Raw genomic sequence first — 71,598 nt, 5'->3', positions numbered from 1 at the left:
AAAGCACACCGCTTCTACATCGACCGTGCTGCAGGAAACATCACACACCGTTGACCCTCAGTATGTGGGTTTAGAGAGAAGTACAGCATAAAAACGCCACACAACATTTGTTTAACCAATTCAATGATGAAAAATAGACAGGATTTAAGGGATACTAGAAATCAACAGAAGCAAACTGAGGTTTCAAACTGGGATTAAACGGAGTAGGCTTATTTAAACTAAAATGGTTTTGAACTGGGATTAAACCGGCTCATTTAAAGATCCCATGGCATACTAATTATGAATGCTTTTATATAGCTGTTAGTGGGCCCCTAATACTGTACTTGAAGACGTTCTAGAAATTCAGCCTTGGAGCCGAATTACAGCCACTACGAGCCAGTCCCACAATGAGCTTTCCACAAACATGCCGTTTATTAGAGGCGGGTCAAGATGGAGGGTGGGGGTGTGGCCCTGAGCAGCTTGCGGTCACGGTACTATGCACTCATTTTACATTGGATGCATTGCAATGGCGAGGCACACACACAGCATTCGGCCGTGTTCTGTAAATATTCTAGAACACTCCGGGTGCTCCGGCGGGAGTCCTGGAGCTCTCTATCTAAATAATATCCTATTCCACAGGGATATTTATATCATATAATATATATTGTCATGGCCAAAAGCTGTGTGCGCCTCCAGACGATATTATGAATCTGAAAACGACTGCGTTGGGTTCTCCGACGTCTCTGGTTCTTCCACTTCCACATCAATCTGAAGTAGACTGAACCGCGGCATGGAGGAGAAAAGGATTGCTGCCAGCGATTGTTGTTGTCCATCGGCAGCAGGCAGCATTCTCCTCCATGTCGCGGTTCATGTACTTCAGGGAGACTAAGGCCCCGTTTACAACCAAAGGGGAGATTTCTGATAACACCTGTTATGTGTTGTCGTGCCAACTAAGAGAAACGGGGTTTTGGGTTCTCAAGTGTCACATTATGCCAGAAAACGCTTCACGTCATGTGAGCGCCCGCTGTCTCTCCACACGAACGAATCTCACGCCATATAGGGGGATTATTTGTTCATCAACACGGCGGATGCGCGCGCAGAATGATTGCAAAAGAAAATTGGTTTGACTGGTTGCCATGGTTATCTCCGTGTTGTTCATTTGCAGTTGCGATGTTGTCAGCTTACTGTTACATTAAATTGTATTCCGAAAACGCGGTTATATGCTATAGAGTCAGACCCTGGGATGAATTTCAAATAATAAATATGTACACTTTGGGCCCTATTTTAACGGTCTGAAACGCAAGTGAGAAGCGCCAAGCGCAAGTTGCTTTGTGGGCGGTTCTATGGTGATGTCGCTAGTTTACCGGCGCAAAAAATGAGTCTTGCGCCCGGCGCCTATCTAGAAATAATATAATAATACATTTCATTATAGTGCCCTTTTCATCTGAAGATCTCAAAGGGTTACATCCTGGTGGAAACCAGAAGCCAGTGGAGTGAGTGGAGGATGGGGTAATGTGCTCATGCTTGCGCACTCTCATCAGGAACCTAGCTGCTGAGTTTTGTATGTATTGGAGCCTCTGCAGGCTCATGCTAGGGATCCCGATGAGTAGTGCGTTACAAAAGTCCAGTCTGGAGGAGATAAAGGCATGAACTTGTTTTTCAGAGTCTGAGAGGAAGAGAATGGGGCGGAGTTTGAAAATGTTGCGGAGGTGATAGAAGGAGGTCTTGCAGAGGTGGTTGATATTTGATTCAAAAGTGAGTTGGAGGTCAATTTTTACACCAAGATTTGTGACTGTTGATGAGAGAGGGATATTTGAGCCAGAAACAGTGATGCTGGTTATGGATGATGATTTGGTCTGGTGAGAGGTGGCGACCAGGATGGCTTCGGTTTTTGAGCTGTTGGGTTGGAGGAAATTGTGCTCCATCCATACCTTTATCTCCTCCAGGCACGTGGGGAGTTTTGATGGGGATGACGGTGACGTTGAAGGTGGGCTTGCAGCCGTGGCATTGAAATAGAGCTGTGTGTCGTCGGCATAGCAATGGAATGAAAAACCATGGCGGCTGATGACCGGCCAAGGGGGATGAGGTAGAGGATGAAGAGGATGGGCCCAAGGACTGAACCCTGGGGGACACCGCAAGTGACTGTGTGTGGGTTCGATTTGATGGGACCCAGGGAGATGCATTCTATCCGGTTTGTGAGGTATGACTGGAACCAGCTGAGGGGAGTGCCAGTGAGTCCAGTGGTGAGGTGGAGGCGGTTTAGTAGAATGTCATGGTCGACTGTCGAAAGCAGCAGAGAGATCAAGAAGGTGAGGGGAGCCAGCGTCGGATGACCTCAGGAGGTCGTTTGTAACTCTTACGAGTGCAGTTCCTGTGCTGTGGGCGGAGCGGAAACCGGACTGGAATTTATCGTAGAGGTTGTTTAGTTTGAGGTGGTTTTGAAGGCCGGTGGCAACTGCTTTCTCAAGTACTTTGGATATGAAGGGGGATTGGAGATGGGCCTGTAGTGTGATAGGACTTCTGGGTCAAGGGGGTGTTTTTTGAGCAATGGTCTGATTATGGCTTTCTTGAAGAGGGGGGGGATGTGACCAGGTGATCACGGGACTGAAGACAGTGATATGGGTTTTTACCAGGGAGGTTGGGAGAGGGTCCAGGGCACAGGTGGAGGGTTTCATCTTCCTGATGATGTTCTGCACCTCTTCTGATGAAACCACAGGAAAGCAGTTTAGGGGTTGTGAGATGGCATATGTATATGGGGGAACGGTTTGGGTGGGAGGACTGGAAAGAGCAGAGCGAATATTTTCAATCTTTGATTTGAAAAAGTCCATGAAGTGATTTCACTGTTCTTCTGTGGTGCCAGTAAGTGGGAGGGATTGTGGTTTGAGAAGATGGTTGACAGTTAAGAGGAGCTGTTTGGAATTTCCTGGATTGTTTCTGATGGCGTCAGAGTAAAAAAGTGAAGTCCCTCTTTAAGAGACTTTGAATACTGTAGTAGATGCTCCCAGAAGATTTGATTGTGAACAGTGAGGCCAGATGTTTTGTATCGCCGCTCAAGGACTCGCCCTGCTGCCTTCATCTTCCGCAGCCCATCTGAGAAGCAGGGCGCTGGGCGGGTGAAGGTGACTGCTCTGATTTTAACAGGTGCATGGTGATCCAGGAGGCTACTCAGATGGCTGTTGTAGTAGTCCACTGCTTCGTCGGCTGATGAGAAGAGTGTGGAGAGATGCTTAAAGTCTGCTGCCAGGTGTTCTTGGTTAATGTTTTTGAGGTTTCTAAAGCTGATATTTCTTCTAGGCTTTGAGAGGCTGGATGAGGATGGCAACTCCATATAAATTATCTTGTGGTCAGAGACACCAAGGTCATACACCTGCAGGTTAGTGAGAGGGGCAGAGTTTGCGATGACCAGGTCCAAAGTGTGCCCCCTGGTGTGTGTGGGGCCATCAACAAGTTGCTTTAGATTAAAGCAGTCCAATAGTTGAAGAAATTCAGCAGCAAAGCGGCAGGAGGGGGTGTCGACGTTGATGTTCATATCACCTGAAATGATAACATTGGCAGAGGATGTGCAGAAAGTTGTGAGGAGAGTTTACATCTCAGGGATGAAAGATGTGTTCAGTTTTGGTGGTCGGTAAATAAGGAGGAACAGCACGGAGGAAGGGGGTTTACATTTAAAAGCAAGGCATTCATATGAAGAGAGTTCAGGCAGGGGCTGCAGAGATAATTCCAGATCACTGCGATGGATGACTGACAGGCCGCCACCACAACCTTTACTGCGGGCTTTCTGGAGGTATCTATATCCTGGGGGACAGCTCTCATTTAAGGAGGAGAAAGTATCTGGTTGGTGCCAGGTCTCTGTGATGTACATAAAATCCAGACATTTATCCAGTATGATCATGTATTAGGCAGGATTTGTTGCTGATTGATTGGGCGTTAAAAAGTTCAATTTTGCTGCTGGATGAAGCAACGAATCTTGCAACATGGTCTCACAGGAATCCGTGAAATGACTACGGTCGGACGCTTAACTCGAAATCCGTGGCCACATCACGGAAACACGCCGATATCCGTGTTGAGCCACGGAATAACAGTGTCATTTACTTGCATTGGAGCAAATTCCGTGGCTACATCACGGACAATTGAAGTGATTCCATCAGACCACCACGGATTTTGAGTTAAGCCCCCGCTGTGGTCAAATGTGGCACACACACAGATTGAAACGGGAGCACACACACAGATTGAAACGGGAATCTGTGTGTGTGCCACGGAATATCATTGTCATTTACTTGCATTGGAGCAACTTCCGTGGACACAACAAGGACAATTTAAGTGTTTCAGTGAGACCACCCCGGGTTTTGAGTTAAGCCCCCGTAGTCGACTCGCTCGTTGAAACGGGGATCCGTGTGTGAGCCACGGAACATCAGCGTCATTAACTTGCATTGGAGCGAAATGCAAGTTTCCGTGATGTGTCCACGGATTTCGTGTTATTCGTCTGTAGTCATTTCACGGATTCCTGTGAGACCAGGTTGAATCTTGGCAGTGGACGTAGCAGACTAGAATCCACTCCCCGTTTTCCATCCAGCTCCCTGAGAGGTGTTGCCATGGAGATGCCCAAACGACTTATCCAGTAGGAGACAACGCTCTGATGACGTCTGTGAGGTGCAACAACTACGTGACAGTGACCAGATAGCCGGTATGGAAGGACTTTTCTGTGGGTTGAGGAACTTTTTTCGGGAGCCTCTGTGGATATAGTTGTAATGTCCGGTGGGGTGAAGAAATTTTTTGAGATTCATCAGCTGGTCGACGGAGTAACTCAACATAGTGGTGCCGGCGGCAACGGTGGAAAAAGTACACTGCAGGTAGTGTGCTAGCAGCAACAGGTAGGCAACCGCTAGATTTGAAAAGGTCCACTGGTCGGACGCGTAAAGTGAAAAGTTTAAAAGAATAAAAAAAATTTAAAACAGAGAGCGCTAGCATCCTCCCCAGTCCCGATCTAAAAATGGTTGGTCTGAAGTAGACTAATTACCCGTGGGTGTGGTTGGGCGTAACGTGCAATTAACCAATGAGAGTGCCAGCTCTAATCCCCTTTAAGAGCCATGAGCGCATTTGAATCTGACGAGTTGATATTTTGACAGCGCGTCTGCAGTCTCCGATGTGCCGTATTCTTGAAGAAAGTAGTCCAATCCGGATTGCTTTTAACTCACTTTATTTGTTAAAGTATTTCGGTATGGTAACTATGAAGCAAAAGGAGGGGAATTGTATCGAACATGAGTGTGAGCGACAAACAGCCAGCCTCTGTATCTAACTCGCAAGTCTGGACTGCCGGATGTTTCTGCTCTCGTTGACTCCAGGCCCTGCTTTAATACCTAGTAGGCGTGGCCTATGTGACGTATTAGCTTCGGCTTCCTCACCTGTCTAAAGGTGCTGCCATCTGTGGCTGGAGTAGTTATTGCAGCTTTCAGTTGGGTCCTGCTCCCCTTGTGGCTATGTATAGTAATTACAGCTTTTGTGTTCAATCCTGCTTCCTAGTGGCTATGTGTGGGTAATGCAGCTTGTGATCCTGGGGCCGTATTACAGAAACTTCCTAACTCGTAAATCCTATCTTATCTGTTTGGTAACTATGGTAACAAGGGATAGGACCGGATTTAGGAGAAAAGTCATTACAGAACGTCCGATCCTAAAGTCAGTGTTCTTATCTTAACTCCAGATAGGAAATGTGTATTACAGAAATATCCTAAATCACCAAAATCCCAAATAAACGGTCCTAACTTTAGGACGACCCATCAGCTCTCACAACTGTCATAACTGTCATTTACGGTTACAAATTAGCGAGATGGCTGCTCTTTTATTACATATAGCGCAGCAAAATCGTAGACGTAGGCCTAATGGGGATCTACGAAATATGTTTGTGGAAAGGCTTTTGAGTGATCCCAACGATGTTTTACGTTTCGGCGATACAACACTTATAAGCCGGTACAGGCTTCCCCGGGCCATGATCCTGGGTTTGGCCGAGGAGCTACGACCTTTTCTGGAGAGACCGACACGCCGTCATGGGGCTCTGCCTGTTGTCGTACAGCTGACAAATGCGCTGAGACTTTTTGCAAAAGGTGACTTTCAGAGCGAAGTAGCCGATATAGGTAAACTTTCACAACCTGCAGTGTCGCGTAATTTAACTGAGGTGGCAAAAGCCATTGGCGGATTAGCCCGACGTTACATTAAGTTTCCAACGGGTGATGAACTCAACATCATCAAGGAAGCCTTCTATGAACACGCAAGGATGCCGGGTGTAATAGGACTGGTGGACGGATCCTTATTTCCAATTAAAGCGCCCAAAGAGGATGAAGCTACCTATGTTTGCCGTAAAGGATACCATGCGATCAATATTCAGGCAATAGGAGACCATAACATGCTCATCCGACATTTAGTAGCGAAGTGGCCTGGGTCAAGTCATGACGCCTTCGTCTTCAACACAAGGTGGCGTATATGATTAAGACTATTTCCCTAGGCCTATATTGTTAGAAATGTGGTTTTACTTGTTGTAACAACTAGTCTATCTGCAGTGACATCAATACGTATCTGGGGGAAAGTGGTTTGAGTGGATGGCTGCTTGGGGATTCTGGCTACCCATTAAAACCCTTTCTTTTGACGCCAGTAGCCAATGAGCGCACACCACAAGACATGCGGTATGCTAAATAAAAAAAAATAGCTTATATATAAGTATTCTTACATTTGTGTTGTTAGGACACTCAGTTTATGATATTTGCTTTGTATTATCAGATACAACCAAGCACACAAAAAATGCAGGGCAAGAGTGGAACGTCTGTTCGGAGTCTGGAAGAGCAGGTATATTCATAAAAGTAGTTAAAGGTCTGTGCATGGTGTGTTTCATTTGGAAGGTGTGAGTGCATTGTAAGGCTCAGCTCAGGGCATACTTAGGTCTACTAAAGACATATTGCAAGATCTTTCTAAAACTGCATATTTTCCTGTTAGATGGAGGTGCCATGACATGAGTGGTGGATATCTCCAATATACTCCAGAGAAGGTCGTTCTGTTCATCAAAGCGACAGCTGTGCTACACAACATCTGCAGACTGGCAAACCTCCCAGATCCAGACATACCAGATCAGGATATGGAGCACCCCGAAGAGGCACAGGATGTCCATTACAATGGAATCAACACAAGAAATCGACTTATATTAGATTTTTTTTAAACTAAATTAAAAAATAGAAGCAACACAATGGTCAAGATTACAATTCATTCATTTATATTTCAGTTAAACATTTTTTGCACACTCTGGCCCTACTCTTCTCCCATTCAAATGTTTCCCTCTCAAGGAGGAGTCGCTCTCTTTCTATGGCGACTCTCTCTCTGTATAATTGAAGCTTCTCCCTCTCAATTTCTAGCAGAGCAAGGGTTTCTGGTGATGACTTCAGCGGACGTGTTTTCTTTTCTGCAAAAACAAAGAGAATTCTGATTAGCATACCAATAAAAAGGAAATAATCCTGGTGCCAGATATGTTAGATGATTTAATGTATGCACATTCATGTAATGTCATTTAAGCTAACAGATTATGAATGACGAGATCAATGACAGTTTAGCTGACATATGACCCCAAGTCATCATCATCACAACGTCTTACAAGTAGCCTAACATCTTACCAGGAGGCGGTTGTGTAGCATCGACTTCAACAACTTCACTGACTGAAGTTGTGGTCTCAAAGAAGTCCACTGGCAACCCAGTCTCAAAGCCTCCATCGATGCCTGCATGGACAGCCAGAATGTTAATTAGTATGTCTTTCTTATCATATATCATATCATAGCAGCTATAATATAAAGTCAAGAAACATAATCACTAGCAGGGAGAACGAGAACGTCAAACATTAGAAGATAGACATAAGCGAATTCACTCTACAAAGTTCTCCGTCGGGATGTCGGATACGCAATGCAATTCGCCGTCCGATCGATCTTATATGTTGACTACAAAGCACTTTACGGAGGTCTATAAACTGGCCTTACCCTCGTAGTCAGCCTTGCTGAGGAGTCCCACAATCCGGTCCTCCGCCGGTGTCAGGGGGGTAGCGGAAGAGTTGCCACCACCGGTAATTCTCCGGTCTTTACAAATGAACGTTGCTTTTTTCTTAACGTCACTTGTGAGTGTGGTAATTTTTTTCTTGACGTTTTCAACGTTTCTACTGATCCCTGATACGGTGCTCACCTTTTCGGCTATTTTCAGCCATTCTTGGTCTTTCTTTTCTTTGGTCAGACTCATAGAAAATTTCCCATACAATATTTCCTTTGAGCTTTCTACTAAACTCACCAACTTTTCTATTTCGTCCGCTTTAAAATTTTCGGCACAACGTTGTATTTTCCCAATCCCATCCATAGCTAGCAGTTGTTTTTGGATATTTTAGGATTATGACAGTTGTCAGCTGTGAAGTGACGTGATCCGACAACAAGTTTCATCAGTTGCTAGGTAACAGACATAAAAGCTGAATGTCGATGCTAGATCGCCTACTTAGGATATCTTAACCTGCGATAAGATAGGATTCCTAAATTAACATAGGATATGTTTCTGTAATACCAAATTGAGAAAAATCCTATCTCCACTTCTCCTATCTTAACTTAGGACTTAAGATAGGAAGTTTCTGTAATACGGCCCCTGCTTCCTAGTGGCTATGTGTGGGCAGCTTTTGTGCTTAAAATACGTGACAGATGCACATGAATTTCAAACTTCAAATTGCTCAGTTTATGGCCAAATACTATGGCCTGATTCACACATGGAATAAGGTTTTCTTCCACAACTTCAGAAATACAGAGTCCTCAAATACATTTCGGCAAAGAAAACTTATGATATGATATAACATATGATATGCGGTAACTGTGGTTCTATTTAATGATATACGCAATACATTATAAACAGTTTCTTATCAGTATTGTATGCATTATCGTTATCGACTTGTGAATATGCATGGGTCCCCCCGTTAATATACATTGCCATGTAATATATTATGCGTTACGTGTTTAGTTTGCGTGCGTTTAAACAGATGGACGCACACACGCGCGCCTGCATTCATAAATTATTTTACACATACACACACGCGCGCCCGCATTCATTCATTCTTTTTAATACTAACTCGCGGCAAAACAACGTTTGTCTCACGATCAAATTCTCATCAATCCTAAAAGTTATGGGCATGTACACAATGTCTGTGTCAAGAACATATGTGTTTGCTGTACGGTGTTTGCAGATGCATTGATTTAAAAGTACAACTTATTACCGCTGCATCAGCTGTTCTTTCCCATGTAATTTACCAAGAATGTATGGCTAGGTAGATGAGAGAGGCAAAGTGTATGCGCGAGGTGCACAAGCAACATTATGGATGCGCCCTTAAAATAGCATCTGAACAACGCGCCACTGACTTTAAACCAGGTATTTCCTGGTTTGTGGCCCAAGTGGTTTCTGAAACTGCAAAATAGCACCAGGGCACGTTTGCGCCAGAACACGCCTCCTCCTTTCGCCGAACCACCCCTTGGGGCGCAAGATTATTCCCTAATTTACCGACGCGTGGCGCTGGAGGGAAAAGAAGGCTCTGCGTGATTGACTCCAGTGATTAAGTCAATTGCGCCGGATGCAAGATAGGGCCCCTAATCTTGAAAGTGTAGACCTTTGTGATTCCTATTGAAACGAATGGCGAGGGGATTATTCTTCAAAACGAGAGCCGGTAAATTGTGAAAAATGAATTAAACTGTTCTTTAGAAAGGATCAGGAAGTCGCTTGTGTTATTTGTTGTTGTTGATGCAGAGGATTCTGATTGGCCTGCATGGCTTTATCCTTCTCCCTACACTGCCGCCCATAGGTTTGGCATAGTTATAATGGCGCTTGACAGCGTATTTATGCGGGTTGATGTAAATGACAACTTTTTGGAAAACGATGTTGTGTGCACAATGTTATTTTTGAAAACGGGGGGGGGGGGGGGGTTTATACATTTGTAATGTATAAACGTGCCTTCTCAACCATGGCTGAGATAACCCCCACTGCGAGTCTCGTTGTGGAAATACCTGAGATTTCAGAGAACCCGATTTGTGATGCGCCATAACACCAACAGCAGAACGTCTATCCAAATAACAATGAAATGTACAACACTTGTGTTACAGTGCTCGTTTTACACCTAATGTCATTTCTAGCTACTGGGGGACCATAGGCAGGCTAGGGGAACTCATGTTAATGTTAGAAAAACCCGTGAAGTGATATTTATATGCCATGGAACCTTTAAACTAAAAGGGTTTCAAACTGGGATTAAACAGAGAAGGGTCATTTAAACTAAAAGGGTTTCAAACTGGGATTAAACAGAGTATGCTAATTTCCACAAAAAGGGTTTCAAACTGGTAATAATGGAGAAGATTCATTGCAACAAAAAGGTTTTTAAATTATGATAAAACAGGGTAGGCTCATTTAAACTAAATGGATTTCAAACAGCGATCAAACAGAGTAGATTAATTTAAACAAAAAGGGTTTCAAACTGGGAAAAAACTGAGTGGGCTAATTTCAACCAAAAGGGTTTCAATCTGGGATTAAAGGGAGTAGGCTAATTTCCACATAAAGGGTTTCAAACTGGTATTAATGGAGTAGACTGATTTTAACAAAAAGGGTTTCAAACTGGAATAAAACGGACTAGGCTAATTTAAAAAGAAAAGGGTTTGAAACCGGTATTAAACCGGGTAGGCTCATTTCAGCAAAAAGGGTTTCAAACTGGGATTAAACAATGTTGGCTCATTCAAACTAAAAGGGTTTCAAATGGGGATTAAACAGAGTTGGGTCAATCAAACAAAAACGGTTTCAAGTTGGGATTAAACGGACTAGGCAAATTTAAACCAAAAGGGTTTTGAACTGGTATTGAACCGAGTCAGTTAATTGAAACAACAGCGGTTTCAAACTGTGATTAACAGTGTAAGATTATTTAAATAAAAAGGGTTTCAAACTTGGATTTAACAGACTAGACAAATTTAAACCAAAAGGGTTTCAAATATGGATTAAATGGAGTATGCTAATTTAAACCAAAGGGTTTTGACTAGAGATGTAAGAGCAGTGGCAGGTCTGCTTGTAATGACTCCAGCCTCCTTGTCCTATCAGTACCTTCAAATCTATACACTTTCCTGTGTTGCATACCTATATGTTTTTTTGGGGTTACAGTAATCCTCTTCTATCTTCTCTGAGCTATCCAGCAGCGTCCACTGATTGCCCTCCAGAACTTCCCAGCTGTAAGGCAGACTGTAATGGGCTCCGAAACATTTTTCTGAAGAAGACAGAGAGGAAAAATTCATTATGTATCAGTGATTTATGAGGCTAATGTGGTAAAAATTAACCTTACATTCTATGTTAAACTATGATTATTATTAGGACTACATATCATATAAATACTTTAATGGTGGAAAAGAGCTGATCACCTTTAGCCTAGATGTTATGTGCAATGTGACACCAGTGAGTAAGTCCAGTTCATTCCCATCTGATGTGCCATGTGGCACATCAGTGAGAGAGTCCAGTCTACTCCCATTTTGATGTACTCTCTGAAGACAATGCTTACATTCACACGTGTGCATCATCTCTGTTTGTATAAGGATAATATATGTTCTAAGGTCACATTGGGATTCAGAAGACATGAGAGTATGCTGACATCCACACAGTATGACCCTGATGGGAAATTCTATGCACATCAATATTTGATGAAAGTCCAACTTTGTATTTCGTAAGGATTGGGGATATAAGGAGCTGTACCTCTCGTTTGCGGGTGGCAATAAACTCTCCATCTATACTTGACCTGGTCTCTCCGATTCCTCTTTGCTTATAGCTAGTTGAAGTGAATTAGATAAGTTGTTATTATTAATTCCACCACACTAACACAACAGATCAACTCTGGTGCTCTGGTGGCATCGGGTTTGAACGCTGTCTGTTTTACGATTGGTTCTAAAATAACAATCCAGTAGATTGAACTCACCTCTGGGGTGGATACAGTTGCCTTCGAGGAAGAACAGGCAAATCTTGACTTTATCTGAAAGACAAAACAAACAATGAACAACTGTTTTAAGATCCATGGACGAGCACTTCCACGTAAGGTTTTAAATGGGTTTTAAAGATGTTCTGTAGTTCTACAGACAACGTTTTGCACTTAAAACAATTTTTATTACGTCATAATATATTACATTTATGACACTGTGTTGCATAAATAATATTTAGTCGTTGTTGTTTTGAAACTCAGATATATCAATGTAAATGGACTGCATTTATACAGCGCTTTTCTAACCAATGGCCACTCAAAGCACTTAAAGGCATATTGTACGATTTTCAGTGATATGCACTTTTTAATATGTTGTTGAAATTGGTTTTTACATCCTGACAGCAATAAATAACTTATGGGCAATGAAAAAGAAGCGGAAAAAAAACGAATTCTGTATCTGCTATAAACCTGTTAAAATGCTTACCAATCGGAGACATTGTACCCGAATATAAAGAACCAATCACAAGCCTGCGCGTTCTCTCCCCTCTGTGTACGAACCTGAGCCGGCCTGAGCGCGTTCACGGAGGGCAAAGAAAGCGTTGTTGTCATAGTAGTTCATGACAGTGGACTAGACCTAGTGAGCCTACAACGTTAACACGATGGAAGAAAAAAAACAGAAGTTACCACTGCCACCGTTACTTGCCCCGGTTCATCCTTTTAAAAAGGCAAGAAAAAGAAAGACAGAAAATGAAAAGGCAGCAACAAAAAAAAAGTAAGAGAATGCTCGAGGAAAAACGAGAATAAAAATTGGATTCGCTTTTCAGCGATGGCGACAGCTGAGGGAGTTGAATGGCCTGAAAAGTGACGCAATGGTTGCCGTTGAAGTAAACCGTAAGCAGCATTAGCGCTCGTGCACGGCTCTGTGTCGAGGGGTTGGGGCAGGGAGTCCTGAAGGGTGGGGGAGGAGTTAAACGGAACTCCGAAGAGAAGCTAATTTCAAATCATGCTAGCTCTCTCACATCGTACAGTATAACTTTAATATTAACTATAATATTGCCCAACTTTCACCCATTCATGCACACATTCACACATCGATGGTGGTGTCAGCCATGTAAGGCGACATCCAGCTCGTCGGGAGCAGTTAGGGTGTCTTGCTCAGAGACACCTCGCCACTCAGCTTGGAGTAGCAGGGTAAACAAACTATCACCTCCCGCCAAACAGCCAACCCGCTCTACCTCTGAGCCACGTGCCGCCAATGTACTGATTCACTCACTCAAAAAACATGCTGTGACAACAAACGTAAAAATATCCAATAAACGTTCTGCTTTACCTCGAGGCGGGCTTCTCCTTCCATCACCTCCAGTAGCACCACCATTTCCAGTAGCACCACCACCCCCAGTAGCACCAGCACCACCCCCAGTAAAACCAGCTCTAGAAAATAAAGAAAAAGGACAAGTGGTTAGAACGTGACCCTTTTAATGTTCGTGTTTACGCTGCCAAATAGAACGCACATATATTATTCATATTATTTCTTTATTTTTCTCCCCAAAATGTTTTGTGCCGGTGAAGGGGGTACTCAGCTGAAAAAATATCTTAGTGTGGTGTAGCGGGACCAAGACGTTTGACTTCGCTAAAATCAAACAGAGAGGCAGTCCGTCCTCCAGGTGGAACTCACCTTGTCCTGATGACCAGCACGTCGGCGGAGGACAGGAAGCGTGGCCGTCGCCTCACCGCCCTCTTGGTGCCGTGTCTCTTATTGGTCTGGATCTTGCCTGCAAAATGCAAAGGAATACATTTTTTATAATGCTACGTTTTAATTATGTCAACCAGCAGAGGCTGTCTGGAGTGACTCACAGAAAGTTCACACAACAGATCATTAATAATTTTGAGTTATTACCAGAAGGTTGCTAGTTCGATCCCTGGATCCTAGCTTAGTGTCGAGGTGTCCATTAGCAAGACACCTCACCCTAACCTCTCCTGACCAGTGTGTGTGGTTGTATGGCGCTTACTCCCTTTGGATGAAATCGTCTGCTAATTGCCCTAAATATTAATGTAATGAGCTTGGGGTTTGAACCAGCAACCTCTTTGGTCCAAGGGGTTGAAACTCCCTGGCAACGTCCCCATCCCCCCCCCCCGTCGTATGAGAATACCAGCTCATGGGGGTGTACCGTACACCGATGGGTGGCTCGGGGGTGGGGGGGGGGGGTAACGGTGGCCTCACCCTGGAAGCTGAGTGTGTAGGTCTGGGACCCTGCGGTGAACTCCACCACCTCCTGGGGGTTTTTCTGGAACTTCTGCTCCAGCTCTGTGCTGCTGTTGTTCTGGAGCGAGCAAGTGGGTGAATTAACACACACACACACACACACACACACACACGCACACGCACACGCACACACACACACAGTAATGGTTTTGAACACATTAAGTAATGCTGTCAATGGTGAATAACTTCTGTTTATTTGTCTGTTGAAATCAGTTCTACGAATGAAATGTTTAAGCACAATTGATGGCATATTTTTACTCTACTGCCAATTATCTACCCTGCCCCCCCTAGCAGGTACTCGAAACTTAACGTTTACAAACCACAAACTAACTATCGGCTAGATTATTAGGTCTGCGGCTGTGAGCCGATCAGGCTGGCACCGCTTTGCAATGGTGCTGAACTCACCGGTATATAGTACTGGTTCCACTTCCCATGCTCGTCCTCCCAGTACCAGAGCCACTCGGTGGTGAGTAGGAAGGTGGGCTGGAGGACCGAGGAGGCGGAGGAGAGACGCCTGACCTTCTGGAGTCCACGCGTCATGGTGTCAAAGCACACCGCTTCTACATCCACCGTGCTGCAGGAAACATCACACACCGTTGACCCTCAGTATGTGGGTTTAGAGATCCCAAGTGCAGCATGAAAACACAACACAACATTTGCTCAACCAATTCAATTATGAAAAAAAGACTTAGGGGACACTAGAAATCAACAGGAGCAAACTGAGGTTTCAAACTGGGATTGAACAGAGTAGGTTTATTTTAACTAAATCGGTTTCGAAATGAGATTAAACTGAGTAGGCTTGATTAAACAAACAGGGTTTCAAACTGGGATAAAACGGACTAGAAAAATTTAACCCAAATTTTTTTTTAAACTTGTGTTAAACAGAGTAGGCTTATTTAAACAAAATAGGTTTCAAACTTTGATGTAACAGACTGGGCAAATTTCAAACCAAAAGGGTTTCAAATTTACATTAAACAGAGTAGGCTAATTTAGACCAAAGAGTTTTGACTAGAGATGCAAGAGCAGTGGCAGGTCTGCTTGTAAAGATTAGAGCATCCTCATCCTATCAGCACCTTCAGTCCTCTGTTGTGTGTTGCATACCTGCATGACTTTTTGGGGTCACAGTAATCCTCTTCTATCTTCTCTGAGCTATCCAGCAGCGTCCACTGATGGCCCTCCAGAACTTCCCAGCTGTAAGGCAGCCTGCAATGAGCTCCGAAACATTTTTCTGAAGAAGACAGAGAGGAAACATGTATCTGTGATTTATGAGGCTAACACAACAGGTCATCTCAGGTGCTCTGGTGGCATCAGGTTTGAACGCTGTCTAGTATGATGGGTTCTAAAATATGATTCCGTAGTTTGAACTCACTTATGGGGTGGATACAGTTGCCGTCAAGGAAGAACAAGCAAATCTCGATTTTATCTGAAAGGCAAAACAAACAATGAACAACTGTTTTCAGATACATGCACGAGCACTTCCATGGAAGGTTTAAAATCCTCCTAAAAGCCTCCTTGTGATTTTCAAAAAAATGTTTATTACTGAATAATTACATGAATTGTGTATTTATTACTGAATAATTACATGAATTTTTTGAAATGCCTTTGCAAGGCAGATGGCTGACCAACTATGCTACATCTGAGGCTAGCCACTGAAGGGAGACAAAGAAGGCCTAAACTCACTTGGAATAAAAAATAACCAATCATAATTCAGTTTCACTGTTCGGACATTCGGAAATGTATTTTGGTACAATGAGGAGGCACTCTTTTTTCTCTCTTTAGATAGATAGATGGATGGATGGATGGATGGATGGATGGATGGATGGATGGATGGATGGATGGATGGATGGATAGATGGATAGATGGATAGATGGATAGATAGGGGCAAACGTGTGGCTACACACAGCACTACAAAAGTCATCAAGATTCAAAAACATTTGTTGCACAGCTGAACGCTATTGTCATTGGCTGTCGGTTTCCTTGTCTTGTTTTGGTGTGTTACCTGTTTTACTTTGGTATCGGTCTTGTTTCTCCCCATGTCAGGTTTCCCTCCTGTGTGATTACTGCTCCCTCCCCTAATGTGTTTCAGCTGTTACTCGTTGCGTGCCCTGTGTGTGTTTGGTATTTAAGCCCTTGTCTTTCCTTTGATCCTGGTCGAATCATTTTAGTTTGCGGTGAGTTGTGTCCTGTGTGTTACCTGTGTTCCCGGTGTTCCCGGTGTTCCCTGTGTTACCCGCGTCACCCGTGTTCCTTGCCTTTTGAGTTAATAAATTATCCTTTAACCTGAACTGTCTGCGATTGAGTCCTACCTGCCTGCCTGCCACCCGCTAACCGTGACAGAATGATCAGACCATCATTGGACCCATATATATATATATTTATATACATTATTTATATATATTATATATATATATAAATAAAATGTTTTCAAAAGTCCAAGTCCTTAAAGGCCCACTATGCAACTTTTTTAGCCAAAATGACATTAAGTATGCAGGTTGAGAGTTATACTGATGGTTCTGCATCCATTTCTGGGTCGATTGGTGGGTGTGTCATTTACCCATGTCGCCTCTCCAGTGAAAAAGCGCATATGCAACTTGCTCTGTTCGGACCGACACAATCCGGATGTGACGCAGCGGAAGTATCCTCGAAAATGTAGTCAGATTGTAGTTTCGAAAATGTTTTACGGCACAGACACAAACCCAAACATGGCACCGGCTAGATATAAACAGCCAGTTGCGAGGCAATTGTTGCATTCATCATGGATCAATCGACTAATAAGGGACCCAAGAGGCGACCGTCGGTGGAACAAAAGAAGAATGGACCAGAAAAGAGATCAGACACGAGTGAAAGGGGAACTATGCAACTTTTTTGGCTTGATTTACCTTAATATAACAGGCTAAGAGTCATTGCGATGGTTCTATTATGCATTTTTGTTCGATTGTTCGTTGTTTCGACTCACCCTTGCGCATCTTGGCGGAGAAAAGGAATATGTTTCTGCCGGCGACCCGCCGCCCACTCTCGCGGGAGTCTCGGGTCTCGCGAGGTAACGAATTGCTTTATTCGGCTCGAATTCGGCTCGATATAAACACAAGTCACTAAGGGATTGTTATATTCATCATAGATCAGCCGACTAAAAAGAGACAGAGAAACCCAATGTCGGAGGAACAGAAGAAGAGAAAAGGGAGACTGACCGGCAGAGAGGCCAGACACGATTAAACGTTGGGCAAGCTTTTCAGGAATAGCGTGAACTGAAAGAAAAAGAAGACTGCAAATCAGACGCCGACTCGGCCGTGTTGCTTTTGAAATTGAAAGTACCCTTGGGTGGCCTTTGTCTTCGTGGTATTCTTGATGTTGATAGTCTCTGTACAAATGTGTTAGCTCAACCATTTTGTTGTGAGCCCTGTAAAAATAGTTTTCTCGACCGTTTTGTTGTGAGCCCTGTATGTTTCTAGCTTGCTTGGTTGCAACCATATAGACACCTTTGTTTCCATGGGTGTTTTGCTGTTCGTCTGTCTCGTCTCCCAGATACAGACTGAATCCCCGAATCCAGGTTCTTGTTTATTTAGATTATTATGTTGGCCAAACCTCTTACACTGATTGTTCTGTTCAACCTAAGATAAAACAATTATAATCTAGGATATAAATTCTCCCCGTCAACTATAAAAAAGGATGGATTTATGTTTATTGCAATACAAATACACCCTTTTAAAAATGTATAACCTTGCCTACACTTTATGAACATCTACTTCGGACATGGCTCCACGCATTCGCCGGCTTCTTTGAAAACAAATGCACATGGCTCTAGAAGTGCATGGGGAAGGGTCGTCAACGAGTTGTTACGACAGTGTTGTGAAATATGTACTACGAAGCTGTAGGGGGCGCTGTGTAGAGACATTTGCGTGCCAAAACCAAGAAAACAGCGAAGAAATGCCCGAAGTTGCATAGTGGGCCTTTAAGTGTCGCAATAGTGCAATCATGTGTGTATGAGATGGGGAGTATCAGTGTTGCAGTAAAGTTCAGTAGTGACACAGCTCTATGGTAGAAGCTGTTTTGCTGTCTTGTTGTGCGGGCGCTCAGTGTCCTGTAACGTCTTCCTGAGGGCAGGATGGTGAAGAGGCGGTGTCCAGGGTTTGTGCCATCTCTAAGGAGGCCCTTGAACCTCAGAGTACAGCCCGTCTGGTAGATGTCCTCCAGTCTGGGGAGCTGGGTGCCGGTGATCCTCTCATCAGTCTTAATGATGCGCTGGAGAGCTTTCCTGTTGTCTGCGGTGCAGCCAGGGTACCATACGGTGATGCAGTATGTGAGAACTAACTCGATGGCTGACCTGTAGAAGCTCACCAGAAGCTTTTGTGGAAGATGTGCCCTCTTCAAGCACATCAGGAAATCCTTTCTTGGCCGTCGCGGTGATGTTGACGGTCCAAGTCAGGTCATGGCTCATGTTGACCCCGAGGTACCTGATGTTCTGCACAACCTCCACTATCTTGCCATCGATGGTGATGGGGAGATGGATGAAGGGCTTCTTCTTCCTCCTGATGTCCAGGATCATCTCCTTTGTTTTTGCCATGTTGAGGATCAGGTTGTTCTCTTGGCTCCAACTCACCAGGTTCTCTATCTCTGTCCTGTTTGCAGCGTCGTTGTTGCTCGAGGTCCTGCCTACCACCATGGTGTCATCTGCAAATTTTAATATGGTGTTGGCCTCGTGGTTGGGTTTGCAGTCGTGAGTGTAGAGGGAGAAGAAGAAGGGGCTCAACACACAACCCTGTGGTGCACCGATGTTCAGGGTGATGCTGGGGGAGACCTGTCTCCCCATTCACACAGTCTGTGGTCGGCCAGTGAGGAAGTCCAGAACCCAGCTGCTCAGGTGTGTGTTGAGGCCCAGGTGGTCCAGCTTGGTGGCAAGTTTATGGGGAGGGATGGTATTGAAGGTGAAGCTATAGTGTATGAATAGCATCCGCACATTACTGTCATGCTTGTCAGGTGTGTCAGGGTGGAGTGGAGGGCTAGTGACACTGCGTCCTCCGGCAACCAGTTTGCCCTATAGGTAAATTGGTGGTTGTCTAAGGAGGGGGGGGGGGGGATGCTGTTCTTCAAGTGTCCCAGTACCAGACGTTCAAAGCATTTCATCACCACCGGTGATGAAATCAGGTCCGGTAGCTTTGTTGAGGTTCATGTGCTGCAGGGTCCGTTTCACATCGTGGGGGCACAGAGTCAGATCCGTTAGTGAGGGTCCCTGCTGTGCCCGCGTGTTGTCACTGTTGTCAGTGCGGTCAAACCTGGCAAAAAATCTGTTCAGGTCATCAGGGAGGGATGGACTTTGTGCGTTTGTGGAGCCGCTGCTGTTGTAGCCGGTGACGGTTCTGATGCCCTGCCACATGCATCGAGAATCTGAGCTGCTAAAATTCTCCTCGATACGCTTCGTGTAGCGGTGCTTTGCTTCCCTGATGCCCTTCCTCAAAATGGACCTTGCTGTTCTGCACCCCTCTGCATCACCTGAGTGGAAAGCTGCAGCGCCATTCATCCCTGGCTTATGGTTGGGGAGTGTCAGTATTGTCTTCTGTGTGGTGACACTGTTCATACAGAAGGTGATGTAGTCCAATACTGATGAGGTGTAGGTGTTGAGGTCTATGTGTTTTTTGTCATTGGCAGCCTGTTTAAAGATGTCCCAATCGGTATACTCAAAGCAGTTCTGTAGCCTGTCCATGGCTCCGCCTGGCCAGAGCATGATGGTGCAAACTGTTGGTTTGGACCTTGCAATGAGGGGTCTGTATGCAGGTGTTAAGTGCAGACTGATGTGATCGGATCGGCCCAGATTGGGGGAGGGGACCCTTTATAGCCTGTAGCAACGTTGCAGTAGACCTGGTCCAAGGCGTGGTTCTAGTCTCTATTATAAACACACCATCTGGGTGGTTGTTTTTCAGCTGGTGGATAGCGTCATGCAGACTAGCCAGTGCTAGCTTAGTGTTAGCTTGTGGTGGTATGTACTCCCTCGGTCTGCATGTAACTGTCATAAACTCCAAGTCCGGGGAGCAAAATGTCTCTACAATGTCAGTTGTGGTACACCATAAATTGCACACGTATATGCAGACACCGCCGCCTTTATCCTTAATGGAGTCAGCTGTTCGGTCCGCTCGGTAAACAGTCCGGCCTGCTAGCTCAATAGCAGCGGCAGGGATGTTTTGATTCAGCCAGGTTTCGGTGAAGAAGAAAGCACAGCTATTTATCCTGTTTGAGTAAAGCCTCTGTCGTGGAAATATCAATCATAACTATAAATATACAATCACATACAAATTATATTAACCTTGTTTATATAATTATTACATTAGAAGAAACTGTATACATTCTCCCTGTAACTTAAAACAAATCCCTTCCTCTCTTAAACTGAGAGAGGTTAAGTTAATTCGTATTCAAGTTCCCACTGGAGCCAGTAAGTCTGGTTTTGTGACCAGGCCAATCGACTGACTTCTTTGTTGTGTAAACTCGTTTAGAGCCAAACCTGCAGACATGTCCAATACCCACCCATTGTATTACAAATTTACTTGGCCTAAGGTCACTCCCACTCCCCTCCCACAATGTTAATGTTCCCTATAAGAATCTTGTGAATCTATTGTTTCGGCGAATGTGTTCTTGGTAAACTTTGCTGCCAGTACTTTTCCCATGATCATCAAATATTTCGCTGTCCGACGTGTCCGTGAGAGAACTTTCTCTTCATCAGCCTCAGACTGAGTTTGTTGATCTTGTTGACAATGGACTGGGTGTTCGCTATAAACAGGCTGGGCAAAGCTGGTTGATCTGGTGAGCTCCTTAGCCTAGCTTGGATGCCACCCCGCTTGCCCCACTTTTTTTTCCTCTCCCGTCTCCGTCTGCCCTGCTTGCTGCTTCGGGTCGTTCTCCGAGCAGGCACCGATGTACGAAGCAGCTCCTCTGGTATAGCAGATTGAGGGGGTGGAATGTAACAGTGAAAAAAGTAAACATTACAAAAAACACAAAAAACACAAAAAACCGGCAACTAAAGGGACAGCTACGAGCCACTGCGATTATGCACGCCGCAAGGGCCGTAGCACCAAATTCTAGGCCCCTATACAAGAAGCCCGGAAGGCCCCCAAACCCCCCCCCCCATACCCAACATATCACCAAGTTGCAGAAAATGCCCACTGACGGGTCTTCTTGTTGGCAAAATCCCTGATAAGGTCCTTAAAGTCCAATGCTCTTGCCAATTGGCTTTCAATCGAGAGAAGAGCAAGACTGTTCAGTCTGTCCTGGGACATGGTGGTAGTTTTTGACTAGCTTCATTTTTCTGAAAGCCCGTTCTCCGCCAGCAACACTTACGGGTAGGGTGCAGAAAATCCTCAATGCAGATTTCTCCAAAAATGCTCTGTAGTTGGAGATTATAAATGGCATTAAGGAGCTGAAGAGGTGACAGGTCTTGAGGAAATGTTGCCTGATGTATTTTTTTCAGGTGCAAAACTCCCTCCTCGAATCCAGCTGTGAGATCCTTTGGATATGCTCTTGTAAGAGTCCGGCATGACACTTTTGTTTGTTCTTCTGACCTATCAGCAAACTTCAGAATCGGTCCAAAAGTTTCACAAATGCCCGCTGTGGTTGTGAATCTCGGCCTCAGCAAGAAGAGAGTCCCATTCACCCCGCATAGCCTGCATTTCCTCCTGTGGTGCTTTAATGTTTGCTGCCTGCATTTCCAGGGATAGATTACCTGTCTGAAGAATCAGGTTGCGATGTTCGATTGACTGTAGCACTTTAACCCACGCAGTAAGCAAAATCACTGCATCAAAGGTGTGGAAATAGGTTTTTAAACTTTTAGCCTCTGATTTGGCATCATTTGTCAGATTGCATGTGCTTTCAACACGTTCCAGTGCCACCAGAATAGAGGAATATAGAATATAGTGGCCACGGCTTTTACGGCAGCAATTTTAGCACTCCACCTAGTGTCCGAGGGACGATGAAGTGAGCATCCAGTTTCTTGCTTGAGGATTGCCCATCACTCTGGACTTGGACTGAAGAAGTTGTGAAGCAGATTAACAAAGACAAAAAATGCCGCCACTTCAGTGCTTGACTGAGCTGCATGTACTCCCACCAAATTGAGAGTATGAGCAGCACACGGGGAGTACAAAGCAAATTGATTAGCGTTTAAAATATTGGCCTGCACTCCTTTAACCTTTCCAGACATATTGGCTCCATTGTCGCACCCTTGCCCTCTAAATTCTTCTAATGGTATGCCTCTGGCCTCTTGTAGAACCTCACAAATCATCTCAGCAATTTCTCTGCCTGTCTTTTTAAAGAAGTCTTTAAATTGGCAGAATCTTTCTGTTATCTTCCAAACTTCTCCATCTTGATGTGTGTATCGGATCAATAAGACATTCTGTTCAGTGTGTGACACGTCTGGGCTTGAGTCACATATTATGGAATAGTAGATGGAAGCTTCCCTTTCTGCCATGATTGTATTTAGCACTCGTTCACCACAGATATTGATGAATTCATTTTGTGTGTCAGGATTCAGATGGTTTGTTCATCTTGTTCCTTTTTTATGTTGCCTTATCATCTCCAAGTGGTCATGTAAAATGTGATCAAAACGGGCCAGCCACTCAAATGTGCCAAGACAATTCCCATTATGGACATCATCTAAGTCAACAGTATTGCCTCTGAAAGCAAGGTTTCTTGATGCCAAATGAAGGGTCACATCCAAAAGCCTCTCCAGAAGCAGTCTATTCTTTTCTATTTCACTTTGCATCTGTTCCTGAAGGTGACTATCAACTCCACTGGCTGTCAAAAGTGAGTGCTGGAGGTTTTTCCATTTCAAATAGCACTGTTTATGAGCCGTGCCTGTCTCGTGTTCTGGTAATTTTTGGTACATGTTGCGCCATTTTGTGTACTTTAATCCATCCTTGCTGTTCAGGGTACTTTTGGATGACGTTGACAGCTCATGAGACAACAGTAGGCATGGGATGGAATAAAAAGCCTTGGCAGTCTCACTGTGTATAAGCCAATCTCTTTTGATTTTCTCACGGCCATTAGCTGACTTTGCAAATTGAAGATACAAACACCCTGTTGCTACAGTCATTCAAGTCAAAATAGTTTATTTCTGCTTTCATGTTGAACTAAGCTTACCTTGTCTCAAGTCTGCATCGGAGGAGAATGAGGGGGTTGTTGCTGCTGGTCCACTTTCTGTGACAGTTTCTGTAATTTGTTTCACAAATTAAGTTTTACTAGCAGGCAGCTAGGATGATATAGCCATTGTGTCATGTCATGACTTATGGGGCTAACCAGGGCTGCAGTGGTCAAATTAGAGGTGGGTAAACTATGAATTTTGTGATCAGACCGACCTCGACACAACGCAACGCAAAGTGTTGCGACTCTTTAAGGCTAGCCAGGCTTTATATTCCATTATGTTATCAATTAAAGTCATATTAAATCAATCAATGACAGTCAATGAATGTGTTTGTAGTTTATTCAAGTTATTCAAATTTCAACAGTAAAGACAAGTATGTGTAGATTAAGAACTATCTATCTATGGCATGTGTGTATGTGTGTGTATTAGTATGCATGCTTTTCACAGTAGTGCCCAGAGGGCCTCCTTGTCCTCCACGTCAGGTCCTGCCTTGCAGGGGCGTGTTCTGGGGTTCATGGCTCACCTGTGCTTCACATACGTGTTGGATTGAACTTTGTGAGTGGTGGGCCATTCAGTTGAATAAACATCAAGGACGACACTGTGACCAAGTGCAGACTGCATCTCAGGGGGCACACTATGATGTTCATTAAGCTGAACCCCCTCTCACACTCAGCAGTGCTTACTGGAATGAGATGGTCGATATTCAGGAGTGGTGCAAGGTTTTCTGGAATGATGCTTGAGTTATCCTTAAAATCCCTAGCCTTCAAGAATTTTTCTGTCATCAAGTCTGAACCTTGGGGCAAGTTGTTTCAACTTGGATTCACCATACGGTTCCTCTAGGGGAACAGGCCAGTTTGCTGGGAAAATAACTTTAAAGAAAATAAATAATAAAATAAAAATATTTATAATAGGCCTTTATAAAATAAAAATATTTATAAATATTCTTATTTTTATTGGTTTAACCGCCAACCGCCCGAATTTAATTAAAATATTATTTAGCAGTCGTGACCGTAATTTCCGGTAAGTGCACCACGGAGTACTCGATTTGGAACAGCACTCACATCTGAAAAGGGACTCTCTGATCGACGCCACTTTGACCTGGGAGGGACTTTACGTCCTACGTCACTCGCTATGGGTGTGCATGTGTGCACGTAGCCGTCACTCGCGATGGATGTGCATGTGAGAAAGGTTTTGGCTTTTAGTGTCTATGGCAGGGCTATTCAACCTCCTTATCAAGTTGGCCGAAAAGGAAAACCACTGGGGGTACATGGGCCACACAGAGTAAAACTACGTGAATGAATCGCTACAAATAAATCGTACTTAAAGTAGTGTTAACTTAATATACATAGTACTACTACATGGAATAAACTTGTCAGACGCATTCCTTCCTTCTTCACTTTTAATCGTATCATTATTAAAGATTTTGTTCTCACATATTTTGGACACGTATTAAGAATTACAAAACAGAACTACTGTACATATGAGACATTTTGAGCCAGTGAGTCAGTGAGGAAGATTGCACTGCCTTGTTTGCCTAGTTTGGCTCATCCTGAGATACTCATGCTGCTTCTCATAGGTCATGGAGCAACGTGCCCTTGTTCTGATGGCATTCATATGAGGAAAGCTAGACTCACACGTATCGGTTGAGCCAAACATTGTCAGAATAAGTGATGCCAGTTCCTGATTGTGGGGTATTGATACTGGCTAGTATCACCGGCTACACACAGAAACCTGATTTGCATGCAACTATGTTTCTCCTTTATTTTATTTATTTTTTGCATGCAACCTCTTGCGGGCCAGAAAAAAATTCAGAGGAGCCGCATTTGGCCCACGGGCCGCTAGTTGAATAGGCCGGGTCTATGGGTTGGTAATAACGGTTCTGATGATTTTTCTGATGGAAAAGTGGTCTTTTATTTCCATAATCTTTGTTCAGTGAACGCATAAACCCGTTTGTTAGTTAGCAGTTAAACAAAATGCGATCTCTTTGTTTACAGTTACCAACGACCAACTGATGATTGGGGGTTCGATTCCATAGTGATGCAAGGTTTTTTCTTTCATTTTGGACTGCACACACATCGCGAGTGACGGATACTCGCACAATGTACACACATCACTGTCTTTACAATTTCTAGGCAACCGAAGTTTAAAGATTGTCAAGTGGTTAACTCTTGAATCGCATGTACTAAGACCTGATGGGTTAGTGGTCAGAGAACAACTCATTAACGCGGGGATAAGGGGTTCGATTCTTTAATGAAGCTAGCTTCATTAACTAACGCTAAGGATAAGACACAAAGTGTTTTTGCAACACAATATTTCTTACAATAAAGTCCAAAGTTTTGATGACTCCAGTAGGAAACTTAAGATACCTAACGAAATGCGTGAGTGCTCACAAAACATCAACAAGTCAGCAGTGTGGTACAGGGTGATCATTTCTGATATACAGTACAAAAGCTGAAACTATTAGCCAGGAGTGGGAAAGATGCAGACGCAGTCGCGGACGTGGGAAGCAATAAGACACACCAACACACAATTGCCTGTTGCAAAATAGTTCATAGTTTAATAGAAATAGTTAGGGTTAGCTGGTATGGTGTTATCTGGTATGGCTATAGTCTAATGTTAGCTTAGTTTGTGTTGTTTCGTCATGTTAATCGCTAATAGTAAGTCATTTGTAGAAATATAGCCTATCATCACAGACTCTAGGAATGTCACCCACCCTCCATCGCGTACGACACTGACGCTCGTAGTCCTTCCTGTAGTCTTGCAAGGGAGTTCGTGCACAGATCCCTGAGACAAACGGCTACGCGCACACATGCACACCCATAGCGAGTGACGTAGGACGTAAAGTCCCGCCCAGGTCGAAGTGGCGTCGATTTAGAGAGTCCCCATCTGAAAAATTACCGTACTCACTTGAGTACGGTAATTTTTCAGATGTGAGTGCTGTTCCAAATCGAGTACTCCGTGGTGCACTTACCGGATTATTTACGATCACGACTGCCGCCGCGGCACCTCCCCCGCAATAAACATCCCGCTTTGAACGGTGAACTCTTTACACCTAGCAGCTATAAAAAGCTATAGAAACTATAAAAACTACAAAATGACTCTATTAATGCGCCGACTTTGGCTCAGCCTGGCTCCGCCTCTTCCGCTACGTAGCTAAGATGGCTGCCGTTGAGTACGGAGAGTGTCCTTCGATCCACACTTCACGATTAGCCCATTTTGAGTACGGCATCCGGGTCCTTGAAGTATACTTCTTTTCGCCGGATCTGAATTGGAACGTACTGCGTACTCAAACGGACAGTACGGGTATTGGAACACGGCCCTGGTATTGGAACACGGCACATGTGTTTACATACTTCCTGTTTACATATTTTCCTGGATCCTGATTGGTGTCGCCGCCGCAGCCGCAAGGCACTGATTGGGGGGTCACAGACCATAATAGCATAGGCCTACAGTGCAGATGAAAATGATTCAGATTACAGCGTTTATTTGTTCAACAATATGGAACTTTGTCTCAGGTGTTTTAAAATGATACCAAATTTATTTTCGATTATTCCAACGGCAGAATACAAGGCACAGGGAACTTTGAGGTGCGCAAACGCCACTTAGAGGTGCGTAAACGCTATTTAGAGGTGCATAAACGCTATTTCCTAAATTCAAGAGGTGCGTAAACGGCGTTTACGTGCGTTTACCCTCCACTACAGCCCTGGATGCATGTGTATAACATATTTAGTCTTGCAGCAAGACTAAATATGCTGATCTGACATAAAACCGCGCTGAAAAAGCATGAAATGAGGCAGCCAGTACCTCTGCATCACTGAAGGGGGCGTATGCGTGACCCCACAGTGTTTACAGGATGCTTCTGTTAACTTATTTTAAGCAGTCAGGTGCACTACATCTGTTTGTTTATTTTAAAAAAAACCATTTCTGACTGCAAACATGGAAGATAATGATTCAATAGCCAAGCTCAAAAATCTCTCAAAACTGAACTTTCAATCAAAAAAAGAGGGAATAAATGATGGAAGACCAAAGCCGGAGCTTAACGGGTTGCTTCAAACAACAGGACAGTAAGTAACTCAGCCGAAAAGACTGGCTGTGTGGTTGTGCTACGAGAAATCGCCTTTTCTACTATATAACAATTGGGTTCATATATTTGTAAATCTGACTCTGAAAAAGTCGGTGCCTCACCAGACATGGACTTCACCGCACGTCTCTGTCTATGAGTAATATATGGGCGGTAACCATTGTTTTTGGTTGCGAAATCGCGCTAGCTGGACATTCCGTGGTATTGGATGGGTTTGAATGAAACGCATTCAATACACGGAATGTCCGCTGGTGACGCCACTGATTTCGTGACGTTCGTTACCAACGATCCTTTCGGGAAGATTCTCGTATGATGCACTTCACGATCCACTTAGGCTATCGATGCTTTCGGGAAACGGGGCCCAGGTCCATTCTGACGTTGGGCCAGCCGTGGAGGAGTGGACCTCTCTACTGTATAAACACAGGCCAGCGTCAACCACCCCCAGATATGGTTGAACACCTCTGCAGACCAGAGGCAATGCATATGTGTGTGTGTGTGTGTGTGTGTGCGTTTGTGTGATGATGCAGGTGTATGTCAGCGTATACTGAACGCATTCATGTGTATGTTTGTATGCTTGTCTGCGTGTACGTATGTGTGTGTGTGTCAGTGTGTACGTGTCAGCAAGTTTGTCGGTTTGTGTATGGTTATGTGTACGTTTCTGTGTAAGTACCCATGTGTTTGTGTCAGCGTGTACTTGTGTGCCTGCGTGTATGCATGAGTACGCAGGTGCGTGTGTGCTTGTCTGTCTGTCTGTCTGTCTGTCTGTCTGTGGCGCAGGTGAGACTCACGCAGGTGGGTGGGTAGCCGGGCGGGGTCCTCCTCCATGAGGCCGGCGGGCCGGGCGTCGGACTGAAAGAGCACACGCACGCACGCACGCACGCACGCACGCACACGCACACGTACACACACACACACACGTCACTGAGGGGACTTTCGCTTTGGTAACACTTTATTTAAAGCCACTCAGATTAATCTACTTTTGGACATTATCGCAATTAAATTGTTGTTCAAAACCAGTCGTCCACACACGTCTACATGAACGACCTAGTTTCCATGTCTCACTTTCACTTCAGAAGAGGAAGTGCAATGTTGCATTTGACTAACAAATTTCCTCCAATGCCTAGCCAAACTCCGGGCACTTTAAATTTGAAAGTGGCATCAATGTTTATAAGATGACGTAGAAGAAGGGATGATTAGGAATAAATGTTGCATGGGTGAAGTGACCCACCATGCAACAATACAAACAAACTCAATCTCCCAGCCCATGAAGTCTCTTCATCACATAGGCGTGTAAAGGCTACCAAGCCAGTTTACCATTGAGTCGTCACTCGAAGTCCGAGGGCTAACCACACCCTCTTATAAACAACCGTCCTGGAATTTATCACTCCGTCGACACTATAACACGTATTATACCACACGCCAGGTTGTTTTAAGAGAATGGGTCAGACAGACAAAACTGGCATACCATGTATAACCCAGTCAACACTACAACAGATTTCAAAAGGCTCTGCTTACCTGTGCCGGCTGTTGACTGAGAATACAAGGCTCGCCGAGTTGAGTTGTCCAGATCGAGGTCTTCCGGGCTTGCTCCCCAATTTATGAAAAACTATTTTGATTCTTTGTGGTATGATGGTCTCGTGCCTCCTCTATGACTCGGAGAGTGGTAAATGTTCAACACATGGTTTATTCTAACTGAGACACAAGGTAAACAAGCTTGAGTTCTGGAGGTGGTTCATTAAGCATCTCTCAAACACAGGTAAACAAACAGTTTATATTGGGAGTGGGCGGAATGGTAAATAAGCCACGCCTACATGTTCTAGTTTACCCAGGTAATCCTTTGGTCTGTCTTGGCTTTAGCGGAATGGCAAAGTGGCCATGTTTGTAGTCTTTAACTTATCTACAAAATCATAAAACCTTATATGGTGTTGTCCATTACGTGGAGAAGAAACCATTCATAAATGTTGTTGACACATGTCATCAGAAATAGCATAGACTAAACTAATTCACATCACCCACCCTTTCATAACCCTTATTTTTATTTTTTTAACGCGTATAGACTTGTCTTGCTTCGTCTCTGTATGTGCAAAAAACCCCTCTTTTTTTTTTTCTTTTTTTGAGGTTGGTTGGGGGACACCCTACCTATGCCTCTTTAAACCACCGCTGCTCTCACTCCAAGTTGTACACGGCAGTGGACTCGGTGGGTCCATGGACCTATTAAACAAAGGGTGGGTCGCGGTTATTCACGGCAGCAGCTGGCATGAGTTTCCTTTTCTTACGATTCGAAAACGAAACCAACGTTTCTTCCGTGATGACCAAATAAGGAACACGCACGCTCTAAAGAAGGGTAATAAACAGCACTGTTACAGTTAATACCTCTTATTAACATCATTGTATAATAGGTTTTAGATCATATTATTAAGTTATTGATCATTTTTTTCCACATCTATTATTTATTTCTTTGTTATCAATTGTAGTAATACAATAACAACATAAAGTACAACTAACATAGGGCTGTAAGTTGTAGGTCTACTGGTTTATGAATATCATACATCCCATTATTTCCTTTTGTGTTAGGCTACTATTTAAACTTTCTTGACGCGGGTAACTACTCTGCGCTAGACCCGTCTCTGTCTCTCCCATTGGCGGTACAGCGCTCTGTCGCCCTCTTGTGGCAGAGACGCAACACGCCCCTCAGAGGACGAGTCGGGAAAGGTGGGCCACCGTGAGGGTGCAATGGTGAGCGAAGCCATACTCTTTCCTGCTCGCTTCCCCCGCTCCGTGGCTGCACAGATATCGAATTGGCAATTTATCCAAGCGGGTGTCTTTAGATGGGGGCGGACACGCCATACTGATCACCTGTCATCAGTGAGGTGCGGATCAGAGTTCATGTCTGGAGTCTGTCCAGACGTCGCCGACTAGCAGTTGCCATAGAAACGTCCATCAATTGAAGAGCGTCTTTGGTGACTGTGGACGGAGGGAGGAGGGGGGGGGGGGGTGGATGTTGAGCGGCCACTTCCCTTCATGTGCTGGGAGATTGAGTTACAGTGGGAATCTGACACCCTGATACACACTCCCACACACACACGGGGGTAATGCCCGGGCTAGAATAGCCCCTTTTCACAGAGGACAAATACAAGTCACTCAGCAGTACTATAGGGGTCTGCTGCTCTCGTATCAGGGCACTGGTAGTAGACTTGTGATTGCTTGATGAGGGAAGTTTAGTTTAGTCTACCTGTCACCTGCCAGAAATAGGGCTAGGACACCAGCCTTAATGGATGACCTTGAAGTAAATTGTTACACAAAATATCATTTTGTGTAACATTTTTTTAAAAAAAAAAAATTGTGTAACCCACAAAATATAAATCACAAACAAGATTTTAACAACATCAAAATTACAATGAATTCTTATAAATTCCTCTTCGCAACACAGCAGAGCTTGGTCTGAATGGCAGGTCAACAGAAAGCCCTGAAAGATGTTCGGGTCGGCCTACCGTAGCCCAGGGCTCAGTACTAGACTCAGTCTATTAACGAGAGACCTGAGAGATGTTAGGGTCGGCCTACCGTAGCCCAGGACTGTGTACTAGACTGTCTATTAACGAGAGACCTGAGAGATGTTCGGGTCGGCCTACCGTAGCCCAGGTCTGTGTACTAGACTCTGTCTATTAACGAGAGACCTGAGAGATGTTCGGGTCGGCCTACCGTAGCCCAGGGCTGTGTACTAGACTGTCTATTAACGAGAGACCTGAGAGATGTTTGGGTCGGCCTACCCTAGCTCAGGACTGTGTGGTCTATTAACGAGCATGTTGGTTCCCCCAACTTCTAATGAATATTTCATGAAAACGTTCATATTTGCAAGCATGACATCATACACATCATGTCATGCTGGTAAAGCATGTGCCTCTGGAAAAATAGAAACACATAAGGCAGATATATCTGCCAAAAGTACCGCAACGAAAGGCCCAAATAGCTTTTCGGAGCCTGATGCACCACAGGGACACAGCTGAGGGATCCCCTCTTCGTTGCGTCGAACGGAACGCGATGGGTGCACCGGAGACCGTGGGCGCAATCACGCCTCGTTCACACTACATGCGTTTGTCGACGGAGGGGGGCTTTTTGACGTATCCATGTGTTTTCCCGGGTTGTATTACAAACGCGATTTCATTAGACAGTGTTTTTATGTATATATACAAAACGCGATCTGTTTGGCCGTCGGATCAAAGGCTGCCTGAAAAGTTTAAAAATTTGACGGATCTCATTGACTTTGCATGGGATCCTCTCGAAATGCATTGTGGTTCTGTCCGTTCTGTCGGCTCCGTGGCCTGCTTCAAAAAGTTGAGAACTTTAAACGTTTCAGGCAGCGACGGATCCATCGGCCAATAAGATGATGGTTATGCAAATACACTCCACGCGACGACTGGAACCATTTAGCAATAACAAGCAGGAAGAAGCAGGAAAAATCCGGCCGTTATATTTTTTTTAAAGAAATGTGGAATCGATAGGATTGTTTTTAGTCGGCAGTTGTTTGTGTCATCTTTTGTATTTATATCCACACATCGGCTTTGTAGTGGGAAGCGATCCACAAAGACTAGTCCCCTATATGTCAGACACGCCCTCTGTCATCCGTTGACGGACGCATGCAATGTGACGACGCATTCACACTGCCCCCGTCCGTCGACGGATGGGGTCTTTTTGACGTATCCATGTGTTTCCCCCGGGTTCTATTACAAAGACGATTTCATTGGACAGTGTACTTGCGTATATATTTGCATAACACGATCCGATTGGCCGAAGGTTCCGTCGCTGCATGAAAAGTTGAACATTTTTCAACTTTTGACGTAAGCCACAGTAACGAGAGAACGGATGGACCCACAATGCATTTCGAGAGCGTCCCATGCAAAGTCAATGAGATCCGTCGACGGACGGAGGTAGTGTGATTATACCCTAAATGCGGCGTAAAACTGATGCATCCGACGACGACCGCCGCAGCGAATGCAGGGTTGCATTGTTACATCTCAGGACGATCAAAGCGCGGTGCATGCAGCAGGCAGGGCTCACACCAATAGGATGAATAAGATAGATTAACTGGAGGAAACGGGCGACAGGATGCTCCTAAAAGCTCAGATCCCCCCAAAAGCGATAGAGCCGCGGTTAAATCTATTGTCGACGAGGTGACCGAGTTGCAAAACAATCCTGCACACATTTTAATTGAAAAGCCATGTAAACACTTACCTACGCGGAGAACAGGTGTCCCTACAGCGACGGTTGGTTTTCCTTAGGTGTAGTTAAGTGCTGATTATGGACACACGTTCACAGACTATGCAGACGCTTCGACGCCGTCGTGAACGTTTATGGTTCTTCGTTGGGTTTTAGTAAGCGGACCAATCACAGCCCTTGCTGATGAGTCGCCTCAACGGAAGGTTCTGATTTTTGGGAGGCACTCCTCCGGCCCTTGCGGTAGACCCAACAAGGGTCCGCAAGGACGTAAGGGGTCCGTAACCCCCTAGCGTTGCATGAACATGGAACCATAAAGAGCCCTTTATAGTCCTCCATAAAGTGCTGTACGTAGACACAGAAAGCCATCTCCGTCGACGGAGAGCCTGTCGCTGAGCCGCTCCGTAGCTCTACGTGCACATCCAATTTTTTTAAACTATCCGTCGATGCTTACGGAGATGGATGGAGACGGCAAGGGCTGTGATTGGTCCTCTCACAAAATCTTTTTCGGAATCCCTTTTACCGGTTTCACTTTCGCACCTCATTTACTTTGTACAGTAAGGACTAATAAAGCACCGAATTAGATTTGAAAACCTTTGGAAGTAAATTTTCAACACAGTTTACATGTTTAGTAGTCAGCATCTAAGATGATTTGGGCGGCGAATTGCATCGCGTATGCGACATCCCGACGGAGAACTGCCGATGTTCGAAGGGTCTCCGTAGTTACGGAGTCCGATTACGGATTAAGGATACGGAGTAGCATACTTCTACACCTTCTACACCCAAGTGTAGTAATTATCATTACTACACTCATTTTTCTCTTAAAGTTTGCTACCGTTTATACATTTTTTCCATACTTTACAAAATGTTATGTGATATGTAAGGGATAATGTATTGAACGCCAGTCATTATCGGGAAAATAAGCGCAGACAGGGCGAACAGGACACCGACGCGAAGCGGAAGTGTCTCGATTCGCCCTGAAGGGGGTTAATTTCGATAATGATCGGCGATGTTCTATACATTATCCCGCTTATTACACATGTAAACATAACACTGATAACACGGCTACTTGCCAAAATGAAAAAATAACCTCACACGGTGTGTTTCTTTACAATTTATTTGTTATTGCCATTCGTAGAGTTGATCAGCAGAGAAATAGTCAGTCAAAGACGTGAACGTTGCTTAGCAACCTAATACGCTGGAGTTGGTAAGTTACCAGAAGACTTGCGGAGTGATATGAAAGACGTGAATCAGGAAGGCCCATGCAAGGGAACGGAGCATTCTATAGCATTGAGAAGAGCTATGTTATAAATGTATTTGTTGCACATATCGTATGCATCCCACGGTTACCATGGAGCAATTTTCTCTGTGTACTTTGCATAATTTTTGTGTACATCAATACATATGCTTATTATTAAACCTCAGGCTTTCCAGATTAGAACGACGGGTCCAGACCCCAAAGCCCCCCAGAGCCCCCTAGCCCCCTTCTCGCAAGCGGAGGGTGGGGGGGGGAAGGGCTGTTGTTAGGGGGCAGAGTGTGGCGGCGGGAAGTACGAGAAAGCGCCAGGGATGCGATGTGCGGGCGTGGCTCTGGGAACAGACGTGGGCGGGGGGGGGCTGGGTAGGGCTGTTGTGAGGGGGCGGAAGGGCTGTGGCAGAGGGACGCCATTCAAGTACGAGAAAGCGCCAGTGAGCTGCTGCGGGGGCTTGGTTCTGGGCACAGACGTGGGCGGGGGGGGGCTGGGTAGGGCTGTTGTGAGGGGGCGGAAGGGCTGTGGCAGAGGGACGCCATTCAAGTACGAGAAAGCGCCAGTGAGCTGCTGCGGGGGCTTGGTTCTGGGCACAGACGTGGGCGGGGGGGGGCTGGGTAGGGCTGTTGTGAGGGGGCGGAAGGGCTGTGGCAGAGGGACGCCATTCAAGTACGAGAAAGCGCCAGTGAACTGCTGCGGGGGCTTGGTTCTGGGTGCAGGCGTGGGTTTCACCACAGGAGTGGGCATTACCACAGGCTTGGGTTTCACCACAGGCTTGGGTTTCACCACAGGCTTGGGTTTCACCACAGGCTTGGGTTTCACCACAGGCGCGGGATTCACCACAGGCGTGGGATTCACCACAGGCGTGGGTTTCACCACAGGCGTGGGTATCACCACAGGCGTGGGTATCACCACAGGCGTCGGTTTCACCACAGGCGTGGGTATTACCACAGGCGTGGGTATTGCCACAGGCGTGGGTATTACCACAGGCGTGGGTATTGCCACAGGCGTGGGTATTGCCACAGGCGTGGGTATCGCCACAGGCGTGGGTATCGCCACAGGCGTTGGTATCGCCACAGGCGTGGGTATCGCCACAGGCGTGGGTATCGCCACAGGCGTGGGTATCGCCACAGGCGTCGGTATCGCCACAGACGTCGGTTTCACCACAGGCGTCGGTATCGCCACAGGCGTGGGTATCGCCACAGGCGTGGGTATCGCCACAGGCGTGTGTATCGCCACAGGCGTCGGTTTCGCCACAGGCGTGGGTATTGCCACAGGCGTGGGTATCGCCACAGGCGTGGGTATCGCCACAGGCGTGGGTATCACCACAGGCGTCGGTTTCACCACAGGCGTAGGTTTCACCACAGGCGTGGGTATTACCACAGGCGTGGGTATCGCCACAGGCGTGGGTATCGCCACAGGCGTGGGTATCGCCACAGGCGTGTGTATCGCCACAGGCGTCGGTTTCGCCACAGGCGTGGGTATTGCCACAGGCGTGGGTATCGCCACAGGCGTGGGTATCACCACAGGCGTGGGTATCACCACAGGCGTCGGTTTCACCACAGGCGTGGGTATTACCACAGGCGTGGGTTTCACCACAGGCGTGGATATCACCACAGGCGTGGGTATCACCACAGGTGTGGGTATTACCACCGGTGCGGCGGCGACGGCGATCAGTAACCCGGACCACAAGTTGTCCATGACCGCAGCCTTCTCCTTGTACGTGAGCAGGAACTCCGGGTAGATCTGAGGCCGGTCGAAGACGACAAAGATGGAGGGTGAGTGGATGTTGTTGGCGCAGCTGTCATAGAAGAGGGTGTCCCCGCCGTCCTTGGAGGGCGGGCGCACGTAGCCGGCCGCGCCCCGGGTGTGGTGACCCACCAGCACCCGGGACACGAACATGGAGTGGACCGTCGAGGTGTGCCCGGTGTATTTGTGGGAGTAGCTGGCATCCCGGGCAAAGTAACTGCCTGGGGATGGGGAGAGAGACGAGGAGAGGAGGGGAGACAGAGGAGAGGAGAGAAGGGAAGAGGAGTGGAGACCGAGGTGGAGATAGAGGAGAAGAAAGAGAGGAGGAGAAAGAGGAGAGGAGGAGGAAGAGTGACAAGAGTGTCAGTTGTTAAAGTAGTAGTCTGTAGGATTTAGTGGCATCTAGAGGTGAGGTTGCAGATTGCAACCAACCGAATATCACCCCTCCATCACCTTTCCCTTTCAAAAGACATGGTAGGTATTGACCAGCTTTAGCTCATAGTTTGATATCGAAGTATGGCAGCGATTATGATTTAACATTTTAAACCTAAATTCTAAATTCTGGAGCAGTTTGTCCGTCCTAGGCTACTGTAGAAGCATCGCCGTCTCCACGGCATGGGCTCATTGTCAAATTAACAACGATATTTTTTTATGGGCTATACAATAACTAAAACACACTTATGAATATAAAATCTTTGCCAAGTCTGTTCTGCTAGATGCCCCTCATCGTACACACTGCACCTTTAAGTCCTGCAGCGTTGTCGTAACAGTTAGCTCACCCTTGCCGTAGGAGGTCCCGTGGGTTCCACAGATCCGCCAGTCAAAGTTCGAACAGCAGATGGCGTTGATGAACTTGGAGTCTGTGCCGTGGAACAGCTTCCTCTCGGCCACACTACGGCCCCCATTCCTTTTCTTCATTTGTTCCCTTTGCCTTTTAAAAAAACAAGATAAAAAAAAGGTTCAAATTACAGTGGATCATTATTTGCGTTTTCGTTATAAAAACTCACTTTTTTTATACTGTTATAAAGCGTTGCAAAAAATACCGATAACGTTATAAAGATAAGATAATGTTATAACGTAAGATAACGTTATAAAAGCATGATCCAACCGATAATGCAAAGTTTAAAAAAACTGGTTAAAATTACAGTTGATCATAATAAGCGTTATCGTTTTGAGTCCCTTGTGTCTGCCATTCTACGGCTTTTCCGACCAACCGACGTACAACTGAAATTGGTCCCAGAGACACTTGTTCTGAATTCTCTCGATCTTCACGATGTCAAAGGCGGTCATCGTCTGACGAAACAGTGTCTCCACCTCCTTGTATTCTGTTGATGAATCTTGCAGCAGTACTTTCTACCAGAGACAGAGGAGAGAACTCTTAATTTACCCTTGAGGACAGTTAGAACAACCCAAAGGTGTATGTCATGAGACTCATCTTTTTAAATACTATTTACTAATCTTTTTAAATACATCCTAACTGTATTAATCACCAGGATGTCATCACCATCAATACTTGATACAAATCTGAATACAGTTAACAACATCTCTCTAATAATGAATAAAATATTCTAAAAGCACATGGAATTTATGATCTCGACCTAAAAAGGCAGGCAATGTTCTTGCATGTAACCCTTCTATGTAACCCTATAAAAAGGATTATAATTACCTTGTATCCAATATCAGGAACCTGGGTCTTGTCCCAGTGTCTGGGAAAAGCTTGGACATTTGGTGGACCATTTGGAGGGCTTTTACTGAAATAAAAAAATAACAATAACTTCATCTGAAGCGTAATAGAAAGGACCCGTTCTGTGTCTATTTTATGGGCAGTGGTCCAAAGTGCCCGATGTAAAAGTGGGTGTCTCACTGAAATATGAGGATCAATGTTAGGACAGAGGTGTGACGGCAGATCTGGCGATACAAAGTTGCCTGACTGGAGCAATCACTCTTCACCAGTAGGAGCGAGATTCTTCTTTGTCGGGAAGAAGGATGGCTCGCTTCGTCCCTGTATCAACTACCGAACGATATCACGGTAAATAACCGAACCATATCACGGTTCGTTCCCCTCCACGGAGCCGTGGTTTTCACCAAATTAGATCTGCGCAACGCATACCACTTGGTCCTTATCCGGGAGGGAGACGAGTGAAAGACCACGTTAAACACTAGGGGTGTGCATTGGCACTGCCCTCACGATTTGATTAAGATTCACCAGGTAACGATTATATTCAATTCGATTCCACGATGCATTGTGATGCATTGCGATGCATCAAAATTCTACTGCACACAATAAGGCAAATTTGTCACTTCAATTATGACGTCGGCAACCGCAAGCTCGTGGCCGTCAAGCTCGCCTTGGAGGAGTGGCGACATTGGCTGGAGGGCACGGAGCACATTTATAGTTTGGACCGTCCACCGCAACCTGGCTTATATTCAGTCTGCTAGGAGATTGAATTCTCGACAGGCCAGGTGGGCCTTATTCTTTGGTTGTTTCAATTTCTCCCTCACCCACCGTCCCGGGTCCCAGAACGTTAAGCCGGTTGCCCTGTCCCGCCTGTACTCCCCCGAGGACCCCTGTACTGATCCCGAAACCATCCTGCCCCCCGCTTGTCAGATCGCCACACTCACACTCAGTCCGCGGTACGCCTCGCGCAGAGACAGCAGCCAGGCCCCGGCCCCCAAATCTCTTGTTCGTCCCGGACGCTGTACGGTCCAGGGTACTGGTCAGGGTCCATTCCTCCAAGCTCACCTGCCACCCAGGAATCGCCCGCACTTTGGACTTCATCCGCTGCCGATTTGTTGGTCTACCATGGACGCAGACGTCCGTGCGTTTATTGTCGATCATTGTTGGCGCCCGGAATAAGACCTCGACCCGTCCCCGTTCCGGTCTGCCTCGGCCCCTACCCATTCCTAGCCGGCTGTGGTCATACATTGCCCTGGACTTCGTCACCGGTCTGCCCGCGTCTGAGGGCAACACCACCATCCTCACCGTGATCAAACTTTTCTCCAAGGCCGCGCACTTCGTCGCTCTTCGTCGCTCTTCGTCGCTCTTCGTCGCTCTTCGTCGCTCTTCCCAAGCTTCCCTCCTCAAGACAGCCAGCAGATCTCCTGGTCAGGCACGTGTTCCGCCTTTATGGCATCCCTGCGGACATCGTTTCCCCAGTCCCCAGTTCACCTCTCACGTGTGGCATGCGTTCTGCGGGCCTCTAGGGGCCACACCCAGCCTTTCCTCCGGGTTCCACCCCCAGTCCAATAGACAATCAGAGCGGGCAAACAAGGAGATGTAGGCAGCGCTCCACTGTACCTCCCACGCCAGTCCCTCCTCCTGGAACTCTCAGCTTCTCAGAGTATGCCGACAATACGCTAGTCAACGCATCCTCCGGCTTATCCCCGTTCATGGCCTCACTGGGCTACCAACCACCCCTGTTCCCCAAATTGGAGGTCGAGATCTCAGTCCCGTCGGTCCAGGTCCACATGCGCAGGTGCCAGCGCACTTGGAAGCGCACACGCGCTGTGCTTCCCCGCGCATCCTCCCGCTCCCAATGGCAGGCCAATAAGCACCGTCTACCTGCCCCCCAGTACGCTCCCGGGCAGAGGGTGTGGCTTCGGGCATGGAACCTTCCCTTGAAGGGAGTTCCTCCCGAACTCTCCCCCTGCTTCATCGGCCCGTTTGAGATCAAGACTATTATCAACCCCTGTGCTGACTTCCCCCATCCCTCCGTGTACATCCGACCTTCCACGTCTCCCAGGTCAAGCCCGTCTCCACCAGCCTGTTGTCTCTCCCAGCTCCGCCCCCAATCCACCCATCTGGAGGTACGACGCCGCGGCCGGGGTCACCAATACCTCGTCGACTGGGAGGGGTATGGTCCTGAGGAGTGCTCCTGGGTTCCCCGGAGTCGTACTCTGGATGCCTCGCTCATCCGGGACTTCCATCGGGATCACCCGTCTGTTGTTGGGCGTCCACCGAGAGGCGTCTGTCGAACCGTACCGCTTGCTTCGCCCCAGCTTGTCACCTTCCCCGTCACCCAATAAACCCTGTTTCCTTTTACCCCGTCTCTGCCTCCCTGTGTCCAGCGCTTGGGTCCCCTTCGCCCCGTTCCTTAACAGCTAAAGTTCCTTTCCCCCAATTCCATATCAACCATGGCTGAGGTAACCCCTTCTACGAGTCTCATTGTGGAAATATCAGAGACAGAGTCCGACTCAACAGCAGAACGGTTATCCCAATCAAATAACAAAGACACTTGCGTTACAGTGTGTGTAATCACACACACTGTAACGCAAGTGTCACACACACACACACACACACACACACACACACACACACACACACACACACGCACACACACACACACACACACACGTGGCGCTCGCACGTCGTATCTCATTGGTGGGCCAAGTTCTCTGGGCTGACAAGGCAGAAAGAGGGGAGGTGGCATCTCACCTTATGAAGAGATACTGGGAAAATTCCAAAACGGCGCGTATGAGCTTTGTTTTTTCAAAGGCAGTGCAGAATGCCTAGTGCTCGTTTTACACCCAACAAAACTTCTAGCTGCTGTCGAAGCATAGGTAGGCTAGGGGAACTCATATTAATGTTAGAAAACCTCAGAAATTGAAATATTCATGCCATGGGATTTTTTTCACCCTGAGCAACTTTAAATTTTGAATAATATAATAGATAATAGAAAACCTTATTTAACGTGAACATTTTAATGTCCATGTTTCCATACATATTTTCACACATTTTTATTTTACTTGGCAAAAACAAAATATTAGAGGGGGTACACTAGTAGAAAGAGTTTGAGAGCCACTTGTGTATCGGGACCAAGACATTTGACTTCTCTTCTCGTCCGTCCTCCAGGTGGAACGCACCTTGTCCTGATGTCCTGCACGTCGTCAGAGGACAGGAAGCGAGGCCGTCGCCTCACCAGCCTCTTGGTGCCGTGTCTCTTATTGGTCTGGATCATGTCTGCAAAATGCAAAGAAATTCAAATCTAATGATGCAACGTTTCAACTGAGTCATCCAGCAGACGCTGTCTGGAGCGACTCACAGAGAGTTCACATAACAGATCATTGATAAAGGGTTGACTTGATACCAGAAGGTTGCTAGTTCGATCCCTCGCTCCTCCTAAATGAGTGTTGAGGTGTCCATGAGAAAGCCACCTCACCCTAACCTCAAATGACAAATGTGTATGGTTGTATGGCGCTTACAACCTTTGGATGAAAGCGTCTGCTAATTGCCCTAAATGATAATGCAGTGAGCTTGGGGTTTAAACCAGCAACCTTTTCTGCCAAGGGGTTGAAACTCCCTAGCAACGTCACAATCCCTCCCCCGTCGTATGACAATCTATGCCAGCTCATGGGGTGTATAATGATGGGTGGGTCGAGGGCTGGGGGGGGGGGGGTAACGGTGGCCTCACCCTGGAGGCTGAGTGTGTAGGCATGGGACCCTGCGGTGAACTCCACCACCTCCTGGGGGTCGTTCTGGAACTTCTGCTCCAGCTCTGTGCTGCTGTTGGGCTGGAGAGAGCAAATGGCAAACGAACACACACACAAACACACATGCACACACGCGCACCAATATGCACGCACACGCACACACACACACACACACACACACACACACACACACACACACACACACACAGAGTAATGGTTTTAAACACATGCGTTCTTTGGTAAAGAATATCTGTTTATTTGTTCAAATCAGTTCTTCGAATAAAATATTTGAGCACAATTGATAGCATATTTTTACTCTCCCGCCAATTATCTAGCCTGCCCCTCTTTGCAGGTACTCTACTAAAGGCGCCGCTTTGCAATGGTGCTGAACTCACCGGTGAATCGTACTGGTTCCAGTTCCCATTCCCTTCCTCCCAGTACCAGAGCCACTCAGTGGCGAGTAGGAGGGTAGGCATGAGGACTGAGGAGATGGAGGAGAGACGCCTGGCCTTCTGGAGTCCACACGTCATGGTGCCAAAGCACACCGCTTCTACATCGACCGTGCTGCAGGAAACATCACACCGTTGACCCTCAGTATGTGGGTTTAGAGAGAAGTACAGCATAAAAACGCCACACAACATTTGTTTAACCAATTCAATGATGAAAAATAGACAGGATTTAAGGGATACTAGAAATCAACAGAAGCAAACTGAGGTTTCAAACTGGGATTAAACGGAGTAGGCTTATTTAAACTAAAATGGTTTTGAACTGGGATTAAACCGGCTCATTTAAAGATCCCATGGCATACTAATTATGAATGATTTTATATAGCTGTTAGTGGGCCCCTAATACTGTACTTGAAGACGTTCTAGAAATTCAGCCTTGGAGCCGAATTACAGCCACTACGAGCCAGTCCCACAATGAGCTTTCCACAAACATGCCGTTTATTAGAGGCGGGTCAAGATGGAGGGTGGGGGTGTGGCCCTGAGCAGCTTGCGGTCACGGTACTATGCACTCATTTTACATTGGATGCATTGCAATGGCGAGGCACACACACAGCATTCGGCCGTGTTCTGTAAATATTCTAGAACACTCCGGGTGCTCCGGGCGGGAGTCCTGGAGCTCTCTATCTAAATAATATCCTATTCCACGGGGATATTTATATCATATAATATATATTGTCATGGCCAAAAGCTGTGTGCGCCTCCAGACGATATTATGAATCTGAAAACGACTGCGTTGGGTTCTCCGACGTCTCTGGTTCTTCCACTTCCACATCAATCTGAAGTAGACTGAACCGCGGCATGGAGGAGAAAAGGATTGCTGCCAGCGATTGTTGTTGTCCATCGGCAGCAGGCAGCATTCAGCATTCGGGGACTAAGGCCCCGTTTACAACCAAAGGGGAGATTTCTGATAACACCTGTTATGTGTTGTCGTGCCAACTAAGAGAAACGGGGTTTTAGGTTCTCAAGTGTCACATTATGCCAGAAAACGCTTCACGTCATGTGAGCGCCCGCTGTCTCTCCACACGAACGAATCTCACGCCATATAGGGGGATTATTTGTTCATCAACACGGCGGATGCGCGCGCAGAATGATTGCAAAAGAAAATTGGTTTGACTGGTTGCCATGGTTATCTCCGTGTTGTTCATTTGCAGTTGCGATGTTGTCAGCTTACTGTTACATTAAATTGTATTCCGAAAACGCGGTTATATGCTATAGAGTCAGACCCTCGGATGAATTTCAAATTATAAATATGTACACTTTGGGCCCTATTTTAACGGTCTGAAACGCAAGTGAGAAGCGCCAAGCGCAAGTTGCTTTGTGGGCGGTTCTATGGTGATGTCGCTAGTTTACCGGCGCAAAAAATGAGTCTTGCGCCCGGCGCCTATCTATAAATAATATAATAATACATTTCATTATAGTGCCCTTTTCATCTGAAGATCTCAAAGGGTTACATCCTGGTGGAAACCAGAAGCCAGTGGAGTGAGTGGAGGATGGGGTAATGTGCTCATGCTTGCGCACTCTCATCAGGATCCTAGCTGCGGAGTTTTGTATGTATTGGAGCCTCTGCAGGCTCATGCTAGGGATCCCGATGAGTAGTGCGTTACAAAAGTCCAGTCTGGAGGAGATAAAGGCATGAACTTGTTTTTCAGAGTCTGAGAGGAAGAGAATGGGGCGGAGTTTGAAAATGTTGCGGAGGTGATAGAAGGAGGTCTTGCAGAGGTGGTTGATATTTGATTCAAAAGTGAGTTGGAGGTCAATTTTTACACCAAGATTTGTGACTGTTGATGAGAGAGGGATATTTGAGCCAGAAACAGTGATGCTGGTTATGGATGATGATTTGGTCTGGTGAGAGGTGGCGACCAGGATGGCTTCGGTTTTTGAGCTGTTGGGTTGGAGGAAATTGTGCTCCATCCATACCTTTATCTCCTCCAGGCACGTGGGGAGTTTTGATGGGGATGACGGTGACGTTGAAGGTGGGCTGGCAGCCGTGGCATTGAAATAGAGCTGTGTGTCGTCGGCATAGCAATGGAATGAAAAACCATGGCGGCTGATGACCGGCCAAGGGGGATGAGGTAGAGGATGAAGAGGATGGGCCCAAGGACTGAACCCTGGGGGACACCGCAAGTGACTGTGTGTGGGTTCGATTTGATGGGACCCAGGGAGATGCATTCTATCCGGTTTGTGAGGTATGACTGGAACCAGCTGAGGGGAGTGCCAGTGAGTCCAGTGGTGAGGTGGAGGCGGTTTAGTAGAATGTCATGGTCGACTGTCGAAAGCAGCAGAGAGATCAAGAAGGTGAGGGGAGCCAGCGTCGGATGACCTCAGGAGGTCGTTTGTAACTCTTACGAGTGCAGTTCCTGTGCTGTGGGCGGAGCGGAAACCGGACTGGAATTTATCGTAGAGGTTGTTTAGTTTGAGGTGGTTTTGAAGGCCGGTGGCAACTGCTTTCTCAAGTACTTTGGATATGAAGGGGGATTGGAGATGGGCCTGTAGTGTGATAGGACTTCTGGGTCAAGGGGGTGTTTTTTGAGCAATGGTCTGATTATGGCTTTCTTGAAGAGGGGGGGGATGTGACCAGTTTGGAGAGAGTGATTTATAACAGGTGATCACGGGACTGAAGACAGTGATATGGGTTTTTACCAGGGAGGTTGGGAGAGGGTCCAGGGCACAGGTGGAGGGTTTCATCTTCCTGATGATGTTCTGCACCTCTTCTGATGAAACCACAGGAAAGCAGTTTAGGGGTTGTGAGATGGCATATGTATATGGGGGAACGGTTTGGGTGGGAGGACTGGAAAGAGCAGAGCGAATATTTTCAATCTTTGATTTGAAAAAGTCCATGAAGTGATTTCACTGTTCTTCTGTGGTGCCAGTAAGTGGGAGGGATTGTGGTTTGAGAAGATGGTTGACAGTTAAGAGGAGCTGTTTGGAATTTCCTGGATTGTTTCTGATGGCGTCAGAGTAAAAAAGTGAAGTCCCTCTTTAAGAGACTTTGAATACTGTAGTAGATGCTCCCAGAAGATTTGATTGTGAACAGTGAGGCCAGATGTTTTGTATCGCCGCTCAAGGACTCGCCCTGCTGCCTTCATCTTCCGCAGCCCATCTGAGAAGCAGGGCGCTGGGCGGGTGAAGGTGACTGCTCTGATTTTAACAGGTGCATGGTGATCCAGGAGGCTACTCAGATGGCTGTTGTAGTAGTCCACTGCTTCGTCGGCTGATGAGAAGAGTGTGGAGAGAAGCTTAAAGTCTGCTGCCAGGTGTTCTTGGTTAATGTTTTTGAGGTTTCTAAAGCTGATATTTCTTCTAGGCTTTGAGAGGCTGGATGAGGATGGCAACTCCATATAAATTATCTTGTGGTCAGAGACACCAAGGTCATACACCTGCAGGTTAGTGAGAGGGGCAGAGTTTGCGATGACCAGGTCCAAAGTGTGCCCCCTGGTGTGTGTGGGGCCATCAACAAGTTGCTTTAGATTAAAGCAGTCCAATAGTTGAAGAAATTCAGCAGCAAAGTGGCAGGAGGGGGTGTCGACGTTGATGTTCATATCACCTGAAATGATAACATTGGCAGAGGATGTGCAGAAAGTTGTGAGGAGAGTTTACATCTCAGGGATGAAAGATGTGTTCAGTTTTGGTGGTCGGTAAATAAGGAGGAACAGCACGGAGGAAGGGGGTTTACATTTAAAAGCAAGGCATTCATATGAAGAGAGTTCAGGCAGGGGCTGCAGAGATAACTCCAGATCACTGCGATGGATGACTGACAGGCCGCCACCACAACCTTTACTGCGGGCTTTCTGGAGGTATCTATATCCTGGGGGACAGCTCTCATTTAAGGAGGAGAAAGTATCTGGTTGGTGCCAGGTCTCTGTGATGTACATAAAATCCAGACATTTATCCAGTATGATCATGTATTAGGCAGGATTTGTTGCTGATTGATTGGGCGTTAAAAAGTTCAATTTTGCTGCTGGATGAAGCAATGAATCTTGCAACATGGTCTCACAGGAATCCGTGAAATGACTACGGTCGGACGCTTAACTCGAAATCCGTGGCCACATCACGGAAACACGCCGATATCCGTGTTGAGCCACGGAATAACAGTGTCATTTACTTGCATTGGAGCAAATTCCGTGGCCACATCACGGACAATTGAAGTGATTCCATCAGACCACCACGGATTTTGAGTTAAGCCCCCGCTGTGGTCAAATGTGGCACACACACAGATTGAAACGGGAGCACACACACAGATTGAAACGGGAATCTGTGTGTGTGCCACGGAATATCATTGTCATTTACTTGCATTGGAGCAACTTCCGTGGACACAACAAGGACAATTTAAGTGTTTCAGTGAGACCACCCCGGGTTTTGAGTTAAGCCCCCGTAGTCGACTCGCTCGTTGAAACGGGGATCCGTGTGTGAGCCACGGAACATCAGCGTCATTAACTTGCATTGGAGCGAAATGCAAGTTTCCGTGATGTGTCCACGGATTTCGTGTTATTCGTCTGTAGTCATTTCACGGATTCCTGTGAGACCAGGTTGAATCTTGGCAGTGGACGTAGCAGACTAGAATCCACTCCCCGTTTTCCATCCAGCTCCCTGAGAGGTGTTGCCATGGAGATGCCCAAACGACTTATCCAGTAGGAGACAACGCTCTGATGACGTCTGTGAGGTGCGACAACTACGTGACAGTGACCAGATAGCCGGTATGGAAGGACTTTTCTGTGGGTTGAGGAACTTTTTTCGGGAGCCTCTGTGGATATAGTTGTAATGTCCGGTGGGGTGAAGAAATTTTTTGAGATTCATCAGCTGGTCGACGGAGTAACTCAACATAGTGGTGCCGGCGGCAACGGTGGAAAAAGTACACTGCAGGTAGTGTGCTAGCAGCAACAGGTAGGCAACCGCTAGATTTGAAAAGGTCCACTGGTCGGACGCGTAAAGTGAAAAGTTTAAAAGACTAAAAAGATTTAAAACAGAGAGCGCTAGCATCCTCCCCAGTCCCGATCTAAAAATGGTTGGTCTGAAGTAGACTAATTACCCGTGGGTGTGGTTGGGCGTAACGTGCAATTAACCAATGAGAGTGCCAGCTCTAATCCCCTTTAAGAGCCATGAGCGCATTTGAATCTGACGAGTTGATATTTTGACAGCGCGTCTGCAGTCTCCGATGTGCCGTATTCTTGAAGAAAGTAGTCCAATCCGGATTGCTTTTAACTCACTTTATTTGTTAAAGTATTTCGGTATGGTAACTATGAAGCAAAAGGAGGGGAATTGTATCGAACATGAGTGTGAGCGACAAACAGCCAGCCTCTGTATCTAACTCGCAAGTCTGGACTGCCGGATGTTTCTGCTCTCGTTGACTCCAGGCCCTGATTTAATACCTAGTAGGCGTGGCCTATGTGACGTATTAGCTTCGGCTTCCTCACCTGTCTAAAGGTGCTGCCATCTGTGGCTGGAGTAGTTATTGCAGCTTTCAGTTGGGTCCTGCTCCCCTTGTGGCTATGTATAGTAATTACAGCTTTTGTGTTCAATCCTGCTTCCTAGTGGCTATGTGTGGGTAATGCAGCTTGTGATCCTGAGGCCGTATTACAGAAACTTCCTAACTCGTAAATCCTATCTTATCTGTTTGGTAACTATGGTAACAAGGGTTAGGACCGGATTTAGGAGAAAAGTCATTACAGAACGTCCGATCCTAAAGTCAGTGTTCTTATCTTAACTCCAGATAGGAAATGTGTATTACAGAAATATCCTAAATCACCAAAATCCCAAATAAACGGTCCTAACTTTAGGACGACCCATCAGCTCTCACAACTGTCATAACTGTCATTTACGGTTACAAATTAGCGAGATGGCTGCTCTTTTATTACATATAGCGCAGCAAAATCGTAGACGTAGGCCTAATGGGGATCTACGAAATATGTTTGTGGAAAGGCTTTTGAGTGATCCCAACGATGTTTTACGTTTCGGCGATACAACACTTATAAGCCGGTACAGGCTTCCCCGGGCCATGATCCTGGGTTTGGCCGAGGAGCTACGACCTTTTCTGGAGAGACCGACACGCCGTCATGGGGCTCTGCCTGTTGTCGTACAGCTGACAAATGCGCTGAGACTTTTTGCAAAAGGTGACTTTCAGAGCGAAGTAGCCGATATAGGTAAACTTTCACAACCTGCAGTGTCGCGTAATTTAACTGAGGTGGCAAAAGCCATTGGCGGATTAGCCCGACGTTACATTAAGTTTCCAACGGGTGATGAACTCAACATCATCAAGGAAGCCTTCTATGAACACGCAAGGATGCCGGGTGTAATAGGACTGGTGGACGGATCCTTATTTCCAATTAAAGCGCCCAAAGAGGATGAAGCTACCTATGTTTGCCGTAAAGGATACCATGCGATCAATATTCAGGCAATAGGAGACCATAACATGCTCATCCGACATTTAGTAGCGAAGTGGCCTGGGTCAAGTCATGACGCCTTCGTCTTCAACACAAGGTGGCGTATATGATTAAGACTATTTCCCTAGGCCTATATTGTTAGAAATGTGGTTTTACTTGTTGTAACAACTAGTCTATCTGCAGTGACATCAATACGTATCTGGGGGAAAGTGGTTTGAGTGGATGGCTGCTTGGGGATTCTGGCTACCCATTAAAACCCTTTCTTTTGACGCCAGTAGCCAATGAGCGCACACCACAAGACATGCGGTATGCTAAATAAAAAAAAATAGCTTATATATAAGTATTCCTACATTTGTGTTGTTAGGACACTCAGTTTATGATATTTGCTTTGTATTATCAGATACAACCAAGCACACAAAAAATGCAGGGCAAGAGTGGAACGTCTGTTCGGAGTCTGGAAGAGCAGGTATATTCATAAAAGTAGTTAAAGGTCTGTGCATGGTGTGTTTCATTTGGAAGGTGTGAGTGCATTGTAAGGCCCTCTAGCTCAGGGCATACTTAGGTCTACTAAAGACATATTGCAAGATCTTTCTAAAACTGCATATTTTCCTGTTAGATGGAGGTGCCATGACATGAGTGGTGGATATCTCCAATATACTCCAGAGAAGGTCGTTCTGTTCATCAAAGCGACAGCTGTGCTACACAACATCTGCAGACTGGCAAACCTCCCAGATCCAGACATACCAGATCAGGATATGGAGCACCCCGAAGAGGCACAGGATGTCCATTACAATGGAATCAACACAAGAAATCTAATCAATATTAGATTTTTTTTAAACTAAATTAAAAAATAGAAGCAACACAATGGTCAAGATTACAATTCATTCATTTATATTTCAGTTAAACATTTTTTGCACACTCTGGCCCTACTCTTCTCCCATTCAAATGTTTCCCTCTCAAGGAGGAGTCGCTCTCTTTCTATGGCGACTCTCTCTCTGTATAATTGAAGCTTCTCCCTCTCAATTTCTAGCAGAGCAAGGGTTTCTGGTGATGACTTCAGCGGACGTGTTTTCTTTTCTGCAAAAACAAAGAGAATTCTGATTAGCATACCAATAAAAAGGAAATAATCCTGGTGCCAGATATGTTAGATGATTTAATGTATGCACATTCATGTAATGTCATTTAAGCTATAAACAGATTATGAATGACGAGATAAATGACAGTTTAGCTGACATATGACCCCAAGTCATCATCATCACAACGTCTTACAAGTAGCCTAACATCTTACCAGGAGGCGGTTGTGTAGCATCGACTTCAACAACTTCACTGACTGAAGTTGTGGTCTCAAAGAAGTCCACTGGCAACCCAGTCTCAAAGCCTCCATCGATGCCTGCATGGACAGCCAGAATGTTAATTAGTATGTCTTTCTTATCATATATCATATCATAGCAGCTATAATATAAAGTCAAGAAACATAATCACTAGCAGGGAGAACGAGAACGTCAAACATTATAAGATAGACATAAGCGAATTCACTCTACAAAGTTCTCCGTCGGGATGTCGGATACGCAATGCAATTCGCCGTCCGATCGATCTTATATGTTGACTACAAAGCACTTTACGGAGGTCTATAAACTGGCCTTACCCTCGTAGTCAGCCTTGCTGAGGAGTCCCAGAATCCGGTCCTCCGCCGGTGTCAGGGGGGTAGCGGAAGAGTTGCCACCACCGGTAATTCTCCGGTCTTTACAAATGAACGTTGCTTTTTTCTTAACGTCACTTGTGAGTGTGGTAATTTTTTTCTTGACGTTTTCAACGTTTCTACTGATCCCTGATACGGTGCTCACCTTTTCGGCTATTTTCAGCCATTCTTGGTCTTTCTTTTCTTTGGTCAGACTCATAGAAAATTTCCCATACAATATTTCCTTTGAGCTTTCTACTAAACTCACCAACTTTTCTATTTCGTCCGCTTTAAAATTTTCGGCACAACGTTGTATTTTCCCAATCCCATCCATAGCTAGCAGTTGTTTTTGGATATTTTAGGATTATGACAGTTGTCAGCTGTGAAGTGACGTGATCCGACAACAAGTTTCATCAGTTGCTAGGTAACAGACATAAAAGCTGAATGTCGATGCTAGATCGCCTACTTAGGATATCTTAACCTGCGATAAGATAGGATTCCTAAATTAACATAGGATATGTTTCTGTAATACCAAATTGAGAAAAATCCTATCTCCACTTCTCCTATCTTAACTTAGGACTTAAGATAGGAAGTTTCTGTAATACGGCCCCTGCTTCCTAGTGGCTATGTGTGGGCAGCTTTTGTGCTTAAAATACGTGACAGATGCACATGAATTTCAAACTTCAAATTGCTCAGTTTATGGCCAAATACTATGGCCTGATTCACACATGGAATAAGGTTTTCTTCCACAACTTCAGAAATACAGAGTCCTCAAATACATTTCGGCAAAGAAAACTTATGATATGATATAACATATGATATGCGGTAACTGTGGTTCTATTTAATGATATACGCAATACATTATAAACAGTTTCTTATCAGTATTGTATGCATTATCGTTATCGACTTGTGAATATGCATGGGTCCCCCCGTTAATATACATTGCCATGTAATATATTATGCGTTACGTGTTTAGTTTGCGTGCGTTTAAACAGATGGACGCACACACGCGCGCCTGCATTCATAAATTATTTTACACATACACACACGCGCGCCCGCATTCATTCATTCTTTTTAATACTAACTCGCGGCAAAACAACGTTTGTCTCACGATCAAATTCTCATCAATCCTAAAAGTTATGGGCATGTACACAATGTCTGTGTCAAGAACATATGTGTTTGCTGTACGGTGTTTGCAGATGCATTGATTTAAAAGTACAACTTATTACCGCTGCATCAGCTGTTCTTTCCCATGTAATTTACCAAGAATGTATGGCTAGGTAGATGAGAGAGGCAAAGTGTATGCGCGAGGTGCACAAGCAACATTATGGATGCGCCCTTAAAATAGCATCTGAACAACGCGCCACTGACTTTAAACCAGGTATTTCCTGGTTTGTGGCCCAAGTGGTTTCTGAAACTGCAAAATAGCACCAGGGCACGTTTGCGCCAGAACACGCCTCCTCCTTTCGCCGAACCACCCCTTGGGGCGCAAGATTATTCCCTAATTTACCGACGCGTGGCGCTGGAGGGAAAAGAAGGCTCTGCGTGATTGACTCCAGTGATTAAGTCAATTGCGCCGGATGCAAGATAGGGCCCCTAATCTTGAAAGTGTAGACCTTTGTGATTCCTATTGAAACGAATGGCGAGGGGATTATTCTTCAAAACGAGAGCCGGTAAATTGTGAAAAATGAATTAAACTGTTCTTTAGAAAGGATCAGGAAGTCGCTTGTGTTATTTGTTGTTGTTGATGCAGAGGATTCTGATTGGCCTGCATGGCTTTATCCTTCTCCCTACACTGCCGCCCATAGGTTTGGCATAGTTATAATGGCGCTTGACAGCGTATTTATGCGGGTTGATGTAAATGACAACTTTTTGGAAAACGATGTTGTGTGCACAATGTTATTTTTGAAAACGGGGGGGGGGGGGGGGGGGGTTTATACATTTGTAATGTATAAACGTGCCTTCTCAACCATGGCTGAGATAACCCCCACTGCGAGTCTCGTTGTGGAAATACCTGAGATTTCAGAGAACCCGATTTGTGATGCGCCATAACACCAACAGCAGAACGTCTATCCAAATAACAATGAAATGTACAACACTTGTGTTACAGTGCTCGTTTTACACCTAATGTCATTTCTAGCTACTGGGGGACCATAGGCAGGCTAGGGGAACTCATGTTAATGTTAGAAAAACCCGTGAAGTGATATTTATATGCCATGGAACCTTTAAACTAAAAGGGTTTCAAACTGGGATTAAACAGAGAAGGGTCATTTAAACTAAAAGGGTTTCAAACTGGGATTAAACAGAGTATGCTAATTTCCACAAAAAGGGTTTCAAACTGGTAATAATGGAGAAGATTCATTGCAACAAAAAGGTTTTTAAATTATGATAAAACAGGGTAGGCTCATTTAAACTAAATGGATTTCAAACAGCGATCAAACAGAGTAGATTAATTTAAACAAAAAGGGTTTCAAACTGGGAAAAAACTGAGTGGGCTAATTTCAACCAAAAGGGTTTCAATCTGGGATTAAAGGGAGTAGGCTAATTTCCACATAAAGGGTTTCAAACTGGTATTAATGGAGTAGACTGATTTTAACAAAAAGGGTTTCAAACTGGAATAAAACGGACTAGGCTAATTTAAAAAGAAAAGGGTTTGAAACCGGTATTAAACCGGGTAGGCTCATTTCAGCAAAAAGGGTTTCAAACTGGGATTAAACAATGTTGGCTCATTCAAACTAAAAGGGTTTCAAATGGGGATTAAACAGAGTTGGGTCAATCAAACAAAAACGGTTTCAAGATGGGATTAAACGGACTAGGCAAATTTAAACCAAAAGGGTTTTGAACTGGTATTGAACCGAGTCAGTTAATTGAAACAACAGCGGTTTCAAACTGTGATTAACAGTGTAAGATTATTTAAATAAAAAGGGTTTCAAACTTGGATTTAACAGACTAGACAAATTTAAACCAAAAGGGTTTCAAATATGGATTAAATGGAGTATGCTAATTTAAACCAAAGGGTTTTGACTAGAGATGTAAGAGCAGTGGCAGGTCTGCTTGTAACGACTCCAGCCTCCTTGTCCTATCAGTACCTTCAAATCTATACACTTTCCTGTGTTGCATACCTATATGTTTTTTTGGGGTTACAGTAATCCTCTTCTATCTTCTCTGAGCTATCCAGCAGCGTCCACTGATTGCCCTCCAGAACTTCCCAGCTGTAAGGCAGACTGTAATGGGCTCCGAAACATTTTTCTGAAGAAGACAGAGAGGAAAAATTCATTATGTATCAGTGATTTATGAGGCTAATGTGGTAAAAATTAACCTTACATTCTATGTTAAACTATGATTATTATTAGGACTACATATCATATAAATACTTTAATGGTGGAAAAGAGCTGATCACCTTTAGCCTAGATGTTATGTGCAATGTGACACCAGTGAGTAAGTCCAGTTCATTCCCATCTGATGTGCCATGTGGCACATCAGTGAGAGAGTCCAGTCTACTCCCATTTTGATGTACTCTCTGAAGACAATGCTTACATTCACACGTGTGCATCATCTCTGTTTGTATAAGGATAATATATGTTCTAAGGTCACATTGGGATTCAGAAGACATGAGAGTATGCTGACATCCACACAGTATGACCCTGATGGGAAATTCTATGCACATCAATATTTGATGAAAGTCCAACTTTGTATTTCGTAAGGATTGGGGATATAAGGAGCTGTACCTCTCGTTTGCGGGTTTGCAATAAACTCTCCATCTATACTTGACCTGGTCTCTCCGATTCCTCTTTGCTTATAGCTAGTTGAAGTGAATTAGATAAGTTGTTATTATTAATGCCACCACACTAACACAACAGATCAACTCTGGTGCTCTGGTGGCATCGGGTTTGAACGCTGTCTGTTTTACGATTGGTTCTAAAATAACAATCCAGTAGATTGAACTCACCTCTGGGGTGGATACAGTTGCCTTCGAGGAAGAACAGGCAAATCTTGATTTTATCTGAAAGACAAAACAAACAATGAACAACTGTTTTAAGATCCATGGACGAGCACTTCCACGTAAGGTTTTAAATGGGTTTTAAAGATGTTCTGTAGTTCTACAGACAACGTTTTGCACTTAAAACAATTTTTATTACGTCATAATATATTACATTTATGACACTGTGTTGCATAAATAATATTTAGTCGTTGTTGTTTTGAAACTCAGATATATCAATGTAAATGGACTGCATTTATACAGCGCTTTTCTAACCAATGGCCACTCAAAGCACTTAAAGGCATATTGTACGATTTTCAGTGATATGCACTTTTTAATATGTTGTTGAAATTGGTTTTTACATCCTGACAGCAATAAATAACTTATGGGCAATGAAAAAGAAGCGAAAAAAAAACGAATTCTGTATCTGCTATAAACCTGTTAAAATGCTTACCAATCGGAGACATTGTACCCGAATATAAAGAACCAATCACAAGCCTGCGCGTTCTCTCCCCTCTGTGTACGAACCTGAGCCGGCCTGAGCGCGTTCACGGAGGGCAAAGAAAGCGTTGTTGTCATAGTAGTTCATGACAGTGGACTAGACCTAGTGAGCCTACAACGTTAACACGATGGAAGAAAAAAAACAGAAGTTACCACTGCCACCGTTACTTGCCCCGGTTCATCCTTTTAAAAAGGCAAGAAAAAGAAAGACAGAAAATGAAAAGGCAGCAACAAAAAAAAAGTAAGAGAATGCTCGAGGAAAAACGAGAATAAAAATTGGATTCGCTTTTCAGCGATGGCAACAGCTGAGGGAGTTGAATGGCCTGAAAAGTGACGCAATGGTTGCCGTTGAAGTAAACCGTAAGCAGCATTAGCGCTCGTGCACGGCTCTGTGTCGAGGGGTTGGGGCAGGGAGTCCTGAAGGGTGGGGGAGGAGTTAAACGGAACTCCGAAGAGAACTTAATTTCAAATCATGCTAGCTCTCTCACATCGTACAGTATAGCTTTAATATTAACTATAATATTGCCCAACTTTCACCCATTCATGCACACATTCACACATCGATGGTGGTGTCAGCCACGTAAGGCGACATCCAGCTCGTCGGGAGCAGTTAGGGTGTCTTGCTCAGAGACACCTCGCCACTCAGCTTGGAGTAGCAGGGTAAACAAACTATCACCTCCCGCCAAACAGCCAACCCGCTCTACCTCTGAGCCACGTGCCGCCAATGTACTGATTCACTCACTCAAAAAACATGCTGTGACAACAAACATAAAAATATCAAATAAACGTTCTGCTTTACCTCGAGGCGGGCTTCTCCTTCCATCACCTCCAGTAGCACCACCACCCCCAGTAGCACCACCACCCCCAGTAAAACCAGCTCTAGAAAATAAAGAAAAAGGACAAGTGGTTAGAACGTGACCCTTTTAATGTTCGTGTTTACGCTGCCAAATAGAACGCACATATATTATTCATATTATTTCTTTATTTTTCTCCCCAAAATGTTTTGTGCCGGTGAAGGGGGTACTCAGCTGAAAAAATATCTTAGTGTGGTGTAGCGGGACCAAGACGTTTGACTTCGCTAAAATCAAACAGAGAGGCAGTCCGTCCTCCAGGTGGAACTCACCTTGTCCTGATGACCAGCACGTCGGCGGAGGACAGGAAGCGTGGCCGTCGCCTCACCGCCCTCTTGGTGCCGTGTCTCTTATTGGTCTGGATCTTGCCTGCAAAATGCAAAGGAATACATTTTTTATAATGCTACGTTTTAATTATGTCAACCAGCAGAGGCTGTCTGGAGTGACTCACAGAAAGTTCACACAACAGATCATTAATAATTTTGAGTTGTTACCAGAAGGTTGCTAGTTCGATCCCTGGCTCCTAGCTTAGTGTCGAGGTGTCCATGAGCAAGACACCTCACCCTAACCTCTCCTGACCAGTATGTGTGGTTGTATGGCGCTTACTCCCTTTGGATGAAATCGTCTGCTAATTGCCCTAAATGTTAATGTAATGAGCTTGGGGTTTGAACCAGCAACCTCTTTGGTCCAAGGGGTTGAAACTCCCTGGCAACGTCCCCATCCCCCCCCCCCATCGTATGAGAATACCAGCTCATGGGGGTGTACCGTACACCGATGGGTGGCTCGGGGGTGGGGGGGGTGGGTAACGGTGGCCTCACCCTGGAGGCTGAGTGTGTAGGTCTGGGACCCTGTGGTGAACTCCACCACCTCCTGGGGGTTGTTCTGGAACTTCTGCTCCAGCTCTGTGCTGCTGTTGTTCTGGAGCGAGCAAGTGGGCGAATTAACACACACACACACACACAAACACACACACGCATACACACACACGCACACACACACACACACACACACACACACACACACACACACACACACACACACACACACACACACACACACACACACAGTAATGGTTTTGAACACATTAAGTAATGCTGTCAATGGTGAAGAACTTCTGTTTATTTGTCTGTTGAAAACAGTTCTACGAATGAAATGTTTAAGCACAATTGATGGCATATTTTTACTCTACCGCCAATTATCTACCCTGCCCCCCCTAGCAGGTACTCGAAACTTAACGTTTACAAACCACAAACTAACTATCGGCTGGATTATTAGGTCTGCGGCTGTGAGCCGATCAGGCTGGCACCGCTTTGCAATGGTGCTGAACTCACCGGTATATAGTACTGGTTCCAGTTCCCATGCTCGTCCTCCCAGTACCAGAGCCACTCGGTGGTGAGTAGGAAGGTGGGCTGGAGGACTGAGGAGATGGAGGAGAGACGCCTGACCTTCTGGAGTCCACGGAACATGGTGTCAAAGCACACCGCTTCTACATCCACCGTGCTGCAGGAAACATCACACACCGTTGACCCTCAGTATGTGGGTTTAGAGATCACAAGTGCAGCATAAAAACACAACACAACATTTGCTCAACCAATTCAATTATGAAAAAAAGACTTAGGGGACACTAGAAATCAACAGGAGCAAACTGAGGTTTCAAACTGGGATTGAACAGAGTAGGTTTATTTTAACTAAATCGGTTTCGAAATGAGATTAAACAGAGTAGGCTTGATTCAACAAACAGGGTTTCAAACTGGGATAAAACGGACTAGAAAAATTTAACCCAATTTTTTTTTTAAACTTGTGTTAAACAGAGTAGGCTTATTTAAACAAAAGAGGTTTCAAACTTTGATTTAACAGACTAGGCAAATTTCAAACCAAAAGGGTTTCAAATTTAGATTAGAGTAGGCTAATTTACACCAAAGAGTTTTGACTAGAGATGCAAGAGCAGTGGCAGGTCTGCTTGTAAAGATTAGAGCATCCTCATCCTATCAGCACCTTCAGTCCTCTGTTGTGTGTTGCATACCTGCATGTCTTTTTGGGGTCACAGTAATCCTCTTCTATCTTCTCTGAGCTATCCAGCAGCGTCCACTGATGGCCCTCCAGAACTTCCCAGCTGTAAGGCAGCCTGCAATGAGCTCCGAAACATTTTTCTGAAGAAGACAGAGAGGAAACATGTATCTGTGATTTATGAGGCTAACACAACAGGGCATCTCAGGTGCTCTGGTGGCATCAGGTTTGAACGCTGTCTAGTATATGATGGGTTCTAAAATATTATTCCGTAGTTTGAACTCACTTATGGGGTGGATACAGTTGCCTTCAAGGAAGAACAAGCAAATCTCGATTTTATCTGAAAGGCAAAACAAACAATGAACAACTGTTTTCAGATACATGCACGAGCACTTCCATGGAAGGTTTAAAATCCTCCTAAAAGCCTCCTTGTGATTTTCAAAAAAATGTGCGTTTATTACTGAATAATTACATGAATTGTGTATTTATTACTGAATAATTACATGAATTTTTTGAAATGCCTTTGCAAGGCAGATGCCTGACCAACTATGCTACATCTGAGGCTAGCCACTGAAGGGAGACAAAGAAGGCCTAAACTCACTTGGAATAAAAAATAACCAATCATAATTCAGTTTCACTGTTCGGACATTTGGAAATGCATTTTGGTACAATGAGGAGGCACTCTTTTTTCTCTCTTTAGATAGATAGATGGATAGATGGATTGATGGATAGATAGATAGATAGATAGATAGATAGATAGATAGATAGATAGATAGATAGATAGATAGATAGATAGATAGATAGATAGATAGATAGATAGATAGATAGACAGATAGATAGATAGGGGCAAACGTGTGGCTACACACAGCACTACAAAAGTCGTCAAGATTCAAAAACATTTGTTGCACAGCTGAACGCTATTGTCATTGGCTGTCGGTTTCCTTGTCTTGTTTTGGTGTGTTACCTGTTTTACTTTGGTATCGGTCTTGTTTCTCCCCATGTCAGGTTTCCCTCCTGTGTGATTACTGCTCCCTCCCCTAATGTGTTTCAGCTGTTACTCGTTGCGTGCCCTGTGTGTGTTTGGTATTTAAGCCCTTGTCTTTCCTTTGTTCCTGGTCGAATCATTTTAGTTTGCGGTGAGTTGTGTCCTGTGTGTTACCTGTGTTCCCGGTGTTCCCTGTGTTACCTGTGTTACCCGCGTCACCCGTGTTCCTTGCCTTTTGAGTTAATAAATTATCCTTTTACCTGAACTGTCTGCGATTGCCACCCGCTAACCGTGACAGAATGATCAGACCATCATTGGACCCATATATATATATATTTATATACATTATTTATCTATATTATATATATATATAAATAAAATGTTTTCAAAAGTCCAAGTCTTTAAAGGCCCACTATGCAACTTTTTTAGCCAAAATTACATTAAGTATGCAGGTTGAGAGTTATGCTGATGGTTCTGCATCCATTTCTGGGTCGATTGGTGGGTGTGTCATTTACCCATGTCGCCTCTCCAGTGAAAAAGCGCATATGCAACTTGCTCTGTTCGGACCGACACAATCCGGATGTGACGCAGCGGAAGTATCCTTGAAAATGTAGTCAGATTGTAGTTTCGAAAATGTTTTACAGCACAGACACAAACCCAAACATGGCACCGGCTAGATATAAACAGCCAGTTGCGAGGCAATTGTTGCATTCATCATGGATCAATCGACTAATAAGGGACCCAAGAGGCGACCGTCGGTGGAACAAAAGAAGAATGGACCAGAAAAGAGATCAGACACGAGTGAAAGGGGAACTATGCAACTTTTTTGGCTTGATTTACCTTAAAGATCCCATGCCATTCTATTTTATGATGCTTTAATATAGGTATTAGTGGGCCACAAACACAGTATTCAAAGACGTCCCCGAAATTCAGCCGTGGTGCAGAGTTACAGTGACTCCGAAACAGTCGCACATTGAGCTTCCCCCAAACGCGCTGTTTCGGTGGGTGTGTCAAGGCAGGTCAAGGAAGGGGGTGGGGGTGTGGCCCTGAGCAGCTTGTAGCCACTACCATGCGCTCTGTATTCGGTGGGCGTGTCAAGGCAGGTCAAGGAGGGGGGTGGGGTGTGGCCCTGAGCAGCTTGTAGCCACTGACAGTACCATGCGCTCTGTTTACGGTGGATGTATCGCAATGGCTCTTAGAAACCCATATTATACATAGATATCTATATCATATAATATATAATATATATTATCACGGCCAAAAGCTGTGTGAGCCTCCAGACGATAGGTTATTATGAATCTCAAACGACCGCGTCTACTTCAGATTGATGTGGAAGTGGAAGAACCAGAGACGTCGGAGAACCCGACGAAGTCCTTTGTGATTCATTATATCGTCTGGACGCGCACACAGCTTTTGGCCGTGATAATATGTATTATTTGATATAGATATCTATGCATTATATGTTATTATTTAGATATAGAGCAGAGCTCCAGGACTGTAACGCAAGTGTTGTACACTTCCTTGTTATTTGGATAACCGTTCTGCTGTTGTTGGTGTGATGGCGCATAACACGTAGGACTCTCGTCTCTGGTATTTCTACAACGAGACTCGTAGTGGGGGTTATCTCAGCCATGGTTGAGAATGAATTGGGGGAAAGAAACTTTGGCTTTGACTCCCTGAAGTAGGCTATATGAACCACGACATGGAGGAGAAAGGGATTGTTGGCCGCGAATGTATCCCGCTTGAGCCCTGCTTCCCGCCGCCTCGGCAGCGGTCAGCGCTAATCACCGCCTCGGCAGCGGTCAGCGCTAATCACCGCATCCTGAAGCCGAGGCGGTGGTCCATCGGCAGCGAGGCTCCGGCGGGAGACGACCGCGGTCAACAATCCCTTTCTCCTCCATGTCGTGGTTCATGACTTCAGGGAGTCAAAGCCAAAGTTCCTTTCCCCCAATTCATTCTCAACCATGGCTGAGATAACCCCCACTACGGGTCTAGTTGTAGAAATACCATAGATGAGAGTCCGACGTGTTATGCGCCATCACACCAACAGCAGAACGGTTATCCAAATAACAAGGAAGTGTACAACACTTGCGTTACAGTCCTGGAGCTCTATATCTAAATAATATCATATAATACATAGATATCTATATCAAATAATACATATTATCACGGCCAAAAGCTGTGTGCACGTCCAGACGATATAATGAATCACAAAGGACTTCGTCGGGTTCTCCGACTTCTCTGGTTCTTCCACTTCCACATCAATCTGTAGTAGACAGAACCCTGCGCTGCCCGCTGCCGGCGCGAGGCACCACCGCCCGGCTGCCCGCTGCCGGGCGGTGGTGCTTCGCGGCGGTGGTGCCTCGCGGCGGTGGTGCCTCGCGGCAACCTGCGGCAGGCAGCATGTCGCAGTTCATGTAGTTCGATGTCGTTCTGCCATTGCATTCAAAATTCTGTAACTAGCCTGTTACTACGAACTAAGCAACTACCGTACACGTATTAGCATTTAGCACTAGCTCAATCACGACTCCTTCAGAATTCTTGTGGGTGGTTACGAACCAACCAAGTGGGCAGGGCCATGAATAATAATTTGACAACGCTACGTCACAGTGTCACCTTATCCAGATCGGCTAATTTCTTCTGCCTTTTTCCTTTCATTGCCTATTACATTCAGCAGACAAACTGCATAGATTTCAAACTTACCACAGCTCACAAACTTATTCAGACCTATGTTATTTAACAAACAATAGGAAAAATGTGATTTTAATGGCATGGGCTCTTTAATATAACTAAGAGTCTAAGAGTCATTGCGATGGTTCTATTATACATTTTTGTTCGATTGTTCGTTGTTTCGACTCACCCTTGCGCATCTTGGCGGAGAAAAGGAATATGTTTCTGCCGGCGACCCGCCGCCCACTCTCGCGGGAGTCTCGGGTCTCGCGAGGTAACGAATTGCTTTACGCCACAGACCCCCAAACACGGAACCGGCTCGATATAAACACAAGTCACTAAGGGATTGTTATATTCATCATAGATCAGCCGACTAAAAAGACACAGAGAAACCCAATGTCGGAGGAACAGAAGAAGAGAAAAGGGAGACTGACCGGCAGAGAGGCCAGACACGATTAAACGTTGGGCAAGCTTTTCAGGAATAGCGTGAACTGAAAGAAAAAGAAGACTGCAAATCAGACGACGCCTTGGCCGTGTTGCTTTTGAAATTGAAAGTACCGATGGGTGGCCTTTGTCTTCGTGGTATTCTTGATGTTGATAGTCTCTGTACAAATGTGTTAGCTCAACCATTTCGTTGTGAGCCCTGTAAAAATTGTTTTCTCGACCGTTTTGTTGTGAGCCCTGTATGTTTCTAGCTTGCTTGGTTGCAACCATATAAACACCTTTGTTTCCATGGGTGTTTTGCTGTTCGTCTGTCTCGTCTCCCAGATACAGACTGAATCCCCGAATCCAGGTTCTTGTTTATTTAGATTATTATGTTGGCCAAACCTCTTACACTGATTGTTCTGTTCAACCTAAGATAAAACAATTATAATCTAGGATATAAATTCTCCCCGTCAACTATAAAAAAGGATGGATTTATGTTTATTGCAATACAAATACACCCTTTTAAAAATGTATAACCTTGCCTACACTTTATGAACATCTACTTCGGACATGGCTCCACGCATTCGCCGGCTTCTTTGAAAACAAATGCACATGGCTCTAGAAGTGCATGGGGAAGGGTCGTCAACGAGTTGTTACGACAGTGTTGTGAAATATGTACTACGAAGCTGTAGGGGGCGCTGTGTAGAGATATTTGCGTGCCAAAACCAAGAAAACAGCGAAGAAATGCCCGAAGTTGCATAGTGGGCCTTTAAGTGTCGCAATAGTGCAATCATGTGTGTATGAGATGGGGAGTATCAGTGTTGCAGTAAAGTTCAGTAGTGACACAGCTCTATGGTAGAAGCTGTTTTGCTGTCTTGTTGTGCGGGCGCTCAGTGTCCTGTAACGTCTTCCTGAGGGCAGGATGGTGAAGAGGCGGTGTCCAGGGTTTGTGCCATCTCTAAGGAGGCCCTTGAACCTCAGAGTACAGCCCGTCTGGTAGATGTCCTCCAGTCTGGGGAGCTGGGTGCCGGTGATCCTCTCATCAGTCTTAATGATGCGCTGGAGAGCTTTCCTGTTGTCTGTGGTGCAGCCAGGGTACCATACGGTGATGCAGTATGTGAGAACTAACTCGATGGCTGACCTGTAGAAGCTCACCAGAAGCTTTTGTGGAAGATGTGCCCTCTTCAAGCACATCAGGAAATCCTTTCTTGGCCGTCGCGGTGATGTTGACGGTCCAAGTCAGGTCATGGCTCATGTTGACCCCGAGGTACCTGATGTTCTGCACAACCTCCACTATCTTGCCATCGATGGTGATGGGGAGATGGATGAAGGGCTTCATCTTCCTCCTGATGTCCAGGATCATCTCCTTTGTTTTTGCCATGTTGAGGATCAGGTTGTTCTCTTGGCTCCAACTCACCAGGTTCTCTACCTCTGTCCTGTTTGCAGCGTTGTTGTTGCTCGAGGTCCTGCCTACCACCATGGTGTCATCTGCAAATTTTAATATGGTGTTGGCCTCGTGGTTGGGTTTGCAGTCGTGAGTGTAGAGGGAGAAGAAGAAGGGGCTCAACACACAACCCTGTGGTGCACCGATGTTCTGGGTGATGCTGGAGGAGACCTGTCTCCCCATTCGCACAGTCTGTGGTCGGCCAGTGAGGAAGTCCAGGACCCAGCTGCTCAGGTGTGTGTTGAGGCCCAGGTGGTCCAGCTTGGTGGCAAGTTTATGGGGAGGGATGGTATTGAAGGTGAAGCTATAGTGTATGAATAGCATCCGCACATTACTGTCATGCTTGTCAGGTGTGTCAGGGTGGAGTGGAGGGCTAGTGACACTGCGTCCTCCGGCAACCAGTTTGCCCTATAGGCAAATTGGTGGTTGTCTAAGGAGGGGGGGGGGGGGATGCTGTTCTTCAAGTGTCCCAGTACCAGACGTTCAAAGCATTTCATCACCACCGGTGATGAAATCAGGTCCGGTAGCTTTGTTGAGGTTCATGTGCTGCAGGGTCCGTTTCACATCGTGGGGGCACAGAGTCAGATCCGTTAGTGAGGGTCCCTGCTGTGCCCGCGTGTTGTCACTGTTGTCAGTGCGGTCAAACCTGGCAAAAAATCTGTTCAGGTCATCAGGGAGGGATGGACTTTGTGCGTTTGTGGAGCCGCTGCTGTTGTAGCCGGTGACGGTTCTGATGCCCTGCCACATGCATCGAGAATCTGAGCTGTTAAAATACTCCTCGATACGCTTCGTGTAGCGGTGCTTTGCTTCCCTGATGCCCTTCCTCAAAATGGACCTTGCTGTTCTGCACCCCTCTGCATCACCTGAGTGGAAAGCTGCAGCGCCATTCATCCCTGGCTTATGGTTGGGGAGTGTCAGTATTGTCTTCTGTGTGGTGACACTGTTCATACAGAAGGTGATGTAGTCCAATACTGATGAGGTGTAGGTGTTGAGGTCTATGTGTTTTTTGTCATTGGCAGCCTGTTTAAAGATGTCCCAATCGGTATACTCAAAGCAGTTCTGTAGCCTGTCCATGGCTCCGCCTGGCCAGAGCATGATGGTGCAAACAGTTGGTTTGGACCTTGCAATGAGGGGTCTGTATGCAGGTGTTAAGTGCAGACTGATGTGATCGGATCGGCCCAGATGGGGGGAGGGGAACCTTTATAGCCTGTAGCAACGTTGCAGTAGACCTGGTCCAAGGCGTGGTTCTAGTCTCTATTATAAACACACCATCTGGGTGGTTGTTTTTCAGCTGGTGGATAGCGTCATGCAGACTAGCCAGTGCTAGCTTAGTGTTAGCTTGTGGTGGTATGTACTCCCTCGGTCTGCATGTAACTGTCATAATCTCCAAGTCCGGGGAGCAAAATGTCTCTACAATGTCAGTTGTGGTACACCATAAATTGCACACGTATATGCAGACACCGCCGCCTTTATCCTTAATGGAGTCAGCTGTTCGGTCCGCTCGGTAAACAGTCCGGCCTGCTAGCTCAATAGCAGCGGCAGGGATGATTTGATTCATCCAGGTTTCGGTGAAGAAGAAAGCACAGCTATTTATCCTGTTTGAGTAAAGCCTCTGTCGTGGAAATATCAATCATAACTATAAATATACAATCACATACAAATTATATTAACCTTGTTTATATAATTATTACATTAGAAGAAACTGTATACATTCTCCCTGTAACTTAAAACAAATCCCTTCCTCTCTTAAACTGAGAGAGGTTAAGTTAATTCGTATTCAAGTTCCCACTGGAACCAGTAAGTCTGGTTTTGTGACCAGGCCAATCGACTGACTTCTTTGTTGTGTAAACTCGTATAGAGCCAAACCTGCAGACATGTCCAATACCCACCCATTGTATTACAAATTTACTTGGCCTAGGGTCACTCCTACTCCCCTCCCACAATGTTAATGTTCCCTATAAGAATCTTGTGAATCTATTGTCTAGGCGAATGTGTTCTTGGTAAACTTTGCTGCCAGTACTTTTCCCATGATCATGCCTTAAGATTAAATCAAATATTTCGCTGTCCGACGTGTCCGTGAGAGAACTTTCTCTTCATCAGCCTCAGACTGAGTTTGTTGATCTTGTTGACAATGGACTGGGTGTTCGCTATAAACAGGCTGGGCAAAGCTGGTTGATCTGGTGAGCTCCTTAGCCTAGCTTGGATGCCACCCCGCTTGCCCCACTTTTTTTTCCTCTCCCGTCTCCGTCTGCCCTGCTTGCTGCTTCGGGTCGTTCTCCGAGCAGGCACCGATGTACGAAGCAGCTCCTCCGGTATGGCAGATTGAGGGGGTGGAATGTAACAGTGAAAAAAGTAAACATTACAAAAAACACAAAAAACACAAAAAACCGGCAACTAAAGGGACAGCTACGAGCCGCTGCGATTATGCACGCCGCAAGGGCCGTAGCACCAAATTCTAGGCCCCTATACAAGAAGCCCGGAAGGCCCCCAACCCCCCCCCCCCATACCCAACATATCACCAAGTTGCAGAAAATGCCCACTGACGGGTCTTCTTGTTGGCAAAATCCCTGATAAGGTCCTTAAAGTCCAATGCTCTTGCCAATTGGCTTTCAATCGAGAGAAGAGCAAGACTGTTCAGTCTTTCCTGGGACATGGTGGTAGTTTTTGACTACCTTCATTTTTCTGAAAGCCCGTTCTCCGCCAGCAACACTTACGGGTAGGGTGCAGAAAATCCTCAATGCAGATTTCTCCAAAAATGCTCTGTAGTTGGAGATTATAAATGGCATTAAGGAGCTGAAGAGGTGACAGGTCTTGAGGAAATGTTGCCTGATGTATTTTTTTCAGGTGCAAAACTCCCTCCTTGAATCCAGCTGTGAGATCCTTTGGATATGCTCTTGTAAGAGTCCGGTATGACACTTTTGTTTGTTCTTCTGACCTATCAGCAAACTTCAGAATCGGTCCAAAAGTTTCACAAATGCCCACTGTGGTTGTAGCCAGAAATGCTAAAGGCTCTGGGTGTTGAGGGGCTGTCATGGTTGACACGCCTATTCAACATCGCGTGGGAGTCGGGTACAGTGCCAAAGGAGTGGCAAACCGGGGTGGTGGTTCCCCTGTTCAAAAAGGGGGACCAGAGAGTGTGTGCCAATTACCGGGGTATCACACTTCTCAGCCTCCCTGGTAAAGTCTACTCCAAGGTGCTGGAAAGGAGGGTTCGGCCGATCGTCGAACCTCAGATTGAAGAGGAACAATGCGGTTTTCGCCCCGGACGTGGAACTACGGACCAGCTCTTCACTCTCGCAAGGATCCTGGAGGGGGCCTGGGAGTATGCCCATCCGGTCTACATGTGTTTTGTGGATCTGGAGAAGGCGTATGACCGGGTCCCCCGGGAGAAACTGTGGGAGGTGCTGCGGGAGTATGGGGTAAGGGGGTCTATCCTCAGGGCCATCCAATCTTTGTACTCCCAAAGCGAGAGCTGTGTTCGTGTTCTCGGCAGCCAGTCAGTTTCGTTCTCAGTGGGTGCTGGTCTCCGCCAGGGCTGCGCCTTGTCACCAATCCTGTTTGTGATATACATGGACAGGATATCGAGGCGTAGTCGTGGTGGGGAGGGGTTGCAGTTCGGTGGTCTGAGGATCTCGTCACTGCTTTTTGCAGATGATGTGGTCCTCATTGGATCATCGGCCTGTGACCTTCAGCACTCACTGGATCGGCTGGCGGCCGAGTGTGAAGCGGCTGGGATGAGGATCAGCACCGCTAAATCTGAGGCCATGACTCTTAGCAGGAAACCGGTGGATTGCTTACTCCGGGTAGGAAATGAGTCCTTAGCCCAGGTGAAGGAGTTCAAGTACCTCGGGGTCTTGTTCGCGAGTGAGGGTACTATGGAGCGTGAGATTGGCCGGAGAATCGGAGCAGCGGGGGCGGTATTGCGTTCGCTTTACCGCACCGTTGTAACGAAAAGAGAGCTGAGCCGCAAGGCAAAGCTCTCGATCTACCGGTCGATCTTCGTTCCTATCCTCACCTATGGTCATGAGGGCTGGGTGATGACCGAAAGGACGAGATCGCGGGTACAAGCGGCCGAGATGAGTTTTCTCAGAAGGGTGGCTGGCGTCTCCCTTAGGGATAGGGTGAGAAGCTCAGCCATCCGTGAGGAACTCGGATTAGAGCCGCTGCTCCTTTACTTAGAAAGGAGTCAGCTGAGGTGGTTCGGGCATCTGGTAAGGATGCCCACTGGGCGCCTTCCTTGGGAGGTGTTTCAGGCACGTCCAGTGGGGAGGAGACCTCGGGGAAGACCCAGGACTAGGTGGAGAGATTATATCTCAACACTGGCCTGGGAACGCCTCGGGATCCCCCCGTCAGAGCTGGTCAATGTGGCCCAGGAAAGGGAAGTCTGGGGCCCCCTGCTTGAGCTGCTCCCCCCGCGACCCGACCCCGGATAAGCGGATGACGATGAGGATGATGATGATGAGGATGATGAGGTTGTGAATCTCGGCCTCAGCAAGAAGAGAGTCCCATTCACCCCGCATAGCCTGCATTTCCTCCTGTGGTGCTTTAATGTTTGCTGCCTGCATTTCCAGGGATAGATTACCTGTCTGAAGAATCAGGTTGCGATGTTCGATTGACTGTAGCACTTTAACCCACGCAGTAAGCAAAATCACTGCATCAAAGGTGTGGAAATAGGTTTTTAAAGTTTTAGCCTCTGATTTGGCATCATTTGTCAGATTGCATGTGCTTTCAACACGTTCCAGTGCCACCAGAATAGAGGAATATAGAATATAGTGGCCACGGCTTTTACGGCAGCAATTTTAGCACTCCACCTAGTGTCCGAGGGACGATGAAGTGAGCATCCAGTTTCTTGCTTGAGGATTGCCCATCACTCTGGACTTGGACTGAAGAAGTTGTGAAGCAGATTAACAAAGACAAAAAATGCCGCCACTTCAGTGCTTGACTGAGCTGCATGTACTCCCACCAAATTGAGAGTATGAGCAGCACACGGGGAGTACAAAGCAAATTGATTAGCGTTTAAAATATTGGCCTGCACTCCTTTAACCTTTCCAGACATATCGGCTCCATTGTCGCACCCTTGCCCTCTAAATTCTTCTAATGGTATGCCTCTGGCTTGTAGAACCTCACAAATCATCTCAGCAATTTCTCTGCCTGTCTTTTTAAAGAAGTCTTTAAATTGGCAGAATCTTTCTGTTATCTTCCAAACTTCTCCATCTTGATGTGTCTATCGGATCAATAAGACATTCTGTTCAGTGTGTGACATGTCTGGGGTTGAGTCACATATTATGGAATAGTAGATGGAAGCTTCCCTTTCTGCCATGATTGTATTTAGCACTCGTTCACCACAGATATTGATGAATTCATTTTGTGTGTCAGGATTCAGATGGTTTGTTCATCTTGTTCCTTTTTTATGTTGCCTTATCATCTCCAAGTGGTCATGTAAAATGTGATCAAAACGGGCCAGCAACTCAAATGTGCCAAGACAATTCCCATTATGGACATCATCTAAGTCAACAGTATTGCCTCTGAAAGCAAGGTTTCTTGATGCCAAATGAAGGGTCACATCCAAAAGCCTCTCCAGAAGCAGTCTATTCTTTTCTATTTCACTTTGCATCTGTTCCTGAAGGTGACTATCAACTCCACTGGCTGTCAAAAGTGAGTGCTGGAGGTTTTTCCATTTCAAATAGCACTGTTTATGAGCCGTGCCTGTCTCGTGTTCTGGTAATTTTTGGTACATGTTGCGCCATTTTGTGTACTTTAATCCATCCTTGCTGTTCAGGGTACTTTTGGATGACGTTGACAGCTCATGAGACAACAGTAGGCATGGGATGGAATAAAAAGCCTTGGCAGTCTCACTGTGTATAAGCCAATCTCTTTTGATTTTCTCACGGCCATTAGCTGACTTTGCAAATTGAAGATACAAGGGAAATGGTTTCCCCTCCATATCTGTAGGTGGGAATTTGTTACTTTCTTCGGCATCTTTACTTGCTAGTGCACATACTATTATTTCTCTCTGTTGCTTAGTTAACCCCTCTGGCCATAAACCTGGATCCTCTGGAAAGAACTGTTCTACTTCGCCCTGCCTATTTTTCATTTCCTCTAATGTCCTCTCTCTATCCTCCTCTCCATGCTGAATGCAACCTTCATGTACACTGCCTTCTTCTCTATCATCCTCTCCATGCTGAATGCAACCTTCATGTACACTGCCTTCTTCTCTATCCTCCTCTCCATGCTGAATGCAACCTTCATGTACACTGCCTTCTTCTCTTTGCTCATCACTTCCATCATCCTCTATCACATCTTCTTTATCTACAACAGCAGGCCTCTCTGTAGGAGCATGAAGGATATAATTAACGAATTAGCCTCTCATCTTAATTATTGCCTAACAGTGTTAAGCAATAATTAAGATGAGAGGCTAACTATCTGAATCCTGACACACAAAATGAATTCATCAATATCTGTGGTGAACGAGTGCTAAATACAATCATGGCAGAAAGGGAAGCTTCCATCTACTATGTAGCAACTGTAGCAAAAGGGTGTTTGAGTATGTTAGGCTAACACACTCAAACACCCTGTTGCTACAGTCATTCAAGTCAAAATAGTTTATTTCTGCTTTCATGTTGAACTAAGCTTACCTTGTCTCAAGTCTGCATCGGAGGAGAATGAGGGGGTTGTTGCTGCTGGTCCACTTTCTGTGACAGTTTCTGTAATTTGTTTCACAAATTAAGTTTTACTAGCAGGCAGCTAGGATGATATAGCCATTGTGTCATGTCATGACTTATGGGGCTAACCAGGGCTGCAGTGGTCAAATTAGAGGTGGGTAAACTATGAATTTTGTGAACAGACCGACCTCGACACAACGCAACGCAAAGTGTTGCGACTCTTTAAGGCTAGCCAGGCTTTATATTCCATTATGTTATCAATTAAAGTCATATTAAATCAATCAATGACAGTCAATGAATGTGTTTGTAGTTTATTCAAGTTATTCAAATTTCAACAGTAAAGACAAGTATGTGTAGATTAAGAACTATCTATCTATGGCATGTGTGTATGTGTGTGTATTAGTATGCATGCTTTTCACAGTAGTGCCCAGAGGGCCTCCTTGTCCTCCACGTCAGGTCCTGCCTTGCAGGGGCGTGTTCTGGGGTTCATGGCTCACCTGTGCTTCACATACGTGTTGGATTGAACTTTGTGAGTGGTGGGCCATTCAGTTGAATAAACATCAAGGACGACACTGTGACCAAGGGCAGACTGCATCTCAGGGGGCACACTATGATGTTCATTAAGCTGAACCCCCTCTCACACTCAGCAGTGCTTACTGGAATGAGATGGTCGATATTCAGGAGTGGTGCAAGGTTTTCTGGAATGATGCTTGAGTTATCCTTAAAATCCCTATAGCCTTCAAGAATTTTTCTGTCATCAAGTCTGAACCTTGGGGCAAGTTGTTTCAACTTGGATTCACCATACGGTTCCTCTAGGGGAACAGGCCAGTTTGCTGGGAAAATAACTTTAAAGAAAATAAATAATAAAATAAAAATATTTATAATAGGCCTTTATAAAATAAAAATATTTATAAATATTCTTATTTTTATTGGTTTAACCGCCAACCGCCCGAATTTAATTAAAATATTATTTAGCAGTCGTGACCGTAATTTCCGGTAAGTGCACCACGGAGTACTCGATTTGGAACAGCACTCACATCTGAAAAGGGACTCTCTGATCGACGCCACTTTGAACTGGGAGGGACTTTACGTCCTACGTCACTCGCTATGGGTGTGCATGTGTGCACGTAGCCGTCACTCGCGATGGATGTGCATGTGAGAAAGGTTTTGGCTTTTAGTGTCTATGGCAGGGCTATTCAACCTCCTTATCAAGTTGGCCGAAAAGGAAAACCACTGGGGGTACATGGGCCACACAGAGTAAAACTACGTGAATGAATCGCTGCAAATAAATCGTACTTAAAGTAGTGTTAACTTAATATATATAGTACTACTACATGGAATAAACTTGTCAGACGCATTCCTTCCTTCTTCACTTTTAATCGTATCATTATTAAAGATTTTGTTCTCACATATTTTGGACACGTATTAAGAATTACAAAACAGAACTACTGTACATATGAGACATTTTGAGCCAGTGAGTCAGTGAGGAAGATTGCACTGCCTTGTTTGCCTAGTTTGGCTCATCCTGAGATACTCATGCTGCTTCTCATAGGTCATGGAGCAACGTGCCCTTGTTCTGATGGCATTCATATGAGGAAAGCTAGACTCACACGTATCGGTTGAGCCAAACATTGTCAGAATAAGTGATGCCAGTTCCTGATTGTGGGGTATTGATACTGGCTAGTATCACCGGCTACACACAGAAACCTGATTTGCATGCAAATATAAACCCGTTTGTTAGTTAGCAGTTAAACAAAATGCGATCTCTTTGTTTACAGTTACCAACGACCAACTGATGATTGGGGGTTCGATTCCCTAGTGATGCAAGGTTTTTTCTTTCATTTTGGACTGCACATACATCGCGAGTGACGGATACTCGCACAATGTACACACATCACTGTCTTTACAATTTCTAGGCAACCGAAGTTTAAAGATTGTCAAGTGGTTAACTCTTGAATCGCATGTACTAAGACCTGATGGGTTAGTGGTCAGAGAACAACTCATTAACGCGGGGATAAGGGGTTCGATTCTTTAATGAAGCTAGCTTCATTAACTAACGCTAAGGATAAGACACAAAGTGTTTTTGCAACACAATATTTCTTACAATAAAGTCCAAAGTTTTGATGACTCCAGTAGGAAACTTAAGATACCTAACGAAATGCGTGAGTGCTCACAAAACATCAACAAGTCAGCAGTGTGGTACAGGGTGATCATTTCTGATATACAGTACAAAAGCTGAAACTATTAGCCAGGAGTGGGAAAGATGCAGACGCAGTCGCGGACGTGGGAAGCAATAAGACACACCAACACACAATTGCCTGTTGCAAAATAGTTCATAGTTTAATAGAAATAGTTAGGGTTAGCTGGTATGGCGTTATCTGGTATGGCTATAGTCTAATGTTAGCTTAGTTTGTGTTGTTTCGTCATGTTAATCGCTAATAGTAAGTC

The 71,598-nt window shown here is 45.5% G+C and overlaps 3 protein-coding genes and 1 long non-coding RNA gene across 4 annotated transcripts in view; all 4 read right to left on the bottom strand.

Annotated features, from left to right (window-relative positions):
• LOC115543118 (zinc finger CCCH-type antiviral protein 1-like) overlaps positions 1-13,601 on the bottom strand; it is a 15,804-nt gene extending 2,203 nt beyond the window's left edge. The window contains exons 1-4 of the mRNA XM_030355670.1: positions 13,293-13,601; positions 11,963-12,016; positions 11,137-11,263; positions 1-28 (exon numbers count right to left, since the gene is read on the bottom strand). The exon at positions 1-28 is cut by the window's left edge and continues 141 nt beyond it. The gene's annotated coding sequence lies outside the window, so the exon portion shown is untranslated. The remainder of the gene's footprint in view (positions 29-11,136; positions 11,264-11,962; positions 12,017-13,292) is intronic.
• LOC115543116 (protein mono-ADP-ribosyltransferase PARP12-like) lies at positions 911-14,857 on the bottom strand. The gene is made up of 4 exons (XM_030355669.1): positions 14,631-14,857; positions 14,184-14,283; positions 13,638-13,734; positions 911-929 (listed from the first exon to the last, which is right to left on the bottom strand). Exons 1-4 carry the CDS (start codon positions 14,763-14,765, stop codon positions 911-913), a joined length of 351 nt encoding a protein of 116 aa, XP_030211529.1. The 5' UTR covers positions 14,766-14,857.
• A 19,301-nt stretch (positions 14,858-34,158) lies between these two features.
• Positions 34,159-54,967, bottom strand: LOC115543115 (proline-rich extensin-like protein EPR1). The gene is made up of 11 exons (XM_030355668.1): positions 54,905-54,967; positions 53,575-53,628; positions 52,748-52,874; positions 41,460-41,628; positions 41,046-41,145; positions 40,498-40,594; positions 37,301-37,385; positions 36,857-36,987; positions 36,414-36,565; positions 34,891-35,855; positions 34,159-34,695 (listed from the first exon to the last, which is right to left on the bottom strand). Exons 4-11 carry the CDS (start codon positions 41,592-41,594, stop codon positions 34,159-34,161), a joined length of 2,202 nt encoding a protein of 733 aa, XP_030211528.1. The 5' UTR covers positions 41,595-41,628; positions 52,748-52,874; positions 53,575-53,628; positions 54,905-54,967.
• On the bottom strand, positions 48,816-49,305 carry LOC115542719 (uncharacterized). The gene is made up of 2 exons (XR_003976604.1): positions 49,236-49,305; positions 48,816-49,024 (listed from the first exon to the last, which is right to left on the bottom strand). It is a non-coding gene; the product is annotated as an uncharacterized LOC115542719 (long non-coding RNA).
• Positions 54,968-71,598: the final 16,631 nt, after the last annotated feature.

The sequence above is a fragment of the Gadus morhua genome, chromosome 4, assembly GCF_902167405.1.
Source record: "Gadus morhua chromosome 4, gadMor3.0, whole genome shotgun sequence".
Taxonomy (NCBI): domain Eukaryota; kingdom Metazoa; phylum Chordata; class Actinopteri; order Gadiformes; family Gadidae; genus Gadus; species Gadus morhua.
This window is presented reverse-complemented; position numbering and strand designations above follow the sequence as displayed.

What these genes read in the sequence shown, in the direction of transcription:
- LOC115543116 (XM_030355669.1), bottom strand. Translation starts at nt 14,765, where the DNA reads ATGACGCGTGGACTCCAGAAGGTCAGGCGTCTCTCCTCCGCCTCCTCG. An exon ending in GGAACCAGTACTATATACCG is followed by an intron (nt 14,284 to 14,630) that starts GTGAGTTCAGCA and finishes TGCTCGCTCCAG; the next exon opens with AACAACAGCAGCACAGAGCT. An exon ending in CTACACACTCAGCTTCCAGG is followed by an intron (nt 13,735 to 14,183) that starts GTGAGGCCACCG and finishes TGCATTTTGCAG; the next exon opens with GCAAGATCCAGACCAATAAG.
- LOC115543115 (XM_030355668.1), bottom strand. Translation starts at nt 41,594, where the DNA reads ATGACGTGTGGACTCCAGAAGGCCAGGCGTCTCTCCTCCATCTCCTCA. An exon ending in CGGGACCTCCTACGGCAAGG is followed by an intron (nt 35,856 to 36,413) that starts GTGAGCTAACTG and finishes CCCCATCCCCAG; the next exon opens with GCAGTTACTTTGCCCGGGAT. An exon ending in CTGTGGCAATACCCACGCCT is followed by an intron (nt 34,696 to 34,890) that starts GTGGCAATACCC and finishes GTGAAACCCAAG; the next exon opens with CCTGTGGTGAAACCCAAGCC.